This window comes from Terrapene carolina, unplaced genomic scaffold, assembly GCF_002925995.2.
Source record: "Terrapene carolina triunguis isolate 2854851 unplaced genomic scaffold, T_m_triunguis-2.0 Scaffold148, whole genome shotgun sequence".
NCBI classification, from domain to species: Eukaryota; Metazoa; Chordata; order Testudines; family Emydidae; genus Terrapene; species Terrapene triunguis.
The window spans coordinates 1271772-1343860 of NW_020664499.1; the positions used below are offsets into that span (position 1 = coordinate 1271772).

The 72089-nt window shown below is 41.9% G+C and overlaps 1 protein-coding gene across 1 annotated transcript; it reads right to left on the reverse strand.

Annotated features, from left to right (window-relative positions):
- Positions 1-5524: 5524 nt before the first annotated feature.
- LOC113404949 (ribosome biogenesis protein BMS1 homolog) lies at positions 5525-46549 on the reverse strand. Its single transcript, XM_026653765.2, has 23 exons — positions 46492-46549; positions 44406-44649; positions 43794-43984; positions 40606-40685; positions 37256-37444; positions 36233-36375; positions 34418-34539; positions 33554-33750; positions 32706-32845; positions 28653-29470; positions 27572-27673; positions 26034-26188; positions 24639-24720; positions 23518-23594; positions 20217-20399; positions 16633-16821; positions 15477-15657; positions 14818-14876; positions 10728-10850; positions 9397-9544; positions 8207-8382; positions 7082-7243; positions 5525-6038 (listed from the first exon to the last, which is right to left on the reverse strand). The coding sequence occupies exons 2-23, from the start codon at positions 44579-44581 to the stop codon at positions 5808-5810; spliced, it is 3924 nt and encodes a 1307-aa protein (XP_026509550.1). The 5' UTR covers positions 44582-44649; positions 46492-46549; the 3' UTR covers positions 5525-5807.
- Positions 46550-72089: the final 25540 nt, after the last annotated feature.

Genomic DNA, 72089 nt, shown 5'->3' on the forward strand with positions numbered 1-72089 from the left:
GGTAAAATCCTCACAAAAACAAGGAAGTTCTGTATTGCCAACTTTAAATAGTTTTTAACTCCACCTGCTAATTCGTGGGCAAACTACAAACAGCCTTCTTGCTTGTGAATGTCCTACAGAACAGGAATAATTCACAGAAAGTATTCCATGAATAGTTTTAATTAAATTATGATAAAATGGCAAATTATGATTAAATGTCAATTGTTTGTGGACAATTGGTGCACAACAACAACAGAGAGGAAGATTTATCAAATAAATTATATAATGCAGATTAATCCACCAGCTCTTGTCTTTTCCATCTCTAATATCTACTAGGCACATGCCTGCCAAAAAGCTTAGCAACTTCTTGCACAACCTTCCTCCATACTGAATGTGCAAGGAATTTAGAGCAATCTCTGTTAACAGAGCATGGCTCTGTTTCCCACCAGTGGTTAGACCATGCACAGAGGTTTGAGAGTCCACTACTGCCATGGGTGCTAATGGACCTGCTTGTTTAGCAGTAGAAACCCCTGCTTTTAAATCCAGAGGTCCTGGATACACTGAACTAGGGTCATTGATACATGAATCTGTTGCCATATCAATTTACTATACAAAAGTCTTCCTGTCAGGAGATAGGGAAAAGCCGAAATAAGAGGGTGTAGCCCAATGTAGTAAGAGTCAAGACAAAGCCAAGGCCAAAGCACGGTGAGCGCTATCCTGGAGAAGGATTTTGACTTGTGCAAAAGTTGTGGATATATTTTTGTTATCTGACTTTTCTAGCCATTTACACACTGAACCACTGTTTCTTCTACTCTGCAATTTAAGTGACACCACATTTTTGCACCATCCTGTAGCAAGCTACTCCTGTGTACAAGGTTAATTTCAAGCTATTGCCTCATTTTAGGCAACTATTTACCACATTCATCTTCTATGCATTTCAATTTCTGCCACCAATGCATTTCTTATAATTGGAATGAGGTGCTCCATTAAGTTTCCTAATAGATTCTGTTTTCAAAACCCAATAATTTAGGGCACAATACATTAAAACAGACAACATGATTAAGCCTGGTGTTTGTGAATATAAGGTTCCATCAACAGTGACCTTTAAAACTAGAGCAAGGGTGGTCTTTAAGCTTGGTTCCAGAGAAAGCAATATGCCTAATTGCAATAGGTGCTGTCAACACTATCACCCTCAAAGAATCTTAAAACGCAGTACAGTGTACATGGGAACAAACCATAGCCCTGATTTTTAGAAGTGTAGAATAGCTGCAGCTCCCCCAGACTTCATTTGGAGTTGTGGGTGCTCAGTCTTTATGAAAACCAGGCCCATGTTTTTAACTGTATCCCCAAATTATACCAGAACCTTGTCCTAGTTTGGAGACACAGCTAAGACATATTTAAGGCTATGTCTACACTATTAGCTGCTGTAAGATTGCTTGCGTAGCCAGCCACCCTACGCTGACAGGAGAGAGCTCTGCCATCAACATAAAACCACCTCCACGAGCAGCAGCAGCAATGTTGGTGAGAGAAGCTCTCCCGCCAACATAGCGCTGTGCACACTACCACTTATGCTGGCAAAACTTGTGTCATTCAGGGGGGTGTTTCTTTCACACTCCTGCACGAAGAAGGTCAACCCATGCTTTAATTACATCAGGAGGGTACTGTGTTTTAACAGTCTTCTAACAAGGTAGTTTCTTCATGAAACCCCTGAACTGTGCTTAAATACTGCATCCATTAACTAGGTTTGCTCTGCCATGTGGATGGAGCTTTTATTTCATAATTTCTTGTCACTACAGAGTAGCTCTCCCATTTTAAAAACATAATGGGTATAAAATAAAAATCTCCCAAATGCTGGTTGGGACTGAAATGACTCCTCTTGGCTCCAAACTTACATAGCTGGATGCATCAATACAAATGGATTGCACAGCACATATTTTATTCCATCTCCCAGAGAGTAGTTTTTCCTCAGTGTGAATAAGTCATGGTGGTGAGCTGCAGCAACTTGACATTTTTATACTAAGGAAGACAAATGGGAAAGATTCTCAAAAGACTCAAAGGGCAGTTAGCTGCAATTTGTCCACTAGAAAATCTGCCTTGTAGAAGAGAACTTTCATCAGCTGACCTTCTGCTTCCCAGGACATTTTAAAAATGCTACCTCCTCTTATTGCCCTCATCTAGCACAGGCCTCTACTGTCCTTTCACCTTCCCATCACTGCTGAGGCAAGAACTGCCCCCCCCCAACCCCCATATACTGCAGCCTTCCTCCTGCTCCTTCCACATCTAGCTCCCTCATTTACTCTCCATCCATTCTCATCTCTCATTCAAAATGATGCATTGCCCAATCCTCTTCGTTTTCAGGCTCTCCCTGCTATTATGTTTATTGTCACTTTGTGGGCTGAATCAGCCCTGTTGTAACTCCACTGAAATCTGTGGCTGAAGGTGGCAAATATCTTGTGATCATTAGCTCTGTGAAATACTTTGGGTACAGTTTATTATGAATAGCCTCCTTCAGGGAGAGCTGGATGGTGTATTGACTTGGAAGATTTGTATGTGGAAAATGTGTAAAGGGATTGTTGTTGTTTTTAAGTTTGCCTGGGGATTAGACATGAGCAAAATTGCTTGTTATTTGTACCTCATGTGGCATTCACTATGTTCACTCAAGATAAGAACAGCTGCGGACCCTTGTTCTGCCACCTGTAGGAACATTGCCAATGATTCTCTCAGATAACTCTGGCTTTGTTATAGTATTCTCCCCACTATATACAGTATTACCAAGACGTTATTCTTGTGACAGGGATAGTTCTACTCTGCTTACCTTGTAACAATTTTCGGAGACACGGAGGAGGCGGCTTGTTTCAGATAGTTGAATGTGAAATGTGATCAGAGCCTGGTCAAGCTTCTGTTCGTTACCTAGTACAGTGCAAAGAGGGGATGTTCACCAAGACAGATCCTACCCCACACCCTCCTGGAAACATCTGCAAATACCCTGCTGTATCAGATATACTCCATGTTTGATAACATGCTAGATAAAGATAGTCCGTTTTCAAACAGCCCCATAAAAAGACCATTTTTTGCTGACTAATTTTGGGCCAAATGTTCTCACCTCTGCTCAAGGGAGCCAAGAGAAGCCTGGACCTGTGGATTCTGGCCCATAGGGCACAGAACGGGTTGGGGAACAACTATTCCATGATATGCCCCCACCAGCCCATGTGGCAGGGGTTTCACGGCGTTCAGGCTCTGTATTTGGGAAAGGCCAGGCTGGAGCGGGGGGCTGGCTGGGCTTTGCCACCTTCCCCCCTCTCAAGCCCAAGGGCAAAACCAATGAGAGTGAATGCTGAGTGAGGAGTAACATGTCTGTGCACCTCCCGCCAGGCTATGACAGCACAGCGGAGGTCAGGGGAGCTAGGGCAGTCTGCTAGCGGAAAGTACATTAGCTAAGGGCGGGTGCAGAGGCACAAAGTCTCCACAAGGATCATCTGTGTTCAAATGTCAAACACTGTGCCCGTTCTGAACAGGAGCAAAACCAACCCTTCCCCCCCACCCCTGGAGAATCTGGAATAAATTCCCCATGTACAAACCTTGGGCGTTCCCCTTCCACTTTGGGGGTTACTCCAGTGTCGCACAAAGCCATTCATTTCTCCATGCCCAGAGAATGACCAGCAGTTTTGCTCATCTCAGAAAGCTTCCCAGGTGTTCTCACAGAACTGGGCCAAATCACTCTCAGCTGCAAATCCACCAGCATCAATGGTGTCGCACCAGGGACCCATTTAGAAGTTAGCCCCACTCTAGCATTACAGGATGTTTGAGAACAAGCCACTTCCCCTTCCTATTCCATGGAGAGAAAACTAAAACATTTGAATGTGAAAAACAGGCCAAAGTGTATTAGAGGCCATTATTGTTATTAAAAACAAATATTTTCCAGTCTTTCTGAATGAAAACCATGTAGCTGCATGCGACCAAGACTCTGTTCACTTTTGGTACATAAAGTATTAATGTGATCTCCCTGCTGTGCAAAGTCTGTATTATAGCCATTATTTTCCATGGTCATTTTAATCTATACATTGTGTGTCACACTTCCCTCATGTTATAGGCAGGGATTTATAGGCACCTACCTTAGAGCATCCTAAATCAAAGCACAGGAACAATTAGCAAATGTATTGGAACCTGGCCAGACTCTCTATCATCATAAAAGTGGGGGATACTGGGCCCCCTGAAGTCCAAAACAATGAAAAAAAAATCTGCCTTGATGGTTACTTAATATGTTTCCCCTCATAAATTTCCAAAATAAAAAGGCTCTACTGGTGATTTCAAAATAGTTTTTTCTCTATTATGGAGGAAGTTACACTTTCATAGTTAAGGTGGAGTTGAGTTTTCCACTTAAAGCAGTTCTACCTTTTTGTTTCACATGGATATAACTTACCCTCCCCAAAAACACATTTAACACACAGATGTTACATCAGTTTAACTTAAAGTTATTTTTAAACACAGGTCAGTTTAAGAATGATTTATCGCAGGGTAGTTTAAACTAATTTAAGCTAAATTGATTATAAACCAGGGGTTTGTATTGATGTAAAGGGAGACTATACAGCCTTTGCACCAGTTCAATAAAAAAATACCTAGTTTTTATGTATTGCTTTTCATCCATAGATATCAATGTGCTTTATAAAAGGTGTGTTAAGGGTGTTTTCAACAGTTATGCTAACTTGCGGGGGGGGGGGGGGGGGGTAGGGGAGGATGATCCACAGCTTTTTGCTCCCAGGCAGACAGAGTCCCAAAGTACTTGCACAAGTTGTGGAGTATGCATTCACGGTTCTAGCCACAGTCCAAGTGGACAATGAAGAACTGCCCAAATACTGACCAGGGGCGGGATGCAGGTGAATCATTTTTTCTTTTGAACACTTGGCTTTGAACTACAGCGGAAGGCACATGGGAAATACTTCTGCGGTGCTCAAGTTCAGGAATGCAAGACCCAGATATATGGAAGTGACCACTTCCATGGCATTTACTATAACACCAAAGCCAAATAATGCACCCTGCCCTTTCCAGGACGTGGCTGTTGTAGAGTAGTGAGCTTCCTGCCTTTTCACAGTAGCTCTGCTGCAGGGCAGAATTAGGAAAAGACTGAAGGCTTATTTACACTTAGAACGCTACAGAGGCACGGCTGCGCCGTTGCAGCACTTCAAAGTAGACAATACTTATGCCAATGGAAGGACCTCTCCTGTCTGCCTCCCTGAGAGGCGGTAGCTAGGTCGATGGAAGAATTCTTCTGTCAACCTAGTGCTGTCTACACAGGTACTTATACTGTCTTAACAATGCCACTCAAGGGTGTGGATTTTTCACACCCGTGCCATGTAGTTATGCTGACTTAATTTTCTAATGTAGACCAGGCTTGAGCATTACCAACCCAGAGACAGATTCTGACACCCTTATTTACATTAAGTAGCACCTTACTCCGGGAGCAGTCCATTGAAATCAAGGTAGTCCATTCATAAATGAATGACATTCAATAATTAACATTAAAATAGTTTAATGGTTGCTTGCAGAGCATGCAGTATTGATGTAACTGCACGGAAATACAAAGGAGACAGTTTTCCAGTAGATATGAATTCCCCCCTACCCCCCAAAAAATAATTTACATCTTTTATTTATATGCATTTCCAAATGATAAGAGGTCGTATTAGCATTTTTTTCCCCTTGTCTTCTCAATAGCAAGTTCAATTTATTCCAAGGCATGGTTTCAGATATTGTCTTTTGATTTGATGTTTGTAGGTACTGCATAGATAACTATCCTCCAGTTCCATTTGAGATCTGATGAGACCTCCAGAAACTCACTTCTCTCTCTCTCCAGATCCCTTCAAGCTTGACTTCTGCCTCTTTTTCTCCTTCTGTCCCATAATTCGAAAGAGTTTTTTCTTGGCTTCCTTTTGCCTCTTAAATTTCTCTTCCTCCTCCTTGTCCTTCCTTTTGAGGTAATCTTTAAGGTGCTGACGATGGTTTAATTTGGCCTTCTTTATTTTGTAACTATGCACGGTACCCAAAGCAGTAAGTAGGGCTGATATCTGATTGAAACAGAAAACAGAGTTAAATATAGAAATAGTTACCTTTTGGGTGAGTCACAGAACAGCCTCCCAAAAGAAAGAACAAATTTAACCCCTGGGAAACCATGAGTTAAAGATATTATTTAATGAACAGTGTCAGGATCAGAGACATTGGGCAAATCACTTACTCTCACTGTGACTCTGTTTCACCTTTGTAAAATGGGGATAATTACCATGCCTAATCATAGGAACATTAAGAGGCTTAATTATCATTTATGAAGCTATTTTGAGATCCTTGCATTGAAGGAATTATTGAAAAGTGTTGTGCATCATCATTATTATAAGATTATTTAACTTTACAGGAAGGCTAAATTGAGGTTTACATCCTCCCGTTTTTACAAACCCTCTACCTTTCCCCAAATCCTGCATCAATTTCTTAATTTGTGTTCAAAGCCTCTCTTTACTATTACTGGATGGCAAACATAAGAGCAAAGAGAAGCAGGCAATTATATACCTAAAACTCCCATATGGTGCGATAACTGCACACCGTTGACCTAAACATCTTGAGAACACGAGGACTAGGACAAACACCTCTACCCCGATATAACGCGACCCAATATAACACGAATTCGGATATAACACAGTAAAGCTGCGCTCGGGGGGGGGGGGGGGCTGTGCACTCTGGTGGATCAAAGCAAGTTGGATATAATGTGGTTTCACCTATAACGCAGTAAGATTTTTTGGCTCCCGAGGACAGCGTTATATCGAGGTAGAGGTGTACTAGGAGAATTGGGGAGACATACTTTTGCCATACATGATCTACTACAACAATTCCTAGCAACTATCTGCTCTGTAGTCTGCTCAGGACCAATTCAGCACAGAGCTCTGGTATGTACCGTATACAGAGATGGAATGATGGCTGGAGGCAAGATATAATCCCAGGAACAAATTTTTGGCAATAGCTGCACATTTCAGTGATCCTAAAATTAAACTAAGAGTCACACATGATCCAAGCAACACCATCTTAAACAGGAAGTGTTAATTTCACAATAAAACATATTTACCTTCTTTTCATGAGGCTCCCTGATAACCGCTGGTCTCCACTGGTCCTTCGTAGGCTTAGCTTTCTTCTCATGATTCTTAGGCTTGTTCTTAAATGGCAGTGCCTTCTGGAGTGCTTTAGGAATGTGGAGCTTATTGAAATGCTTCTTCTCCCTCACTATTGGCTGAAAAAACAAATTTCACACACACATAAGAGTCATATTTCTATAACACTTTTCCTGTGCATAGTACTTGACATTTCAAATAAAATTAGTTCTCTGTCTTTCTTGCCCTTGGCTAGGGATGGTAGACATAGTATAACACAGGTGAACCTAAGGCTAAGATTTTGTCATGGATATTTTTAGTAAAAGTCACGGACAGGTCATGGGCAATAAAGAAAAATTCATGGAAGCCCGTGACCTGTCCCTGACTTTTACTAAAAATATCCATGATAAAATGGGAAGGGACTGGGCAGCTGAGGGTAGCTGGGAGCTCCAGGGTCCCTGCCACCCATGGGGGGCTCAGAGCTCCAGGGCCCCCCTGCCTCTGCCATGGTGGTTGGGGAGCAGCTGCCGTCCCTCTGCCACTACCGTGGGGGCCGGGGAGTTGCGAGGTACCCCACTGCCCATGATGGCTCGCTGCCTCAGGCAGCGGGGATACCTCACAACTTCCTGCCACTGCGGGAGGCTGTGGGACACTGTCTCTCATTACATCTTTTGGATGAGATGTAAAACAAAAGCCCTTATCACTTATGGGTCTTCAAAAAAATCCTATGATGTGGTTTTACGAGATTATGGATATTAGCTTTGCCATCTAGGACAAATGTCTTTGTGGTAATTAAGAAGTCTGCCTATATCAACCTCAATGCCATTTTATCTGGATGTCCCACTGGTTCTCCAACTTTTCACGGGTCACTTTGTAAATTCTCATTGATCCACCATCCAACTCAACACCTCGATCCCCCACAACTTGGTTCTTGCTCTGCAGACCACCCAGAAAGGGCCATGACAACTATTCTGTGAGTGAAGAGATGTACACATACAAACACACACGTATGTACATTGCACTTAATTTTACACTGATTTTAGGAACAGAGGAGGTCACATACACATATTTTAACTCACAGATTGCAAGAATATAAAAGATACCTTATAAAGGGAATCTTTGTTTTGCTTCAGTCTGATGCCCCGTTCGTGCCTCAGTTGGCCAGTTGTCTTCATTCCTGTCCAAGTATCTTTCTCACCTGCTGGCTTCAGCAAGGATGTTACTGGGTTATAGAAGGCTGGGATGGAAACAGGATACCAAGTCCGCATAAAGACAATATCTGAAAGGAAAGAACATGATCACTTAGCTTTTGACAATGTGGTTTACTGTATCCACGCTACAGATAAACATCATTTGAATAAGGAAGTCAACTGAATTGCAACCCACACACTAAATTAACTTCTATTTTACAAGAGGAGCACTCCTCTTATCCTCAGTCTCTAGAACATCAGGCAGAGCAATGCATGTATTAATACCTCTGGACTCCTCAAAACCTGCATACAAGTTACACAAAGAGAAGCATATTTCTGAAGAGTCCCAAGTTGAGTATCACTGTACTAGATATTCCTACCCGATTAAAAAACTTATAATGATCTATAGCAAAGGAGGTCACATATAGTCTGTGCCTATCAACAGCAGCATATCCAAATTAGTCTTCCCTCTACATGTTTTTCAAAGCCAAACTATATGCTGCTATAATTTTCCACTAGCACAAATTCAATATGGTGTAACTACAATCATATGAGAACAGAGCATAGGGCACAGTGACCTGATGCACATATCATCCGACTGCAGTCAAGTAGGGAATCCCCAGCAGATCACTAAAAAATTAAACATCTGCTTTGTAATCACACATCAGACGAGAGAAAAGCTTCTGATTAAGGGCTATCAACTCTCCCCTGATTCATAATAAAAATCCCTTTCTAGCACTCACACCGCTATGTACAGCATATGCTTGAGTTCTCTAGGCAAACAGAGTTCTAAGTTCTCCAGAATATCGTTTACAAAACAAACTAACTGAGGGCAGAAACAGGTCACCTAATAGACCTTCTGCATCTGTATTTCCTATTATTCTCAGTAATAGCATCATTGAAAAGAACCAAACATAAGTGATTTTTTTCCAACTCTGTCACACACACATTCATCAACACGATAAATAATCAAAAGATTCTGTTCTCTCTGAATTCACATTTAGGTTATTAGAGAGTCAAGAATACAACTGGTGCTTCCATACTTGGGGAAGGAGGAGGAAAGGCATGGGATGATGATCTCTTATTTGGAGAGTGCTACTCACCACTCATCAGCAGCTTGTCTTCGAATGTTGCCCTGAACGCTCCTTCAGGTTTTCTAAGAGCCTTTTTGATCTGTCCTCGAATACCACTCACAGTGCGAATGGCCGCCCCTTCAAATTTAGCCACTTCCAATGGAGAATTGAACATTCCCTGTGAAACACAAAGATTATAGACCATTTATTAAAGATGGCATGTTTATTATGAATAAAATACAATCCTACCACTCTCTATACAGACTTGTGTAGGCCACAAAAGCACAATCATCCCCAAGCAGTTTATCATAAACAGGAAATTGGGACCATAAAATGTTGTTCTTAAATTTATACGGTCACTGATCACATTAAGAATCTATGATAGTGATTATTTTTTTCTTCTCAGACAGTCATCTAATTTACACCATATAAATAGAGGTAAAATTTCTTAACAATAAATTCAGGTTTTCACCTTTGCACCCACCCATCTCAACCATGAACATGTTAGAAAGCATCTTCCCATTTCTCCTTTGAAGATTTGTTTACCATAACATAACATTTGGCAGATGTCTTGTATGATGTAACTGCCTTAAATTACTGGGGGGGGGGGATAGGGTGAGGAGGGGGGAGTACCTAATATAATGCAGCATTCTAGGACATGAGTTTCTGCATTTATAAAATACAAGAAGTCAATGGGACTACTCATGGGCTTAAAGTTAAGTGAGCGATTGAGTGCTTTGTTGGACTGGGTGCAGAGCGCTCAGCAACTTGCAGGCTCAAGCCCCAAGTCCCCTAACCTGAAGCTCTGTTTCCCTGATTTAGGGTAGCCTGCAGGCTTCACCAAAGCGGTTTGGCTCCTTGGAGACTCAGTCTTACACCACCTCCTCCCCCAGCCAGCTCCACAACTGTACAGGAAGTCTTAATTTCTGCAGGAGCTCAGCTTCCGTCCTGCAGTTTGTGAATGCTATAGGACCAAACCCTGCTGGAGAAGGAACAGACTGGGTTAATATTCTGCTGAGATGGCAGGCACCGGGGAAGCTGGCCAACTGATTATCCACACCCCACTTTTACAAAACCCTCTGGAAGACAGTACTGTATTTGGCACAACAGAGTTTAGAAGAGTGAGGTTTGGCTAATGGAGGTAGTCATAATAATTTATATTCCCTGTAAGATACTTTTACAAAATGTATTGAATATGCTTTAAAAAAAATTACAAGGCCAAAAACCCTATTCAACATCCCTAACTCAGCAAAATTCCCATTACTTTGAGACTTCTGCCTGAAAAAAGACTGATGAACAGAGCCCGAAGTTGCATTTCCTTCCGACCTTCATTCTAGCAGGATTACTGTATACACACATACCTTAATAAATGATGTGTTTTTGTAAATTTTAAATGGGAAACCAGTCAGCTTTAATTTCTTCACGACTGTTATGGATTTATCTAAATCAAGCACGACTCCTGTGGCAGCTATCCGGAAATCAGGCTGAAATATACAACAGTATGGATGATTGATAGATCATTAAATGTGTATAACAACAATCCTACTGCAGCGACTGAAGAACTCACTTGACAGGTACTATTTCACAACGTCATAACCAGAGTTCACAGACTTTACAACTTCAACAGTAGCACTGCAGCATGGCAAACTAAAATCAACTTCATGAAAACTGGTTGAGTTACTGCCAATGTCACATCCCTAGCACCCATTAATGAACTATTCAGAATGGCTATTCAAATGAATTTTAAAGTCATCTTTACGATTTTTTCCCCATTTTCTACTATACTCTGCACTCTGTTTCTTCATGAAAAAGAATTTTACACACACACACACACACACACATGCGGAAGGGCTCAGAGCAAAGGGACTTTGTGTATTGTAATAACAATCATACCTCTCTTGTTGAGATATTATGAAGATATCCTTTAAATATTTAAAAACCAAACAGAAAGGCAATATAAAAGAAGACACACATGCACTTCTCTCAGGGCTGGGTTAACAAAACAACGCCTCAAGAGTTACTACTGGGCTCGCCAGGGAGCGATCTGAATTCCTTAATATGTGGTGTAAGTGCATACAAGTGTACGTACAATAAAGGCATACCTACACTTGGAGCTAGGGTTGTGATTCCCACCTCACACAGACTTACTTGCACGAGCTCTCATGGAGCTAGCATGCTAAAAATAGCAACAAAGGCTAGCTGTGCCTAGAACAAACTCGTCTGAATCCCCTGCTAAGTTCCTGTGCTGTCACTCACTGCAGCTACACTACTAATTTTTAGCATGCTAGCTCAACAACAGCTAGCACATGTACATCTGCGTGTGCTGGGAATTACAACTCTAGTCCTAAATCAGGGGTTCCCAAATCTTTTGCCTGCGTGACCCCATTTTAAAACTTACTCTTTCCTATAACCCCAGACAGCAACATAGCAGCCAAAGAATCCAAGGAATTTACACATTAAGCATCTTATTTAATGATCTCTCAAGTGACACATGGGCTTGCGTGTTGCAACACAGCTTCTCAAAGTCTGGTGGCATGGTGAAAATTGCACCTCTAATCTCCAATGTGACATCAAGGGTAGATTGATATCAGCCGATGGACACAAGTGTGCTGAACCCAGCTTCACACAAATATGTGCTTGTGAATGGCACCGTCAGTTTCACAGTGCATGTTTGAGAGTGCAGGATATTCATTCTGGACAGTGAACAAGAACACCAGGAGAGAAAGTTGGACATATGTTCGTCACAAGAATCAATCACAGGAAATTTCGATGAGCTATTTGATTTCAGCTGCTGGCAAGTCCACGGCATCAGGCTTACACTGAAAGGAGTGTCACATCCAATTATACTTTGTCACATCCAAGTTGTGGAAAAAGGATGAAAACCGTTCCTCCAGCTGGCTGTGATGCTCAGCCATCACCTGTGTGGGAGGCAGAAAAATTTCATTGTCAAGTAGGAACTTGCAAAGCTGCGGGAAGAATTCATAGTTTGTCTTCAATAGATTATTCTTCCAGAAAACAATTTTCTTTATGAATCCTGGGATTCTATCACTCAGCTGAAGGATGTGGGTGTTCTTTCCTTGCAGACCTGTTTTCAATTCATTCAAATTTCCCAAATGTGTCTGTGACATAGGCAAGAAGGCACATCTCCCTTTGGTCACAAAGAAAATCAAAGAATTCACTCTTTTTGCAGTCTATTGCAGGGCATGCAGCTAGTCTCTCAGCTGAAAAAAAATCATCCCAGTACTTTTCCTCTCGAGAACCATAAACTTCAGTGTGGAACAACAGCACGTCATGATCAGACCCTATTTCTTCATACAGTTTTGCAGAGATGCGAACCTTGATGTAGTTCACAATAGATGAGACCTGCTGCAAAACTTCACCTAGCTCTGGACTCAGAGTTTTAGATGCCGGTTGGTCTCTGTGAAGTATGCAATGAATCCACACAGGAGACAGAGCAACTTTCTTTACTGAGGCACGCAGGCCTGCTTTGTGGCCTGCCATAGCTGGAGCTCCATCTGTGAAAAAGCCCACCATGCGATCACATGGTATATTTTTGTCTTGCATGTAGCACATCAAACACTGTATTTCATGGCCCTCAAAAGCCAAGAAATTTGCATCATGGCACTCAGTGCTCACGTCAACTTGAAGAGCAAAAGCATCCGTGTTTTCCAGACACTCCACCCACTGTGTTTTCCTGATCTGCTGCTATTACTTCAAAAGCACACTGAAGCGAAGGATTGGAGAGTGGTATGGCTCTGAGATTGTTTGCCTTGTTTTCTTTGCACATTATGTTCACCATATTGATTGCAGCTCGCAAAATCAAAGTCTCTCCAACTGTGAGAGGCTTCTTGGTCTGTGTGATGTGGTAACTCCCCTCAAATGCCTTTTGAGCTTGGTCAGAGACAGACATGGCTCTCTCGAATTGCAAATATTGATGGGAAAGTTCTTTCTGGAGCTGGACAAGTGACCTTGTTTTTCCTATGTGGTCCTTGTGAAGGGTTTCCAAGTGTCGTTTCAGTTTATTAGGCTTCATGCTTTCACAAGATAACACTGTGTGACATAGCAGGCATTTTGGCCTTTCTTCGTTCTTGACTAAAACACTGCCAGAAGCTGGGAATAAGTGACAGGGGATGGATCACTTGATGATTACCTGTTCTGTTCATTCCCTCTGGGGCAGCTGGCACTGGCCACTGTCGGAAGACAGCATACTGGGCTAGATGGACCTTTGGCCTGACCCAGTAGGGCTATTCTTATTTTCTGATGAAGCCATAATTAAAGAAAGCCTCATCATTTGTGAGCACGTTTCTTGGACTCTTGTTTTTTGTTCATAACTGCATCAGACTCTCTACTGGAGGCTGAAGCAGATACTATGCATAAAAATGAGTCCATTGTGCCTCTTATCACAAAGCAGAAAGAGGAATTCACTGTTAAGCACATGAGGCCAGGACTCAGGAAAGCCACATGTGGTGAAACTAGGGCAGCACAGAGACAATGACTTACAATGATTCTTTACCCTTGAGTGCCAACAGGGTACTCAGAGTGGCATAAAAGAAGATAAACTCCCTAAGGTAGGGCCCATACAAGCCACTGCCAATTTCCATGTCAGAAAAAGCTAGCGCAGGCTCCTACCAGCTTAAGTAGAAAGGATGCTCTGTTGATGAGGCTGCTGCCCACAGATAAGGATCTTCTGCATTCAAGTCCCTCAGCTGGATGCTTGCACAGCTGGATGGTGTAAATGCCCAAATTGGCATCTGCACAGCCACCTCCACATAGGCAATGTGTCCAGACCTGCTCCACAAATTCCACACCAAGAGGTATCTGATCTACAAAATGGCAGTCCTCTGGTGAAGTGTCTGTGAAACAGGTCCGGACACGTTCGGGGGAAGATGACATCGTCTTGCAGGCTGAAACTGATCCCCTGGACCTCCAAATCCAGCTGCTGATGGTGCGACCCACAGTTGGGAATCTGTGCTCTAAGTGTTATACATAGCCTAAATGTATACACAACCAAAAGCATACTTTAATATAGTATGCACACCACCATTGATCAACAATGTTGAAGAGACACCTGTAATATTTCTGGCAAATGGGGTTTCAGATCAATCACAGGGCAGGAAAGAAACTCTTGTGTCAGATATGTCACTGCCCTTCAGTTAATCTGATCTCACTATAATGAGGTTATCCTATACACTTGGAACATCAGCCCAGCAGGAGTAGGAATATATCACTCCATTCAAACCCTTACCAAATGAAGTATCTATCTAGCTTCTTCTCTATGTCTTCATCCCATGCTCATCATCACAGTATCTGAGTGCCTTACAAATTTTAAAAGATCCTCTAAGATCCTGTCATATCCTTGTTTTAGCATAAGTACGCTTTCCAATAAAATTCACTGTTTGATACAATGATCTACAGAAAGAGCCAAGTAACATTTTGTGATAATAAACCTACCGTTGTGCCACTGACTGACTGAATTGCCAAAAATCCTGTCCCTTGGGGAGTGATGGGGCCTAAAACCAAAATTGAATAAAACAAATTATGACCTGTTTGGCTAGACAAGAACTGGCTATTGTTAAAAGGTAGTCTCAGAATGATGAAATAATATTAGTGTGTTTAGAATGATGTATTCTATATCCCCCACCAAAAAAAAAAAAAAAGACAGGTTAAACTAGTCATTCAGCAAATTACTCACATAAGTAGTCCCACTTTGAAGTGAATGGAATTACTTGTGTGAGTGAAATAACTCCCATGAGCAAGTGTTTGCAGGACTGGGCCCTTAACATGCTCTCTCTTTCTGGACATATAGTCACCAGTTCCCCCTTGATGCAATATCCCAGCAGGCTGATCAGAATTTGACTGGAGCCCTGCATGAAGGAGTTAGATAGTTCCCTCTCGACCTCCCTTCTCTCTCTTAACCATACTGCACGTTTGCTAATTCTTAGTATTATTTTATATCCTGTGGGGAATAAACATTTGTTTTAAGTGATTCTTCCTTTCCCCAAAGTTATCAGATGGTTATTTGTATAGGAAAATCCTAATGCCTCCTCTAAGGCTAGGGAGTTTTGCAGTTTACCACATGGTTGTAGATTGTAAATCTAAGTAATCATTACCCCAAAACGTTGCTCCACAATGCATATGTTGTGGTGAATACTTAAGAAGCCTATGACGCCCGTTATGATCTTCAATGTAGTACATAGGGATAGTCTGAAATCGCCTCCACCCCAAGGAGAAGATTATAGGGTCCCGTGTTTTAAGTATCTTCTTATACCAACGATGTTTTTTCAGACGTAACTAGTTAAAAGAAAAGATTAACAATATTAAAAGCACAGAATTAGCCCTAATATCAGTGATTATTGAAGCAATTTCCATCCTTCCTAAATGCTTGTTTAACCACCAAAGAACTTTTTTTTTTTTAAAACATGTCTATTCATGATGGTCAGGGTGACTTAAACTAAGACAGCTGGCATTTCATCTATTTAAAATTTTTTAAAACTGTGTGTATACAATACACACACAGATTACATACATACACATCTATCTATCCCTTTTCCCAAACCTTTGATTGTAATTTGCCTTATTTAGACTTTGTCTAAACTAGCACTTTTGTCGGTAAAACTTTTGTTAGTCGGTGGGTGAAAAAACACCCCACTGAGCGACAAAAGTTTCACTGACAAAAGCACTGGTGTGGACAGCGGAAGAGTTCTCTCCCTCTGGTATAGAGCAGCTACACGGAAGACCTTACAGCTCTGCCGCTGTAAGGTCTGTAGCATAGACTAAGCCTAATTAATTATGCCAGCGGAAGAGTTCTCTCCCTCTGGTATAGAGCAGCTACACGGAAGACCTTACAGCTCTGCCGCTGTAAGGTCTGTAGCATAGACTAAGCCTTAGATTATAGACCCTAGAGAACTGCAAATGTGTTTGCATGAGCTTGTTCAGCAACTAGGACAATGGGGGGAGGGGCCTCCTTGTGCTAATGTAATATAAATACCAAAATAACAATAATGATAACGTTTTCCTTCTGACCATCAAACCAGTATTAAAACAGGATAGCAGCCAAGTTACAATCTCCAACGTTGGACTTTTAAATTAACCATGCCGAAAGCTCTTTCTTTTTTCAGCATAAGGACCTCAGATGAAGGATCTATCTCAATTTTTTTAGCTATTAATTACATTTGCCAAATAGGAAATAAAAATAAACAGCAATACCATGCCTACTGAATCACAACTGTACCACTATCCACAGCACACACAGCTTTGGCTCCATACCTGTACATATCCCACGTTTCCTTCGCTGTTGCCTAAACCACCCAGGATGATTGGATAGTGAGGGTCAAAATTAAGCACAAATTCACATGGGATATTTTCAATCTCTATTCGAACATACATCCCAGGGCGGAAGCCCTCGTACTGAACTCTGGATTCATCATCCTGGTCTTCAAATTCAGCCCGATTAAGCTATGTAAGAAAGATGAAGAGGAAAAGTTTTAATGGGTCGAAAATGGAACATGGAAAATCATGTATGAACAAGGCTTGTGCAGAAGGTTTCAGTTTTACTTGAAAAGCAAATTAACACTAATTTATGTGGTATCTGTCTGGATAACCCTAATAGTTCTAGTAACTTACTTCAGAGTAACAGATGTCTGCCACCACAAATCCTTTCCTTTACAGCTCCCTTTAGGAAACAGCAGATCCAGCTTTACATAGGAAAGTCTGAAACACATCTGGGCATGTTGCTCTACCCTGAGTACAGTGCCCAGAAGAAACAAGTGACTTTCTGGACAGATCCTTACAATACTGAATTTAGGGTAAAATTTCAAAAAGTGCCTAAAGTGCCTAAAAAAAAGTGCCTAAATAAAGCACTTGGAGGAGAGGAAGGTGATCAGGAACAGTCAACATGGATTCACCAAGGGCAAGTCATGCCTGACCAACCTGATTGCCTTCTATGATGAAATAACTGGCTCTCTGGATATGGGGAAAGCGGTGGACATGATATATTTTGACTTTAGCAAAGCTTTTGATACCTTCTCCCACAGTATTCTTGCCAGCAAGTTAAAAAAGTATGTATTGGATGAATGGACTATAAGGCGGATAGAAAGCTGGCTAGATTGTTGGGCTCAACAGGTAGCGATCAACAGCTCGATGTCTAGTTGGCAGCCGGTATCAAGCGGAGTGCCGCAGGGATCGGTCCTGGGGCTGGTTTTATTCAACATCTTCATTAATGATCTGGATGATGGATGGATTGCATCCTCAGCAAGTTCGCAGATGACACTAAGCTGGGGGGAGAAGTAGATACGCTGGAGGGTAGGGATAGGATACAGAGTGACCTAGACAAATTGGAGGATTGGGCCAAAAGAAATCTGATGAGGTTCAACAAAGACAAGTGCAGAGTCCTGCACTTAGGAAGGAAGAATCCCATGCACCGCTACAGGCTGGGGACCGACTGGCTAAGCAGCAGTTCTGCAGAAAAGGACCTGGGGATTACAGTGGATGAGAAGCTGGATATGAGTCAGCAGTGTGCCCTCGTTGCCAAGAAGGCTAACGGCATATTGGGCTGCATTAGCAGGAGCACTGCCAGCAGATCGAGGGAAGTGATTATTCCCCTCTATTCGGCACTGGTGAGGCCACATCTGGAGTATTGCCTCCAGTTTTGGGCCCCCCACTACAGAAAGGATGTGGAGAAATTGGAGAGAGCCCAGCGGAGGGCAATGAAAATGATCAAGGGGCTGGGGCACATGACTTATGAGGAGAGGCTGAGGGAACTGGGCTTGTTTAGTCTGCAGAAGAGAAGAGTAAGGGGGGATTTGATAGCAGCCTTCAACTACCTGAAGGGAGGTTCCAAAGAGGATGGAGCTCGGCTGTTCTCAGTGGTGGCAGATGACAGAACAAGGAGCAATGGTCTCAAGTTGCAGAGGGGGAGGTGTAGGTTGGATATTAGGAAACACTATTTCACTAGGAGGGTGGTGAAGCACTGGAATTGGTTACCTAGGGAGGTGGTGGAATCTCCATCCTTAGAGGTTTTTAAGGCCTGGCTTGACAAAGCCCTTGCTGGGATGATTTAGTTGGTGCTAGTCCTGCTTTGAGCAGGGGGTTGGACTAGATGACCTCCTGAGGTCTCTTCCAACCCTAATCTTCTATGATTCTAAATGATCTGGGCACCATAATCAGTTATGAAAATGGGATGTGAGCTCCTAAATCATCTAAGCACTTGTGCCCTATTTGAGGGCCTGTCTTTATCTGCGAGATGCTATGTGTACCTAAGATTCTATGTAATTAACAAAAGATCCTTGAAACTAACAGGAGGGTTCTTTCCCTCTGTTTTTGTACTGCTAGGAACATCTATATTTTGCTATGCCACTACCGATTGTTCTGGATGCTGTTTGTGCAGATGTTGGAGTCTAACATATAGGATAAATCCTGTGGTTCAAGTACATTTCTGAAGTCTTTGGATTTCTCCAATATACTTGGGCTCTCTCTCTCTGGCTTGTGTTGACAATACACTGCTTGAGGATCACTAGAATACGTTTCCCTAACAGGCCTTAAATGCAGGAGCTCTAAATTGGCTCGTTCTTTTACTGGAAGAGGCTTGTTTACATTTTAAGTGTTCTTATGCAAGCACATTAGAACACAAGGTCTAGTTGTTTGGTACTTATGTCAGAGACTAATGCAAACTGGTACAACTGAGTTAATGGCTAACCTGAACAAGATTTTGTTAGATAAGATGGTGTACACTATGGGTCTCTTTTTTTTTTTTAAAATAACCTTACACTATGATATAAATCGGCAAGGTTCTTCAGAAAGATGTCAGTGCAATACAAAAAGCTATCTTAAAAACTACATTCAGGGTTTCATTTAACAACTAAACATTGCAGCAGAGTTACCAGTTCAAATTGTCTCTCAAATGTCTTTGAAAATTCTCATCAGACATCTGGAACAGGGGTTCTCACATTTTTCAAGTGTGGAATACATTCTGCCTTGTGGACACCTACTTACTTGCTTGTGATGCCTTAATATCCATATGGCAACCACAGCAATTGCTTAAAAGAATAAGTAATTATTAGCAAAGTATTTCTGTATTTTTAGCTGTAGTCAGTACAATAAAGATTTTGATCTCTTTAAAGGTAAATCACAGACTACACTTGCTTTTAATTTCATATCCCCTTCCCAGCTGATATTTCTTTCCATTGAAAACACCTACCATGTGACTAGCTAGCTCTCTGCAAACCACCATTAAGTGTTCCACGGACCACAGCTTGGGAACCCCTAAACAGCTAACATTTACACAGTAGCTTTAGGTGAGTGCCACGTTTTAGTAGCAATAATGACTCAATAAGTCAATTAAAAGGAAGAGCTTCAAAAGACTCAGTATTTTGTTTTTTAAAAAATGGTAATGGAATCACACTATTCACCCATTAAAAACATCCCTCTAAACGTATGGGGTTTTGCACATAAATGCTGAAAAGCTATCAGTGGTTGCTGAATCTAAGGGCTTGTCGACACTGGCACTTTACAGCGCTGCAACTTTCTTGCTCGGGGTGTGAAAAAACACCCCCCTGAGCGCTGCAAGTTTCAGCGCTGTAAAGTGCCAGTGTAGACAGTGCACCAGCCCTGGGAGCCAAGCTTAAAGTCACTCCAGTAAAGTCACCAGCACTGGGAGCTATTCCCCTGGTGAAGGTGGTTTTTTTTAAGAGTGCTGGCAGAGCTCTCTCCCAGCGCTCTGCTGCGACTACACAGGCCACGTTAAAGCACTGCTGTTGCCAGTGAAGACGTGCCCTAAGAGTCCCCCAGAGAAAGAGTGTGTGGTACTTAAGAAGCTTCATAGTCAGACAAATAGCCAAGTTGACAGCTTGTACCTGAGCTTGTTTCTGCATTTCCCCTTTGAGATCATCGAAGTATGTGGCATCCCCTTCATCATATTCAGCATCAAAAATCTCCTTCAATTTGCGTTTCTTGTCCATGCGCTTTTTCTTCTCCTCCTCCTCTCCTGCTTTGGGTTCTTTTCCTTCTTTATCCTCTTCTTCTCCTTCACTTCCAGCCTAGCAAGAAAGAGAAGACGGTTTTCCATCAATGTAGGCAATCCACCTCCCTAAGCTGTGGTAGCTAAATCGAAAGAAGAGTTCTTGCATTGACCTTAACTGCATCTACAACAATGGCTAGGTCACACACACCCATGCGCCACAGGTAGGTCAATCTAAATTTCAAGTGTAGACCAGGGTCTATTTAATAATGCAAACGGTCATAACCACAGCTTTTCATCCTAAAATGATAAACTATTTAATAATAAATTCACCAGATGGAGAAGAATGTCTTCAATAAGAAGTGGAAATGTGTTTCCATGGTCTCTCATTCCTTTTGTCCTCATCAGAAAGCTTTTCAAAAGAATATTAAAATAAATGGTATTTTTATTGCTATGGATTGCATTTTTAATGTATGCCAAGAGTGCTTAGAGCTTGGAATTGGCATAATTTATCATTCTTAAGTTAAAATAAACATATTAATAAAAAAAGAACATGTATCAGGACTTGAATAATACACGAGTGTTGCCCATCAGGAGTGAGGTACTGTGCCAGAGATGATGGACTGGGGGAAGTTTGGACATTAGCAATAATTTTGCAAATAAGCAAAAAAAAATCTTCAATTAAAAAAAGAAAAAAAAAATCTAAAATTTGCAATATTTTCTATATCTTCAACATTTATTTGCCCTAAATAAATTTGGTCCCTATTACTACAGATTAGCTCACGATCCCATTGTCAACTGAATTCACGTACTCTTCCAGAACATTGAATGCGCCTATACTTAATCCTCTTAACTTTTTATTTCTTGGTTTTCAGAGGTCTAAGGATAGACTCTCTGTGCTCTGGAAGGGTACAAGGCACTGCCAGTGAACCTTAATTCTCCACTAACAAAGTTTTGGGGCAGTGAATTTTCCTTGTTTTTTTGTTGAGTAGGCGGTGATAAGGAGAGGACCATGGTTGTGGGAGTGGAAAGGGCACAAGAAGGCTTCCTTGGAACCTTACTCCCACTCAGCTACTAGCTGTGCCTGTCTCCTGTCCCTTCCAGTAGTGTTGGAGAAGCCATGGGAAAAAGAGAGAAGATGGTGACTGAAGGGCTAGGAAGAACACGTCTACCAGCAGGAGGCAGCAAAAAGGAGTGGAGGGAGCCCCAGACTCCTCTTCAGAGGGAAGGAGCTCTGCACAACCCTCAGCAGCATAGGAGGGTGGCAGAGGTATGAAATGGTTCAGTCATCTCAGTGGGATGTTCTCAAATCAATAACACCACCCCAGGAAGATAAACAGAAGCTGATATAATAGCTCTTAGCGCTCCTGTCAGACTGACCCATTCATCTTAAAGTACCTTCTCCTCTCCCCTCTCTCAAAGTCTATCTCAGTTCCTATTGTGGAATACCAATTTCCCAGACAATTTTACTTTGCAGGTAAGCTTTAGAAAAATTTCATTACTGCAGTCAGCTCTTTATCTGAAATCAATCCTGAGCAGATGATACCAGTTTGGGAAGGATCAGAGCCATAGTTTGAGGCCCAAGTGTGTACAGAAAAAATTATAAGAACTGTAATATTTTCATGTCATGCATTTTTTAAGGGAGCTGCATCTCAGAAACCCCTTGTTCAAACAACCTCAAATTAGAACCACTAATCCTACCCTGGACACACCACGAGGCACAGTAATTTGCAAATAAGTATGTAGATTTCAGAGTACTTAGAAAAATCACATTTTAAACAATAAACTAGTCTCATCCTTACCCATTGTGGAGCTATTGCTTCAATATAATAGCAAGGTGCATTTCCCAGTATCTCTCTCTATATATTGCTCAACAAAGAACTACTCAGGCAGGTTTAAACAGAAGTAATAGGATGAAATTAAGCAAGAAACAAATTAGACTGAATATCAGAAAAAATATATATAACAGTGAGATCTATGAGACAGTGGAATAGTCCCTCCAGAGAAATGGTGGAAGCCCATTGTTTGAAGTCACCAGAGAATATACTGCAGGGAACAATCCTGTATCAGTCAGGGTTAGGTGGGCCAAATAGAAATTAGAAATTGGAAGGAAAAAACTATGATTCCATGAAAGATCAAACACTGGGTGAAATTCATCCGCCTGGGGCTAGCGCAAGGCCTCATCACCAATTAGGTGCCACATTAGCCCTCAAAAAAGGGCTGGCTTTCTGTAAAAAGGTGAATGTCACCAATACAAAGGTACACTCTATATTACTATGCCTTGCAAAATTAGAAAGCCCTAATGATGACAAAGTTAAAAGCAACATAGCACTAACATAAAACAAATATTTCCCCATCATTATTACGAGACCAAGTTTAGAACTGTGCCCTTTCCCATAAAATGTATATTGCACAATACTGATCTCAAAGCATGTAGGCCTGATCTACCCTAGAAAATTAAGTCAGCTCAACTACGTCATTCAGGGGTGTGAAAAATCCACACATCAGACTGGAGTAGTTAAACCAACCTAACCCCAGTGCAGATAGTGCTAGATCGACAGAAAGTGTAGGTAGCGTCTACACTGAAGCGCTGCAGTGGCACAGCTGTGCCTCTGGAGCATGGTGTAGACAAGCCCATAGACTAGGGCATGTTACATAGCAGCATTTCACACTGCAGCATAAATTCATTTTGACATCTTTTGATTGTGATCCACCCTAATCTTCCATTTGTTTTCCACTATTTTATGACACTACTTAGGAAAAAATAACATGAAAATAAAAGGTATTAGCAGTCAGGATCATGTTCGACTTGTACCATCCATCACCCACAAACTTGATTTTCAGACCCAGCAAGTTGATTAAGCCTGCCCTCTATTGTTAACTATGGTAAATTGATTTCTGCTCCCCTACAATTATGAGCTCCATGTAAGGAATAATATAGTTTATTTGATCCCCTGAAATTAAAAGCACATCTGATCCTAATGAAAATAAAAGAAAGGAGACTGTATCTATTTCATTCCAGTCCCTCAGATACCAAAATGTTCTCTTCATTACAGCAGCCTTGTTTCTACTGATTTAAGAGCGACTTTCCAGTTGGGCTACGAAGCTGAAGGATGTTCTAAACAGAACAACCCACCATGCAGAGAAACACACATTAAATGTGAGCAGTTGATGAACAATCAAGCTAGAGATCATACCTCATCTCCTTCTGCTGCTGGTTTTCCTTTGTGCACAATCCCTGTTTCAAGGTCTTCAAAATCACCATACAGTTCTTCTGTAAATACAGCAGCCAAGAAATCCGTAAGTTAGCAACATTTTTGCACTGCTCTGTAACACTTCTAAGCCCTTTGTTATTTTGTGTATATTTATTTCTCACTAATACTTCACATTTTGGTTGCTGTACAGATTTATCACATTTTCTTCCCACCACTTTTCCACATTCTGTAGAAAGTGAGCGGCAACCCAGCTTTTCAGTAGCTCTTCCTTTTTCCTTTTGGAAATGCACCATCAGCAACCTTCTTCACACATCTCCAGCGCCTCAAAATTCAAGTGAAGTTCTGCATCTCTCAAAGTGAAAGCCACACAATTGGAAGCCACCCTATCATTATCTCTACTTAAACACTGCCCGCTAAGTTATCAGCGAAGCAACCTGAGCCTCCAGCTTCCATCAGGATGTGGAGGCAGAGATTGCAGGGAGAGTAAAAATCTAAAATGGATCCAGTAATTTCAAAAAGGTTTTAAAAAATGGAAGTTTGCTCTACAAAAGTTATCGACAGTCAAACACTTCGCTTTGGAGATAATATAATTATATTTAAAAAAAAAAAAAAAAAAAAGTATCTCCATAAATTCTCCAACACTAAAATTCCAACTTTTCAGCAAGGCAAAGAGACAAGACTTACTTTCTGCAAATAGGATTTCTGTTCATTTCAATCCCATCTGTTCAAAGGGAACAGCTAAGCTCACCTACAAAACTGAAAGCCAATTATCTCTAAGTGTAAGCCAACCAGCCTTGAGTGGGGATTCTATTTTCTATTCTATATGATAGACAGATTCTATATTCAAAGAGTGTAAACTGTTCCCTATCTCAATCTGCTATTTCTCTCCTCTTTGTGCACAGACGGATACCAGCTATAGTAATAAAATCAGTTAATGCTTGCATAGTGCTTCAAATATGTAAAACAGGTAGAGAACTTGGCAAGGGTGTTACTAATGTAAAATGTTTTTAAATACGTAACAGAGTTTTGGGTTAAATATTAAGTCACAGCATTCACTAGAAGTTCTTCCTCCGTTAGTCATATTCTAAGAGCATCAAACCTACCATCTTCCTCCAGCAGTTTTGATGCATCTTTATCTGCTTCCCACTTTCCTGTTACAAAGCAGTCTCGAATACTGTTCATAACCTGTAAAAGGAAAGTGTTACTTGTACACTTCTCACAACTACAAAGCACTTCAACAGCTGACACACTTTGTCTGTAATACTTGTTCTGGCTTAGAGAGACAGCTTGCTCTCAGCCCATTTGCTATCCCAGGGGTGGGCAAACTACGGCCCGGGGGACACATCCGGCCCTTCAGATATTTTAATCTGGCCCTTGAGCTCCCACCGGGTATGGGGGTCCAGGGCTTGCCCTGCTCTGACGCTCCAGCCAGGGAGCAGGGTCAGGGGCTTGCCCTGCTCTGTGGCTCCTGGAAGCAGCGGCATGTCCCCGCCTCCAACTCCTACATTTAGGGGCAGCTAGGGGTCTCCGCACGCTGCCTCTGCCTTAAGCACCGCCCCCGCAGCTCCCATTGGTCTCAGTTCCCAGCCAATGGGAGTTGCGGGGGCGGTGCCTGCAGATGGGGCAGCACACAGAGCCACCTAGCCGCGCCGCCGCGTAGGAGCCAGAGGGGGAACATGCCGCTGCTTCCAGGAACTGCTTGTGGTTAGCGCCGCCTGGAGCCTGCACCCCTGACCCCCTCCTGTGCCCCAACCCTCTGCCCCAGCCCTGATCCCCCTCCCACCCTCTGAACCCCTCGGTCCCAGCCCAGACCACCCTCCGGTACCCCCAACCCCTCATACCTAGCCCCACCCCAGAGCCTGGACGCCCAGTCGGAGCCCTCACTCCCTCCCGCACTCCAACCCCCCAATTTTGTGAGCGTTCATGGCCCGCCATATCATTTCCATACCCAGATGTGGCCCTCGGGACAAAAAGTTTGCCCACCCCTATGCTATCCATATCGTAACACAACTATCAAAACTGTCTTCCTGGCCACCTCCACAGAGAGGTGGAGGAGACTGAATTAACCTCTCCCTACCCCCAGAAATCATTCTGCCAGAAAAAAGCAAAAGCTCATTAACGTGAGTCAGCACAGAAGTTTACAGTGCCTCTGGGGTAACCATTTAGGGAATAAATAAGATGACATCAGTCATCACAGCAATCCATCCAGCATCTTTCACTAGCATTAAGTTTACTTAAACTTCCCCTTCCTATTTAAAAGCAAAATACCTAAGATCCTGTTTGTGTGTAAATGTCTCTGGTGAGGATAAAGAGGAGATGAGAATTTCTGAAGACGACACATAGGCAGAACTGTCTGTAATTCATATGAGTTAGTTTCATGTCTCCATGACATATCAGCAGTTCTTTATTAGGGTAATTCAAGACTGGTGTAAGTGGATACATACTGGACGTGCTCCTAAGGATACAGAATGTAAGAGCTGTCACGCCAAAAGCAGTACCTCATCTAAATCCCAATCCTGGGGGGTTTCCACTGGAAATTTGGAGCAGTCAAGGGCATTAGCCTTTTGTTTGGATTCTTTGTCAGGACGGCTGACATGGAACAGCCCTCCAAGCTCTTCATCAGCATCATCTTCTTCATCGGCATCCTCAGCCACTAAATAAAATGCCACAGTTAAAAGCATCATCTGTAAATCATATGTATTTATTAGATTAATCAAAAACTTCTCTTGCTCCATAAATCTTTAAATGCCTGATGTAGTTTGAGGAAAGAGGAATCAAATCATAAAAGTGGTGTATTAGTAAGGAGACCAGTGTTCCAACTTGTATTAAGAAAGCAGAAAAACTAATACATTGTTTGATTCCCTTATAGAGAAAGCAGCAGCAAGTGAATTATTCTATATTGAGATCAGAACCCAAAGGCAGGTCTTTTGTTGGAGAGCTAATTAGACGGGACATGACGGTGGGAAAAATATATTCCACATGTAAAATTTCACATACTTTAACGGAAAAATCAGGTGCCTTGTGGATGATTGGATTTATCTGAAAAATCTGTTCTTTGATTAAGCAATTGTGATGTCTTTGTTCAACACCATATGTAACACAAAATTAATAAAACAAAAAACCCAACCTATTAGAAAAAGGCTGTCTATTTCTCCAAAATCAAATCCCATTTGTTTTGTACCAGTCTGCAAACTGCTAACACTGGGTTTGTGAATTTATTGGTACTTTCTTAGGGCATTATACTGCAAATCTTAGTATGCAGAACTCCCAGTAATGTCAACAGGAGTTGTACATGTTTAGGGGCCAGTCTCTTGCTTGGAAATTTATCAGTTTATGAATTAAACAGGGTGCATACATCATGTAAATGACAGCTTTATCTTCACTTTAAACTAACTGCCTGATTCTTGACAAATTACCATCATTATCTTAAAAAATACACTTTATAACAGACATCATAAATGTAACTTCATTCATATTCTGAATGAACACTTTCCTCACCTTTCAAGGAAGGCTTGGTTAATTTTAGACAAAATTCATTGAGGACAGCAAAAATCTCACCTGATTAGATAGATCATAAATAGCCAGTTGCCAAAATAGGTGGTATGTGCACAGCATCTACTACTAGATTTTTTTTATTTTTAAAAAGCTGAGCTTAAATGTTTTGGGAAAATACTATATACCAAAGGGAACTTAACGCTCTTTCTATCCACCTGGAAAAATATTGCTGTATCTCAAAAAGGAAGGACCCAACAAATATATGTTTAGCAAGCCTCTGGATGAATACTAGGTCAAACTAGCCTAAGATATGTTTAATTAGGAGAACAAAATTCTCTTTTTATATAGGAAAACTAAATGTGAACTCCTGTTACCAATAAGAAGAGTTAAATCCATTATTTCCTCATGCACCCATGGAAAAGTAGACTCCAAAGGCTATGGCTAACTGATATGGCTATGATTAAAAGGCTATACAGGGATCAGAGCAATAGCATCATGATGCTGGGAGAGAAACTTACACTTATACACATGGGATTTTTACCTGTTCCATAAACAAGTTTGCGAAGGTTGGGAGCCGACTGTTGTTGTCTCAGAAAAGCCTCGGCTGCCTTTTGGGTAAGGTCTTCCTTCCACTTAAGTGCACCTGAAGGGGGCGGGGGGGAGAGAGAGAGAGAAGAACACTGTAAATTCCTTCCTCCGCTGGCAATGTATTAGACTAAGGCCTGGTCCACACTAACCCCCCACTTCGAACTAAGATACGCAACTTCAGCGACGTTAATAACGTCGCTGAAGTCGAAGTACCTTAGTTCGAACTTACCGCGGGTCCAGACGTGGCAGGCAGGCTCCCCCGTCGACTCCGCGTACTCCTCTCGCGGAGCAGGAGTACCGGCGTCGACGGTGAGCATTTCCGGGATCGATCCCAGAAGATTGATTGCTTACCGCCGGACCCGGAGGTAAGTATAGACGTACCCTAAGGGACCATCTGCACTAGGGAGAAAACTTAAATAGGGAGTCAATTACAATACACTTAAAATTGGTAGATAGGATCAGGACTTTAACCTCGTTATGTGACACAGATATACATGGACGGCTCTAATTTTTCATCCTGTATTGTAACACGCTCCAGTGATTTGGTTGGTTTTGCAGTGTAGATGGTTCCTAACTTTTGAAGGAATAAAAGGGTAAAAGAAAGATTAAGACCAGAGCCTGCAGACTAAACTAGACTATTTTCATCACCATAAATTCACCACTGACACTGATTACATCTGTTAATAAAATCACTGAAAGGTGGTTTACTTTTTCCAAATACAATACAGAAGTTTCACTTTTTTGAAAACTTATCACAGTAAAGATAACAATTTTGCATGTCTTTAGGGCTTTTGATCAGAGAACTCTATAAAAGCTAGGTATTATCAATTTTACTGTCCGGGAAACTGAGGCTTAAGCAAACAATCAATGGTTTACAAAGGAATATAACCCAGGACTCCTGAGACGCAGTTTCCTGCTCTAGCTACTGGACAACACTGCTTCCCAAGGGAAAAAAAAAAAAAAAAGACTCTGCCTCCAGCAATGATCATGATGCCAAATGCACAGTAAAGGAAAATGAGAAATTGAAAATTTACCTGCTGTGTCTGCAGAAAAGTCATTTTCTTCTCCATACTCCTCTTCCTCTTTCAGTAGATTTTCAACATCACCACCACCATCTTCATCTTCTACAGCCTTCGATTCAGCCCATTCAACACCATCTACATTCTTCTCTGGAGCATTCTGAATCCCTTTCCTATCTGACTCTTCAGCTTCTGAGTCATCATTTAATCCTTCTTCTTCCTCCTCTTCCAAGGAGGATCCTTCAGCCTCAGATTCAGATGCCTCTTCAGCTGTGCAGTTTCCAGAATCTGTAGTGGGAACCACTTTTTTACCCAAGCGGTGATCTAGGTTATGATTCTCTCTTCGTTCTTTATCTTTCCTGCCTAATTCACAGGGTGTGAATTTACTTATTTGTCTGCTCGAAGATTCAGAATCGCTGTCTGAACTTTCCTTTTCGTCACTCTCTTCTTCATCTCCATGGTCTTCTGCTTCTTCCTTGCTTTCATCAAGGTCAGTTTCCCCTTCTTCCCCTGAACTCATCTCAAGATCATCATCACTATCAGCAAATGCTGGCAGTTCCACTGCCGTTTCTTCTGTAGTCTCCTCTCTTTTCAGACGCTTGGCACTCCTGAGACCTAGCTCTTGCCCTGGTACCTCTTTGTCACTTTCTCCCTCAACATCATCATCACCATCACCATCTTCACTTCCATCCATCTCGTCCTCAGACATTTCTTCATTTTGACCCTCCTCTTCATCACTTGCTCCATCATCATTTTCTTCTTCAAACACTGCCTTCCGACGTACTCTCCCAGTCTTCAAATCAATTTGTTTTTCTTCTTTTGGCATCACAAATCTGCTTTCCCAATGGAGAACAAGATAAAAAAAAATGCAATTGGCTTTAATTAAACATTTGATGTCACAAACAAATACTGTAGAACATTTTGGTGGTGTGACCTCGACAGCAGAAGCATGGCTACCTGTGCCATTAAAACAAGTGGCAACACTGTCTGACTTAAAGAAATCTCTTAGTTCAAGAAGCCTCATTGTGGTAATGTCACAACTAAATTAGTGATTCTTCACTGCTGTCCACTAGTTTAGACTGAGTGCCTGCACTAAAGTTGTTTGTTTGTTTTTACTGAAGATTATGATTGCCATGCTCCCAGGACCCTTACAAAAACCAAAAATGTATCACATGTTGCTATACCAGTGAATTATTTAAAAAAAAAAAAAAAGGGAAGGAAAAATGGACTGTGTTCAATGGTGATGGAGTCTCAATCCTTTCTAGCTTGGGGATAAATACTGTTTTATATGGAGAAATAAATGGGGAAAAAAAAAAAAACTATTGTTGTATGCAATGCTGTTGTAGCCATGTCCGTCCCAGGATATTAGACAGACAAGATGGGTGAGGTAATAGCTTTGATTGGACTAACTTCTGTTGGTGAGAGACGCTTTAAAGCTTAGGCTAGGTCTACCCGACACATTTTACTCTTGGGGGAAATCTGCATCAAAAAATTAAAAATTCTGTGCACATTTTAAAATTCTGCATATTTTATTTGTCAAAATACCACAATATAATCACACCAATTTCAGGGATAGCTCAGTGGTTTGAGCATTGGCCTGCTAAACCCAGAGTTGTGAGTTCAAGCCTTGAGGGGGCCATTTAGGGATCTGGAACAAAAATCTGTCTGGGGCTTGGTCCTGCTTTGAGCAGGGGGTTGGACTAGATGACCTCCGGAGGCCCCTTCCAACCCTGATATTCTATGATGCGGGGGGAGGAGAGGGAGAATACAGGGTAGCAGGTTATAGATTGTTGTAAGAAGCCTTAAAATCCAGTGTGTCAATTCAGTCCATGAGTTTTAGAGTCTAGCAAGACTAAAAACCCAAGCTCATCATCAGAAGCAAGCTCCCCTTAGACCAGGATATAACTCAAAGCGGCACCAGACCCTGCCAGAACAATAGATGCAAAACCTGCAAACATATTTCCATTGTTACAATGATCGACACCCAGCACAACACACTTTTCAAGATCCCTGGCCTACACATGCCTATCACAACATATGATGTACCTCATCCAGTGAATTAAATGGCGCAATAGCAACTGTGTCAAGGTGAAACCAGACAATTACTATGCTTTCAAATGAACTCACACAGGAAAATGATGAAAGACAAAAACACCACATCACCTATGGGTGAACACTTTTCACGAAGTGAACACTCTTTATCTGACCTATCAGTTCTATTCCCTAAAGGAAACTTGCACAACACTTTCAAAAGGCGAGTCTGGAAGCTTAACTTCATAACTTTGCGAGACACTAAACATCACGGACTGAAGAGAGACATTGGATGTATGGCTTTTTACAATAATCTACAACCCACCAGCAACCCCCTATATTGCTGCTTCCCCACCTTTCTTTCCTCCCACCAGAAGGGTGTTAACAGGCCACTTCTTCTTGAATGGTCCCTTGAAATGTGTGTTAACTACTTATCCTAAGCAATCTGTTCTACCTTGTATTTAGCTGTGACACTCTGAGCCCTGGGTCTACACTCCACCCCTGAGCGGTGTAGTTACACTGACCTAAGTGCCAGTATGGACAGCGCTATGTCGGTGGGAGAGCTTCTCCCATCGGCATAGTGCATCTTCACCAGATGCAGCTGCACTGCTGTACGTGTAAACATGCCCTAAACCAACAGGAGAAGCTCTCGTCGGCTCAGAGTGTCTTCATTAAAGCACTATAGTGACGCAGCTGCATCAATGCAGCATTTTAACTGTAGACCTGCCCTGAGTACGTTTCCCAAACCTGAAAAAGAGCTCTGTGTAAGCTTGCAAGTTTGTCTCTCTCACCAACAGAAGTTGGTCAAATAACAGATATTACCGCTCCCACCTTGTCTCTAAAAACAAAACAAAAAACTGATCAAAAACATCACAGATATGTATCAGTCATCAGCAGCTATGTAGAAATTACATCCAAAAAACTTCATTAAAAGAAAACATAGAGGTACCTAAAGGATATCTTTATGAAATGTTAAGATTTTTTTTTTTTTTTAAAACAGGAGCAAGACATGTTTTTCCCTTAATCTTCTTCTCAGAAACAGCTTAGCTGTTTAAGCAAAAGTTTAAAAAAATAATAAAAATAATTAGCCGAAGGTGGACATCCAGCATGGAAAATTTCAGCTGGAACTGTTAAATAGAGTTATAAGCAACAGTCTTGTAATGGGAAGTGGTAAGCGATCTATCTATAGGGTGGCATTACTAACTTCTTCTATAATTAGAAATATACTCCTGCAGCAGATTCTGAACATCACTTTGAAGTCCGCAATCCCAGAGTTGCTCACACAAAGACCAGTGATATTTACAACTATGATTACTTATCTTCCAGAAGAAACAACACTAACCAGAGAAAGTGCAAATAAAGCTTGGATTTCTTTTCCTCTTAAGACCTGACAAAAGGAGAACCCTGTACTGATTATTCCATTCTGAAAAGTTAATACCTAATGGATAATCATAATTTACTGTGCCCAAAAATAGAAATGACCAAGAAAAAAAGAAAAACTAGATGCATGTCTGAAGGTGAAAGCAAATATACTCCTGTCCTACAATTATTTCTCCTATAAACATCCACGTCCACATCCTGAAGCATCCTTACTCCCACGCCCACCTATTTTTTAGTTGAGGTTGAATTATGTTTTCCATGTTTAGGGGAGGACTGCTACAGAAAAGAGTAGGAAACTCTGAAACCGTGCTTTTTAACTCAGAAGACAAGTTCAAACCCTGATAAAATCACTACTGAAAATAAGTGTGATGATCTCATCTTAATCTGGTTCTAATGAAGGTGTGGGAAAAGAGTCATGAAGTTTAAACAGGTCTGCTTTAAGTTTCAGAGCTCCGTACTCCCATTTCTCTTCTATAATAAACCTCTCCCAAACTCTTTCTGTGCATCTGCCATGCAAGCAAGCCACACACCTTTAATATCAGCCCACTGAAACAGCTATTAATTAAGATACACAAGTGGCCAAAGCTGTTGCCTGTGTTATGCCTCTTCTAGTCAAGTTGTTCTGTCTCCCACTGCTTGGTAAAATTCAAAACTTACTCTTGGTTTTCCACATCTTCTGAACCTAATGGTTTGGAGTCCATGAAAAGAGACACTTTGCTTGAAGCCATCTTAACATCGATGGTGGAATGTGTGGAGATGAGGCTCTGGACTAGTTCATGATTTGGTCTCACTTCTTCCTGACAAACCAAAAGATTTTTTTCTGTTTAACAGATCAACTATGCAAATATCTATTGAACAATCAACAAATTGTTAAAACTGCCTAAAAATGGGCAACAGGAACAGACTCAATATTAAACCATGCAAATTACAGAGATGGGCTCCTTACCAGTGTGTAACAAACATATTGTACACTTAATATTATTTTAACTCATGCACCATAATATTTGAAATAGTCTGAGTACAAGACAGAAAAAGTTCAAGCTCTGCCTCGGAGAGCAACTTCCTTGGATGACATACAACCACTCTCCCTCAATTTCCTCACCTGCAAAACGAGACTAAATACATGGGCCCTGCTCTCAGGGATGGCATGACACTTAGCTCATTTCTCTTCAGATACTTTCCAAGCATTAACTATGTAAGTATTTATTATTATTTACTTCCTTAGCTGTTTTCCACAGCTTTTAAGAGAGGGAAATTGGGAAAAAACAAACAAAAACTATTTTGTTTCTCAATCACTGTAGTAAGGAAGGTTGTTAAATAAGATATTTAAGGATAAGGATATGTTTGCATATCATTTGGGTTGATGATGTTTCTTTAAAAAAAAATCTAAACCAAAACAAAACAAACTGTTTCCAAGCACCATTGCTTTGCCTCTTTAGCTCTTTAGGCAGAAACTATATTCTACTGGAGAACAGAGAACTCAAACAAACAGACTTTCTCCTCACCTCTTCATCTTGATGAGCATGACTTCCACCAAGGTCAATATAAACAGCATCTTTGTCATACACTACACCTCCAACTCCTGACAGTGGGGCATAAATAAGTTTATCCTTCTCATTTAAGGAACGCTTCTTCTGCTGTTCAGGAAGTGCACAGGGGTCTGGCAGGAAACTCACATCGCTCACAGTAAAATCCCCGACACCTGGGGTGAGGGACAAGGAAGAAAAGGATTTTGACAAAGCTCTGATTTAAAAAAAAAAAAAAAAAAACTGTACAATTCACCATAAAGAGGTAAAGGGGCTCTATTGTGGCATGCAGTGATTTAACATCAATGGTACACTGCATAGATAAACCACATGCAATACTTTTAAGACCTACCACTAAGTCTGGAAAACATTCTACAAGTTAATCAGCTAGTGGACTATAAATCACTGGCAACACACTCCTTTAAATATACACTTGCCTTCATTACTAACATCATCTCAGCATTGTTAAAAAGAAAATAACTTAAATCATTAAGTTATTAATTAGTATATTCATTTATTACACTATGTAAAACTTTTCATTTTAAATAAGCCTAACTTACTTTTCACTATTGACACTATCTTTTTTGCATTTCAATCATCCTAGAGATCTACACTGATCAATTTCATTTTCTGGTTTTCGATGCTAGTACATTGTTATTGTGTTTAGATTTAACACTGCAAGAAGATTTCTCAATTAAAAGTTTTACAAAATATTAATATTAAAATATTAACTACAGCATGGTGGTCTTTTACAGATGTAAACTATCCCTTTAACAGTAATAGCATTACAAGCTATAAATCAGCAAAATAATTATAAGAATTTTAAGAGATTGGATATATTACCTGGCATGTGAATTTGGCTTTTGTTTTTTAGGTATGCCCCTCTTAAGTAGCCATAAAGTGACACCTTTCTGTCACACTTTGGATTGACTCGAACATCTTCTGGGTTTGTCAAGTCTTCCATTCTAGGGAATATCAGAAGAAATATTAGAAATATATTTTCTCAACTATCATCTTCCATAAAGAAAGTACTGAAGCAAATTGTTGCACTTGCTACATTAAACTATTATTGCAGCTTTATTTAAAAAAAAAAAAAAAAAATCACAAACATTGTATAATATCATTATTTGAAATTTTCAGTGTTTGATAATAGGAACACAGTAAGGCACACTGTCATGTTAAAGTAATTTTTTTTTTTTTTTAAAAATTCTTATGTGTTGAGTATTTTAGACGATAATTTTATTTTTAAATGTATAACATTTCATCTAATATTACACCTCTGAAAGATTAAATGTGTGTTCATTTGGGGCATTTCTCCTTTCTCTGGGGGCAGAAAGGGAAAACAGCTGAGTCAGTTTCATTTTTGTTTATAGTCACTTTCTAGCCAATTTCACTTTTAGGCATGTACAATAATGTTAAGCAAACACCTAAAACTGGAACTGGAAGATTTCGAGAATATTTTTTATTCGTTTCCCCAAATGTGCTCTGTGCATTTCAGAGAACTTTGTGTATCAGCTTTCTAAGTACTTCTCCGACCACATCACTTGAGCATTGCCCCTGTATTTAAAAGCAAAAAACAAAATGTCTGTTTTTTACTTCTTTCCCAAATTGCAAGAAAAATATTCTGATCAGTTCATAGGTATTTTTCCCCACTCATTTATGCGTGATTGGGACTTTGAAAGAAGAAAGGTTGTTGGTTTTTTTATTGATTTTGGTTAATCTCTTCCAAGAGCAAGCTAGGTCCAGCTCCTCTGAAAGCTCAGTCTTCAGAACTCACAAGCTTCCCCTCCTCATTTTGGTAGACAGATTCATTGTTCCAATGGAACCTAACTGCTGTGTGAGATCATGGACACAGAATGAGAGACAATCTCTCAGGTGGCTAGAGCCAATCCCATGGAGAGCTTTGAAATTCAGGATAGAGACCTTGAAGTAGACTCTGTATTCAATGGGGAGCCATTCCAGTGATTAGAGATCAGGGTGATATGTTCACTGTCTGCTGCTAAGCTATTGGGATGCTGTGCTTTCAGAGAAGTTCACCATAATCAAGCAGCAATTTTGTTTAAATGTTTTATGGACAGTATTCAAGTATCCTGTAACATTCTAAATATGCATTTAGTGCCTCATCCTACAAGTCTGTGTACAAATCAAGCTTACACTGAAGTCACCAGGCCAAGTTTACCACTGACTTAAGTGGCCTCAGCTCCACGGAAGTCAGATTGCAAATTATTATAACTGATTTTTAAATCAGTGGGGTTGCACTCATTTTGAGCAACAAATACCATGCACCAGCTGCCACAGTAATGGATAACTCCATAAAATTCTAGCTAGACAATAAATTGGTCATTTGCATGCCCAACAGTTACATAACTGTGCTATTAAAATACCTTTTTTCAGAAGTGTACAGGAACAGAATTACACCATTCCCTCATACTGACGTGAGTGGAGCTGCGTGGCTAAACTTACATGCAGAGGATTGAAAATACCCCTCTTACACCACTGATTTCCCCTCATTTAGGTCAGTAATAAAAAAGAGATTAAACTTTAACTTAGCCATTATCAAATCTCTGGCACTGGCTGTTAAATTCTTATAAAAACAGAACATGGGGGTGGGAGTGCAGAGGACAAACAGAGAATTGAGGAAAAAAGAAAACCACGTACCTGTCTGCTAGGACATATGGGTGAGATGTCTGCCATGTAAGTGGACGGAATTTCATAACAGAGATAAAGCGTCCCAGATTATGAATTTCCTGCTTTTGGTACTCTCCGTGTACCATCCCAGAGAGATAAAACAGTTTGGCACCCTAAATCAATCAAATTTATATTAAAAGTTTAACAAAAAACTTACCCCAATTAAATTCCTACATCATTAAAACTAAAGCAAGAGACTCCATTCAACAAGCTACAATTACCTCCAACAGATTTGAGTTAACTTCTGTTAATTATCTCGCCTTCATCAAGGCAAAAAATTATCCCCAACAATTTGGCACCAGGTGTGCAAGGCTCACAACAGCAGCAAAGACTTGCTTTTGCATCTGTTAAAAGGCAGATGTAGGTTTCACAGAAACCATGCCTTTTTTCTTCTTTTAGCAGCAGGCACAACACAAATACAGAAGCTACACAACATTAGCATTGCTAGACACTACATTAAAGTCTGCAAAGCAACACCATCTGCCTTTTATGAATCTAGGATTTGATCCTGCCACCCCTTACCCACATCATTACTTGTGTGAATGACTATTGGGCTCTAGTGCTGTAACAGACCTATTGTTTGATGGTAGAGCTCAATTACACAAGTCAATATTCAAGAAAGAGAAAGAAAGATTGTATAATCTGAGTCTCAATACTAAATGGTACATTAGCAGTCTTCTCTTTCAGTAACATCTGTGAACAAATGCAAATCACAGAATATCAGGGTTAGAAGAGATCTCAGGAGGTCATCTAGTCCAACCTGCTGCTCAAAGCAAGACCAAGCCCCAAACACATTTTTGTCCCAGGTCCCTAAATGGCCCCCTCAAGACTTGAACTCATAACCCTGGGTTTAGCAGGCCAATGCTCAAACCACTGAGCTATCCCTCCCATGTATTTAAATATAGTACATTTAAATACTTGAATATTTTCCCCACCCCTAAATCAATTTCCACAGTTCAAACATTTATGAAAAATAACTGTTTAGTATTATACCGGATACACTTCTGTCCAGAATCTGTGTTTTAATCTCTTTTTGGTCTTCTTTAACTGTTTGTTGTTCTTGAAGGTATCCAGGTGGGTAAGGACACCCATGATTTTGGGAAAGCCATGTACTTGGCAGATGTTCAAGAATTCAAAGGTTTCCATCTCAAATCCAAAGCTGGCATCAATGAGCATAAGAACCTGAAAGTGAATGAAAACAATTTACTCTGGTGCTATTGAGATGCCCTCCATCAGCATCTTCAACTAATTTAATAGTCATGCTTTTAAACAGGATCCATCTCTTCATCTAATCTGTGTTGGCTTTGATAAATTTTTAATCTCAAGGAGTCAGGCAGTCTTCCCAAGGATTTTTACACAACCTAGAGAGCCAATTGTGGCCTTTTAAATTAAAAGTTGTGTTTTAAGCCCTTCTTACTTTAGAAAAGGCTAAGAAATCAAATCCCCTCTCCTAAATCTATAGACATTTATAATTTTTTCTTCACTTTGCTTCCCTCTTTCCAGGAAAATTACAGGACCAAAAAAAAAAGCCACCCGCAGACAAGAGTCAGAACAAAAGTCTCCTTCTGCACAATCACCACTTCCCTCCCTCCCCCACCCCCCCCAAAAAGTGTTAGTCCCAGCAACGAGGGACAGATCCTTATTTAGTTAAGTAGCCTCTTACTGCTCAAACAGTAATGAGGCTCTTTGAGGAGCAAGATAATACTGAACAGGAGTAAGAGTATCGGAATCTGGCCCTCCTCAACTAACAAACTTTGTCCCCTCTTAAAACATGCAAGATTGAGCTTTTATCAATATTTGCAGGAATGTCTGATTAAATTAGTAAAGATAAAGGCCTTGATTGTTTTGGGTATCTGAAAAATGCAACCAAAGATTAGGTTACCTCAAGAGACTACTGCTTTAATGCCTTAAGGGACTAGAGCATCTAAGATCATAAACAGATCTTTGGTACAAGTGAGATAAACAAACTTCCTTCATATGTTGCAATTACTGTAATGTGTCACTGAGAGATGATAACCGAGCAGAACATTGACATAGGATAATCGTCTCCTGTAGTCACATGAACATGAGGCAAAGCCAATTAGCTCCTCAGCAACAAGGAGCCTAAGGGCTTGTCTACACTAAAGGGAAAAGTCGATCTAAGCTACGCAATTTGAGTTACGTGAATAGCGTAACTCAAATTGACATAGGTTACATCTACTTACCGCGGGGTCCACACTACGCGACGTCGACAAGAGACGCTCTCCCGTCCACTCCCCTTACTCTTCTCGATCAGGTGGAGTACAGGAGTAGAGGGGAGAGCGATCGGCACCTGATTTAGTGGGTCTTCAGTAGACCCACTAAATCGTAAGTGTAGACAAGCCCTAAAATGCAAAGGGATTAATGATTTATGGCTCCGTCAGTAATTAAGTCCTCCTAACCTTGTGACAATCAAATCGGTATAGCGCTTCACACCATCACACACATTCATAACTTCAGGCATATACCATATCTATTATTTATGTTTTAAATGCATCTCATTGTCTCAGAGAACATGTGTACAGTAGAAGATTAGTGAGATTAGCTGGTCAATTTCAGCAATGGCCAAAAATAACCCCACAATCAACTATCAGCGAAAGTATATTCCATATCCACCAGCTCAGCCAAAAAATTTGAGTAGACTAGTCAGCTTTGCACCCTCTCCTGAAGATCAACAGACTCAGATATGCTAGATCAAAGATGGAGGTAAATTACAGAACTGAGACTCTCATCTGAAAACACTGACTGCAGCACTCAAACCTTCGAATCCAAGGTTCACCAGCTAGAATGCATCAGATGAACCCAAATGATGTAGCAGTATGTTTCCATTTCCACACAGTGAACAATCTGATCACTGAAGATTTTTTTCTATTAAGAGTTCTTTGAGGGGGTCAACAAACATGTGGACATGGGTGATCCAGTGGATATAGTGTATTTAGCCTTTCAGAAAGCTTTGACAAGGTCCCTTACCAAAGGCTCTTAAGCAAATTAAGCAGACATGGGATAAGAGACACGGATCAGTAACTGGTTAAAAGACAGGAAACCAAGGATAGGAATGAAGAGAGAGGGGTAAATAGTGGTGTCCCCCAGGGGTCTGTACTAGGACCAGTGTTGTTCAACATATTCATAAAGGATTTAGAAAAAGGGGCAAACAGTGAGATAGCAAAATTTGACAGTGAGGTGACGATACACAATTACTCAAGATAGTTAAGTCCAAAATAGACTGCGAAGAGTTACAAAGGGATCTCACAAAACTGGGTGACTTGGCAACAAAAAGGCAGATGAAATTCAAAGTAGATAAATGCAAAGTAATGCAAATTGGAAAACAATCTCAACTATATATACAAAATGATGGAGTCTAAATTAGCTATTACTACTCAAGAAAGCATCTTGGAGTCATTGTGGATAGTTCACTGAAAACATCCGTTCAATATGCAGCAGCAGTCAAAAAAAGCTAACAAAATATTAGCAACCATTAGGAAAGGGCTAGATAAGACAGAAAATAATATAATGACTCTATATATATATCCATGGTACACTCATATCTTGAATACCGTATACAGATCTGGTCGCCCCATCTCAAAAAAAAAAGATTGGAACTGGAAAATGTACAAAGAAGGGCAACAAAAATTATTGGGGTATGGAACAGCTTCCATATAAGGAGAGATTAAAAAGTACTTCACACAACACAGTCAACCTGAGTAACTCTTTGCCAGGGGATGTTGTGAAGGCCAAAACTATAATAGGGTTCAAAAAAGAACTAGATAAGTTCATGGTGGGTAGGTCTATCAATGCAACACCATCCTCTGTGTATCCTTAGCCTCTGTTTACCAGAAGCTGGAAGTGGATGATGGGATGGATCACTTGATGATTGCTTGGTCTGTTGATTCCCTCTGAAGCACCTGGCATTGGCCACTGTCGGAAGACAAGATACTGGGCTACATGGACTATTGGTCTGACCCTCTATAGCCATTCTTATGTTCTTATGTTTTAACAAACCATTTCAAACATCAATAGGGATGAATTGGAATTTGTTTAGCATAAAATTGCTGTTCCATTTTGGTTTGTTAAGAGATTTTTCATTAAGGTTCAGAAGTAGAATGGGCAACATAGGGTCACGTAGACATTCAAAAGCAGTTTCCCTCCGGTTACATCTGGTCTAGTTCCAGTGATTGCTCCAGAAAATTAGGCCTTTTAGGGACCCATCCTGCTCCCACTGAAGCCAAAGGGAGTTTTACCAGTGACTGCAATGGGAGTAAAGATCAGGCCAATGATCTGTAGGTGTGATCTAGGCAAAGGTATTATTTCCACAATTGCTGACTTACCAAATCTGCAACTTTAGCCAGATCAATCATTGTGTTAATGTCACATCCACATTCAATAATGGTTAGCCTACGCCTTTTACCTGTGAAGAAAACGCAAATTTAAGGAAAAACAAGTGAACCAACTAAAGATATTTTATATAACCTCAACGGTCTCAGCTATTTCATCAATTCTGCTACAATACTGTGTTGATACAGTTGACTTCCCTAATTAGCCATGCTTACATGTTGGAATGCTACTCAAATTTATTTATTGTTAGTGATCAAACCAAGTAATGCCACCTTTGATAGATACATTTATTTCTCTATAAAAAATATCCAACAGAAGAGCAGCCAGGGAGATTAAAAGCACAGAGACAGCAGAATTTTAAATTCCTGTTGGCTTTGTGCTGATTTATTGTGCAGCTGTTCTCCTTGATTACAGGTTGCTCTCCCATAATAAAGGGGATGGAATAGATTAGCCAACGTTTTCTTCCCAGTTCAAACTTCTTAAACTCCTAATGATGGGGGGGAGGGCTGGGAGCACCCCCTGGTTCTTCTGGTTGGCTGATATTCCCCATTTTATAAGACTCATTTTTCAGTTGCTTGTAACTTTGCCAAACTTTAGCCACTTGGACTGAAATTTTCCATGATTATTCAATGTCATCCACAGTGGTAAATCACAGTAATTCATAATGACCATCAGCAGTCATTTGGCCAGGAAAAAAGTGAGAATGGCTCTCTAGCCTGGTGATTAAGGCACTCCCCTGGGATGTGGGAGATCCAAGTTCTAGTCCCTGCTCCAATGACTAATTATTTATAAAAAAGTAAAAGAGGAGAGGTGAGGGACACCTGCCCCAGAATATCCCATAACCCAGTGGTCAGGGCACTGTCCTGCAATATAGGAGACCCACGTTCAAATGTTCAGGAAAGTCATATCTGACCAGGCCCGAGGCAGGCACTTGTAATCTGGTTCTGACGGGTTCAGATCAGGTTGCAAGGTTCTATTATGACAGTCTGTTACATGATCATATACTATTTTTTCCACAGGCCTTCTGCCTCACTTGGTGCACAGGCTAGTCCTGTTCTAGAGATGAAGCAGGACTGAGTAATGAAGACGAGAGTTATCTATAGGTAAGGCTACGTTTTAGTCACGGGTATTTTTAGTAAAAGTCATGGACAGGTCACGGGCCGTAAACAAAAATTCATGGGCCTGTGACCTGTCCATGACTTTTACTAAAAATACCCACTCTGACTAAAACTTGGGCGGGGAGCCGCAGGTTCTTTTCAGGGGGGTGAGAGGGTTTGGGGGGGCAATCCGGGGTGCCATGGGTGCTGGGGGATGTGACCTGAGACCCCCGCTGGTACTGGGGGAGGGGACTGGGCCGTGGCACATGGCCCGGGACCCCCGCTGGTGATGAGGGTGGGGGAGGGGGCCTTGGTGGGGCCAGTAGGCAGGGCCTTCCTACCCAGCTCCGCGTCCCTGCAGCTCCTACACGGTGGAGGCAAGGGCCAGGGCAGGAGCTCCGCTGCTTCCGTCACAAGCACTGGCTGCCGCAGTTCCCACTGGCTGGGAACCACAGCCAATGGGAGCTGCGGGGGCAGGGCCTGCAGGCACAGGCAGCGTGCGGCGCAGAGGGCCCCCCTTGGCCCCTCCGCCACCTAGGAGCTGCAGGGGAGCCCCCCCCCCCCGCACTCCCCAACCCCAGCCCCCTCCCACACACCCAAACTGCTGCTGCTGGCCCAGGGGCTGCCGGGCTCAAGCAGCCCCTGAGCCAGCACCAGCCACTGCAAAAGTCACAGGGGTCACGGAACCTGTGACCTCCGTGACAGACTCACAGCCTTATCTATACGATCCCTGTTTCATTTTTAAAGAAAGCAGATATGTATTGACTTTGACGGAGATTACAAAGACAGGATAATGTTTAAGGCAGTTGAATGTTGCCCCAGAGAACTGGGTTCTATCCCCACTTCTACCACAGAGTTCCTATGAAATGCTAATCAAGCCACTTAAACCAAACTATTCACAAGTAGTCATTAATTGTTTGTTCCTCACTTTAGGGGGCCTGACTGGAAACCAGGGGTTCCGCACTTGCAAAAGTGTGGAGAACTCAGCTGCAACTGAAGACAATGGCTTTAGGATTTTACATGTTCAAAGCACAAAGTACTTCAAAAAATTAGATCAACCAAATTTCAAATTGGGCACCCAAAATCAATAGACACTTTTGACCTTAATATGTGCCGTAGACTATACCACCTTGTTCCCCTCACCTCACAGGGCTGTTGTGAAAATAAACTCAATAATATTTGTGAAGGCTTCAGATACTAGAGTGATGAGTGCCACAGAAATGTCCATGAAGAAATTAAAGATTCTGTCTTCAGAGCAGGGTTTGAATAGCATGTAGTAAATAAGGCCTGGTACCACACATTGAATGAAAAGAAAACAAAATACTGATTAGCTGATCATTAACTGAGCACCATCTGTGTGCTGAATGAAATGGGGTCCTGTGGAAAAATTAGTATATGATCATATAATTAAAGACTGTATCATAATTAATATGCACAAAGGTTGGACAACTTTAATTATGGCATTTCCTAACATTTGCATGCTTGATTTTGCAACTTTAATTATATCATAACAGTTTTTGTATGTGTAATGTATAGATGAAATTTGTTAAAAATTTATGACAAGGAAAGTATCTTATTTTCTTAAGGCACAAGAAAGCCAGACATCTGTTAGAAAATATTTACCTGCTGTTGTTACAAACAACATTTAAAATTACTGCAATTGAAAAACAAGAGAAAAATATTTGCTTACGTCGTGTATATATCACATCACTTTGTGAATAGTTTGTCAATTTCTCACATTTGCTTGTGTTTTTCCACATAGCAACAGAGAGAGACAAATGTTTTAAAAAGAAATCGGATTATAAAACTACAAAAATGAGTAAGGGAAGTAGTACCTTAAATGACTTCTAACTCATTTTTTTAAAAGATATTTTCAAATTGAGTTTCCTTAGATTATTGTATCAATATATACTGCCTGTTTGCAATACCTTAAATATGCGAACTCACAACAAAATGTATTATGTGTGTGAGAACATGTACATGTGCTAAGATCAAGTCACCCTTCTATTTATCACTATTTATCCAAATCCTACATGTTGTGTATCAAACAAAAGTTTGTTTCTTTTTTCTTTTTTTTTCCTCACCTGATACAATCGTTACAGGACCTCGTATTTCAATCAGTTTTTGCCTCGTGAAGTTCCTAATTAGACATTTTATTAAAGTGCTCTTCCCAACTTTTGGAGGGCCAACTACAACCACCACCACAGGAGGAGGCTCTAAGGGAGTTCGGTCAACTACCGGAATGTGATGTTTTTTTGTCTTCAAATCCTGAGTCCTATTTATGAAGAAATTCATAAAAAAGTTTAATGTGAAGTTATAAAAAAGCAAAAACACTTGTTTTAAGGTGCTAAGTGTTTCAGAGACTCATTCACATAGGTGTAATCATTAAGGACTCAGCTATTCACACAGAGATGCACAACTCCCATTGACTAAGGAGCTAAACAGATTTTCCCATAATGCAGACAAACACAGTAGTGCAGCATGATAGACCCAGTTAGGCCCACACTATTGTCCCATTTATAACAGAGAATAAATATATTGCTGTGTGGATGTGGTAAACCATGTTAGCTGAATGAGCATGTCAGAGCCTAATTCACAAAACACAGTTCTAGCAGCACCTAAAAATGAGTTTAGTGAGGAAAACAAAACAAAAAAATCCATCAAGCCCATCCATCATGCTCTAAAAGACTCCATACCTGTGGAAGGTTCTGGCCATCCGCACAGCAGACTGGACCGCAAAGGCCTTTGGGTTTCTCTTCCGAGCATCCTCATCGTCTCCAAGTCCTAGATCATTCAGATGACGTTTCCTTTTTTTGTCAGCCTTTGGCCCACTGTGCTTCTTATGGTGCTTCTTCCTGTCCTTTTCCTCCATCTCTTTTCTCAGGGATCACCCGTCACCAGTGTCAAATGGATTGCTTTTGCCAATGATACAGAGCATAGCTGGCATATGGAAAAAACATGTATTACGCATCATACACAGAAAAGAGAAGCAGCATTATTTATATACCTGTTTTTCACCTAAGACATAAAAGGCTGAATTTTCCTCTAGGAGGGTCATGCCTATCTAAGAGAAAGGAAACTCAAGTGAGTTCTGACAGATGAAGTTGCCACTTGAATATTTCTTTGATGACTGTGGAAGAGGGCCTTGTTCATGGAAGGCTCATCATCTCCACAGAAATCTATGGGTGAGGATGGTATAAATTGATTTTGGGAGAAGTGGAGTTGCCCAGCATTAATTTATCATTGGATGGACTGCAATAGCAGTTTTATTTAGGAGTGACTCAAGAGTCATTAATTTATATGGACCAACATTATTCAAATAAGTATTGGTGGGGGGAAGGGGAGTAGGGCCCTACGCTAATTGAGGGTAGAATTCAATAAGTGGGAGACCAGGCAGGAAGTGGTGAGACTCAAGGCATGGGGCACTGACAGGCACAGTTAAGTCTGGGAAGTAGGCTTAGTTCTTGGACTAAGTGATGTTGGATAAATGTTCAGATCTTCCAGATGTGGTTCAAGGGACAACATATTTTCAGTAGGAAGACTTCAGCTGTGGAACTCTTTTCATTAAGCTGACACTAACCCTAACAGTGTTCAGGTCTAAATGCAAGCCCAACATTGTCAATAAGTCATCCCCTGAGAAACAGCATCCTACTAAGACAACTGAGGAACGGAAAGGAAATGATCAAAACACACATACAAAGCAAGAAGAATTGTCTATTAAGGCCAGTGCTTAGCTACTATAAAAATACATGCCTTTGAAAAAAAATCCACAGATTTCATTAGATGACCAGACTCCTAGTCCTGTATTTTAACCACAAGATCATCAGTGACTTATAAGCTGCATGAATTGTGAAGTGTATCAGGAATAAAGATTTCTTTACGCAGCTTCAACTCCCTGGTTAACATAAAAAGTTGCAATTACTGGGCTCCATTAAAACCAGTTAACTAAATGCAGGGCTTTGGAGCTATGCTCCGGCTCCACTCCAGCTCCAGGCAAAAACCTGCAGCTCCACTGCTCCGCACTCCGCTCCACAGCCCTGCTAAACAGCAGTAGTAGCACTCTCTCATTCCAGACATACAGCAAATGTTTAACTTTATTTCTACTAGTCCATATGTAGCAAAATACTGGTGCCAATCTTACAGTTAGTACTGCAATAGTCACTGACAAAATGCATGTTTAACAGTTAGGCCCCAATCCTATCACAGGATCTGCAGAGACCCGAGTCTGCTGGGGTGGCCTCCGATACAAGCCCTCTGCCTCTCTGCCAGCGGGGAGTCCCAACACAGACAACAAGGCCCCACGTGGGCACAAAGGTTCACTGAGCTCATTGCAGGAGCGGGGCTGTCTGGGAGACCAGACCACCCACGCAGAGACCCCCACAGCAGCTCCCGCACGGGCAGGGGAGCTTGGCAAAGGATGGGGTCTGACTGGCCAGGGCTGACAGCGGAGGAGCTGGCGCCTGAGGGTCCCGACAGGGACCCCGCTCTCAGCGCCCTGGGGGCTATCGCCACGCGACCAACAGCTCCCTCCCCTCCCCCTACTTTGAGGCAGGTTTCTTCACACACAGGAAAAGAGAGCGGGGGGGAGGGGTTGGGGTCAGCCCCAAATCCCCGCCCCCACAGCCGGGAAATTAGCCACTGATTTCCCTCGGAGCAGGATCCGGCCCCTGACACAACGGGGCTGCCCGCCCCAGGTACCCACCCGCCGGAGAAGGGAGACTCGCAGCCCAGCCCGGCCCACCCCCCGCGCGGAGGGGCTCAGCGAGTGGCGGTCCCACCTACCCCCGCCGCTCCGGGGCCTCCAGCAACTCCGCATGGGCGCCGCGGCCGGAAGTGCGTGCTACCCAACTCCTCCCGCCCGGAAACAGCGGCTGGCCGGCTCGGCCGGGCGGGGGGCGGGTATTGCGGTGACACCAGGCAGGGAGCGGAGCGGGGCGCCCCCTGACGGAGCTAGGCGAGGAGCTGACCCCGCCGCCTCCTTACCGGAGGGTGTTGCCATTGACTGCGCTGGGAGCAGCTACAGCCCCCACCCAAAACCCGCTTGGGACCCGAGACAGCGCCCCGGTGCTGGTGTTTCCCCACCGGCTCCCTGGCTCCGCCTCTGGCAGCTGGGCCGCAGGCTGGTCACGTCCGGACCCGCGGCTGGTGTGTGTCCGTTCCCGCCTGGGGGTCCGTCAGTGCCAGCCACAGCCAGGGCGTTTGGGATGCGGCCCTGAGCTCCCCCCCGCCCCAGTGACTGCAGGTTTGCATTGTCCTGCCGACAGCCTGCCTGCTCTGCTCGCTTGTGGCTGTGTGCAGGGCTCCAAGAAACCAGAGATGCACCCGCCTAGCCAGGGGAGCTGAGCGCCCCAAGTTAACACACCGGCAAAATATAGAATTGTTTGGGGGGTTGTTTTCCAGTTTCCTTCCTTTTTAGCACGCCTGCTATTGTAACCGCACTAACGTAACAACACAGTAGCTGGACATTTTCAGACAAAACGTGACTTGTAAATTGACTCGTAAAAACAGCACGTGGCAAATCTCGTTCATGTTATGCTCTGAGATTCAACAGTTAAGGCCCTCGTGCTGCAAATAATTATGCACCTGCTTAACTTTTTGCAATGTGAATAGTCCCACTGAGGTAATCAGAGCTATTCACGAGGCGGGGGAGAGGGAAGGGTAAGCAAGTGTTTGAGTCTTCAGGAATGGGACTTAAATTAAGGGACCTGTAAACAAAATGTATTTTCATTTAAATATGGGCTGAAGATTCCCAAAGGGAATGTTTATTACTTTCACAGTAGCTGTTAAAAGTGAGACACAGCAGTCAGAAAAGTGATTCTGTAAAAATGGTATGATTTTCCATATTTATTCTCTTAGTAAATCTATATCAGAGTTCCTTAGCCAAAAGTCAAAAGATTTTTTTTCTAGCTAAAAGTCCTGCAAACTCCACTTCGGATTTGATGATAAAGCTGTAAATGTGGTGTCAGGTGTGAAGACTGTGCAATCAGTTAAGTTGACAATTTTGTTAATGACACTTGAAGCACCATTGAACCCAGCTTTCTTCTGTATTGAATCTGCAGGATTAGCAGGGAAGACTCAGAAAAAGTATGGCATAGGATAGTAGTGTTTCTCTGTAGTCTGATTATAGCACCATTTTAATCACACTGTGAAGTGCCACATTTTCTATTATAGTAGAACATGGAAAAGTGTAAAGCCCCATTTCTTTCCAGCTACATACTATTTATCTGATATGCCCACTACTTCCCTTCCCACCTTTTGTCTGTCCTGTCTATTTAGGCCCCAATCCTGCAGACATTTGCATGCATGCTTAATTTTTACAATTCTGAGTAGTCCTATTGAAATCAATGGGAATAAAGTTAAGTACATGCTTGTTTGTGCAACCAAGGCCTTACCTGTAAGCTCTTCAGATACAGCACCCAGCACAATGGGTTCCTGATCTTAGTTGGGGCCACTAGATATTAGTGAAATACAAATACATGAAATAATAATTGGAAACTGCCAATTTATATCTAGATCCTGCAGACTTTTGTGTTTGAATGTGTCAACCCCTGAGGAATCTTTTCTGGGTTTCTGCAACTAAATATGAAATCTGCCCGATGCCCCCCTCCCTTATTTTCAAATAATCCTTGCCACAAACATAACTATATATTGTTTATGTTTCCAAGGAGTATAGAAAATCTTTAATGAAAACCAGCAGGGTTTTTTAAAAACTATACACTGAAATAATTGTGTGTCATATAGGGACAAAATCCAACATACCTTAAATACATGAGAGTAAGATGTGGCATCTGATTTCAAATATCTTGGGAGGAGTAAGAAATAGTTGTTTATCAGAGATCTGAACATTCAGGCTGGGGCCTTGATTTATTAAATGGAGACAGCTGTTCTTTGAAGTAATTTGCAACAAGAAAATGCAGGAATGGCCTTATGCCAAACACTACAGGAAGAAGAGCTGCTAAAAAGCTGTTCAGGCCATGAATTTATTTTCCCTGTGATACTGCTACCAGAAGGAGTGAGCAAGAGGTTGGTTGTGTCCCTCTGCTGAAGATTAGGGTGGGTGGCTCGTATTAGAGATTGCATGGGATAAGGGTCCTCAAGCTTCCAGTTGGTTTCATTGTGCTCAATGACATTTCTGAGAAGACAAGAATGTATGTTAAATGTGGAAAATGAGAGACTGAATGGCTCAGAAATTTGACAGCAGGTTACAGAATCTTTACCTTTAATTTACCAGTTTGAATCCATGCCAAGTTAGTAAGTGAATAAAGCTTTTGTTACCATTTAATTCTTTTTCAGTGACCTATGTGAAAAGACCTTTGTGAATTGGAGAAGAGCTCTCTTTGGCTCAAAAGCTTGTCTCTCTCACCAACGGAAGTTGGTCCAATAAAAGATATTACCCATCTCTCTATGTGAAATGAGTCAGTCTTAATCAAGCTTCCAGTAGACAAGACATTCACTACACCAAAAGCACTACCAAAAATGGCATTAACTGGCATCTTTCTTGGCAGTCTCAGAATCTACCCACTCTTATTTTGAGCTAGTCCCTGAAGAGCAGAGCTCTGGCACTTTGGGCATACAAACCTAGAGGAAGCTTGTAATGTCAGTGCCTGTACTGCACCTGCTCTGTAAATAAGAACCATAAGACTTTAGTCTCCAAAGCTCTGAGTTCTGCAAGCAATAAATATAATTCAATAAAAATCTTCTAAAAAGAGATTGTGGAAAGTCTTTAAAATGGCATAAGAAAGGGGAGAGTTGGTATTAAACAAGTCTGGGCAGATTTCCTTATCATGAAATTCATGCTAGACATGACAGTTTAAGATAAATGCAATTTGCAACAAAGGGAGAGGACAAATAATTCACACTAGATTATCAGCTCATTTGGATAGAGCACTGAAGTGTGCCATGGATATTTGCTACGAAATGTTCTGTGTGTGGAAAAACATGTATTCTATTTGGCCTTGAGATAATGCATGCCTGTGAGAAGGAACCATAATAGACTCTGCTTTCATATTTAAACTACAGGACTGATCAATGAGAAGAAAGCAATTCCCTGTATACACTATATTCACAGAACACAAGCCCTGCAGCCCGATATTACTGCGCCAATCACAAAGGGATACTAAATGGGAGCAGCGTGTGTTTCTCCAAGAGAAAAAAAGCTAGTGTAGCTACCTCACATTGGCCATGGAGCAGTTCTGCAGGCTCTACACCTGTCTGAAGGGTAGAGGCAGCTGGAAGATCAAAGTAAATAACCAGCTCCGACAAGAGACCAGGGTGCTCTGTGTACTGTCACACACACTCAGTATTAGCCTATGTGTTCTTTTGTAGCACAGGAGAAAATATCATGTGCAGTACTTCTCTTCCTTCCCCCAACTATGCCTTCTCCTTATAGAGCAGGGCTACTGCACATTGAGAGGTGCACAATGCTGCTTAGGCTTCTATCCGCCAACCTCCTACTCAGTGGCCATTTTCACCTATTACTTTTTGTGCTTTTCATGCCCTCAGTGCGTGCAAGGAGAGGCAATGATTTCATCAATCTCTGCCGCTTGAAGAAAAAAAGAAAAAAAAAAAAGTCCTTGAGAATCTCATCCTAATAATTTGTCTCCTGAAATAGATTCTCTTCAGACGTGGTGGTGTAGCTTTCAGCTAAAGTCTCTCAGAAGTAGAGATGCCATTAGTCTTTGAAGGCTGATGCAAAGCTTATCAATGGAAAGACTTCTGGAACCAGTGTGTGATAGTCCCAGCATGTCACTCTATGCATGGACGGAAAGATTCAGCCCTTCAAGCTACAGAACCTTTTGCAGGCACAACTCCAACTTTGAAGGCCTGAGGCTGTAGTAGCCCACACTATTGGTGCAATTCCTTTCTCTGCTTTTGTGGCTTTTGGATTTGCCTAGTTGAATATACCCTTAGCTAGTGTAGGTCTACACTTAAAATGCTACAGCAACATAGGTTCACCACTGCCATACTTCACTGTAGATAACCTACACCAACAGGAAGGGCATCTCCTGTGGGCATAGGTAATCCACCTCCCTGAGAGGCAGTAGTTAAGGGAAGAATGCCTCTGTCAATTTACTGCTGCCTACACCAGCGGTTAGGCTGGCTTAACTTCGCTGCTCAAGCATGTGGAGTTTTCACACCCCAGAGCAATGTAGTTAAGCTGACTTAGGCCTAGTTTACCCTAGAAAATTAAGTCTTTGCTACTAGCTATCCATTCCCCCAAAATCTGTGCTTGCTGGGACACAGCAAGCACTTAGTGCATGCGGAGTTCAGACTTTCTGCAGGATTCCCCAGTCTTGCTCCCCTTTTCCACAGTAGCCCCTCCTTGGCCACAGCAGAGAAGAGTGGTCAGACTGTAAGGTTCCACTCTTGAAGTCCTTACTAAGCAAAGGACTCTCAAACTAATGGGAGCTCAGCCACAGGAGCCCTTGCCAACAGCTGTAATGAACCTGATGAGTTTTGGAAACACCACACGCAACAACATGTGCTACTTCTCTCAAATTAAAAAATTCAGAGTGTAGTGGTGGATGCTGTTGTGTTTTCTTTAATCATTTTCGTTTTTGAAAATAATTTGAAAGGTCTAGGAAACATGACCTCTGAAGGAAGATTGAAAAAATTGGGTTTGTTTAGTCTGCAAAAGAGAAGACAGAGGGGACATGATTATGTACTTGAAAACTGTTACCGGGAGGGGGAGGGAGAGAAAAGAGAGAAGAGGAGGGGAACGTTGTTCTTAACCTCTGAGATAAGACAAGGAGCAAGGGAGGTTTAGGTTGGACATTAGGAAAAAACTTCCTGATTGTCAGGATGGTTAAGCACTGGAATAAAATTGCTTAGGGAGCTTGTGGAATCTCCATCATTGGAGATTTTTAAGAGCAGGTTAGACAGACACCTGTCAGGGATGGTCTAGATAATACTTAGTCCCGCCAAGAGGGAAGGGGACTGGACTAGACTAGACGACCTCTCGAGGTCCCTTCCACTCCTATGATTCTATTAGCTAAGGTGGCTGTAAGGGGATGCAGCCTCAGTCTCTCCAACCTGCATGGAGCAGGTCCCAAGAGCCCGTTAGTAGCCATTCAGAAGGTGTTACAAAATTATTGGGGACATAGGGTCAGATTCAGTAATAGTTGCCCCAGTTAACCCCCATAACAAATACAAATGGAAGGGGCATGGCTCCTGACACAATTACTCTTATCTGCAGTATTGTAGCCCTGTTGGGAGAGGCACAAGACATAAGCTGGTCTAATAAAATATTACCTCATCCATCTTGTCTCTAAATTTACTCTTATAATTATGTTCCAATGGAACCTTTAGCTCCCTTTTTAAAAAAGGCAAAATGATACTTTTAAGAACAGAAGTACAATTTCCCCTTGACATTTGTTTCATTGAACAAAACTGAAAACTTTGCGAAAATTCCTGCATCTGAAGATTTAAATCTTGTAATTCACACTGTTGCATAGAAGTGTCTTTAAGACAACACAATCCTCCCTCCCCCCCCGAGCCACTTTGAAGACAGGCCCAATTTTCAGAAAGGCCAAGTACCCCACAGCTGCTCTGACTTCAACTGGAGTTCTGGGTGCTCACTCTGAAAGTCATGTCAAAGCTCTCCCGACTGGTTTTTATGAGCACAGACTGCCCACTGCTCTAGAATCAGTGGGGGGGATGATTCCAGGTGTTGTGGAACCACTGAACCTCTGCAGTACAGGGATGAAGTAGAAGCTGGTTCAGGGAGTCCACACAGAAAGCACAAGTGTGATATCCTGGCCCTGTTCAAGTCAATGGCAAAAAACTCCCATTGACTTCAAAGGAGCCATGATTTCCAGAGCTCAGCTCCAGTGCTATGTGAATTCATTAACAGCAGCCTCAGGACTACTATAAAAATGGCTCTGAATCTGTTCAGCACACAAATTCGAGAGGATTCTTTTCCACTTCTAGCCTGACAGAAGCCACCTTGTGCCACACTAGGCTACTTAAATAATTAGGAGAATAAAATTTTAGCCTTTAGACCCCAATTAACCTTTCATCACATATTTAAATGTGAGTAATCTATTGCAACCAGTAGGACTGAAAGTGGTTTTAACACATTAGCATCAGACCTCGTGTCCCAAGCCAGCAAAGTTTTTAGAATATGCTTGAGAGAGGTTCCCCCCCCCCCCAGAAGATCAAGAGATTAAAGTGACAAACAATAAATAACCATTACTGAATACATTTTAGAAACCAAGTTTACTGAGGCAATTCAATCACAAAAATCAGTACAAATCATTTGATAATAAATACAATACTTAGCACTCACATGGTGCCTTTTGTGTGCAAAACGCTTATAGATATTAGCCTATTGTACTTTGTAAGACCCCTATGAGGTAGTTAAGTATTCTTTCCATTTTAAATATAGGGATGATGAAGGCAGAGAGGCTAAGTGATTTGTCCAAGGCCACAGATGGAATCATTGTAAAAGCCAGGACTACAACTCTGGACTTGTTAATTCTCAATCCATATGCAAGCCACTGGACTACCTCTCTGTAGCTACATCAATGTAAAAAAGAAACACTTAGCTTATATTTGTCTTATTTTATAAAATGAACAATGAAATTGATTTTTAAAAAAAATTATCTTCGTTTGAAGCCAACATTTAAAAACAATCCACAGCCATTTTTTGAGCATTATACAAATATTTATGAAAGACATATATTAAGACATCCTGGCCACACTCCTGCAACTGCATGAGCTTGGGCAGAACCCCACTGAGTTCATTGACTTCAGTCAAACCGCATGCAAAAACAGAGGGATGCCCATTCAGTAGCCTCTAGGCACTTTGAGCTCTAGGCACAGTTTCTTAAAGGTCTTTTGGTGTCTAACACTCATTGATGTCCAAGATCAATGGGAATTAAGCACCTAAATACCTTTGAGGAGCTGGGTCCCAGTCTCTTCAGGATCAAACCCTACAGTATAGTATTCAGAGTGCAGCTCAAAAGGATGCTTTCCTTCAAGTCCTGTTACAGCCCACTTAATCTGGATATTGTTAATCCATCTTTTTCTTAGAGGATGAGGACTATGAGAAAGAGAAATGGTAAAGAACGTAAGATTTTGAAAAACCCTTTCTTATGGCAGAATTCACGCAATTCAATTAGAATACCACCAATTTTTACAAAACATTGCCTTTTAAGGACTACACATTTTGTTCACTAAAAAAAAAAAAAAGTACATTAAGTACTTTTGAAAGAGGGGATACTAGCGACTTTAACTAAAGGCACATATTTAGTAGGAAAAATACCACCTCACCTCCCTGCAATTTCCACTTAAGTTTTCATTTTAAAAAAAAGCTATTTGCTTTTTTTGTGTTTGTGCCTCTTGTGTTAGCTTTCAGTGAAAGAAATGGAGTATACTGAATAGAAAGTGAATTTTAAACATGAGTAGGCACACCAGATATGTAGTACATTCTTCCCATGAAGAGACAGACATAATCCCCTAAAACTTGTCCCATAACCCCATACCTCCAGTCAAAGCTAACCAACACAGTATGACTACCAGAGACTAAATAAATAAATACTCAGTGAACTGTCCATGATCAGTAAAGTTATCTGGTAGCTAATTATAGACTAATACAAGATCACTGCAAGCAACTTGTTGACAATGCTCAAACAGAAAACACTCAGTGATGAAGTTATTCACTCATTTCTAGCAGCCACCTTCCAACTTCTACATGCTTGCCTCCCTCCCGCCCCCCCTTACTGACTCTCACACAGCTCTCATAACAAACCCTAAACACACTGGCCAGCAACACTCCTCAGCCTCTTCCCTCTTTCACCCTGACAATCATGCAAATTTATAAGGTGTGAACATATCCACCAAGCTCATTTTCAGGTATGACCTAAGTGGCAGCTTGAACTCTGGTCACCAGAGGTGAAGGGGTAACTTCTACTACCACCACTTTGCTCTACATTTTGTTCACTTTCAAATAGCAAATCTAGACCAGTACCTAAGACTTCATTTCTCATGTATGACCAACGAGGATCAAATTCATCTATCATTTCTTTCAGTTGTTGCCCAAACAAAGGAACCAGAGGAGTCAACATCCTCTGAGATGTTACCTGACAGTTTGCAAATGTTGAAGGGGGAAGAGTAATGCTAGAAGAAACAGGTGAATAAATGTTACACTCAGCCTGAGCAGGCTCCATTTTTACTTGTGGGTCTCCTCCATCATGACCTAAAACTGGACTCTTACTAAGATGAGAAGTGCTTGCCTTGACATATGAACAGTCCTCATTGATCACTCCTTGGCTAGAGTTTAAGTAGTTGATAGTGACAGGCATCCTGTGTATGTTTTCTTTGGCTGCTTGATATTGAGGACCTTGACCACACTGCTGCCCCCCCAGTTTTAAGGGGGAAGCGGCCTGGAATAGATTTGTATCTGAGTAGTAGTGTTCAGGGAAAGATATCTGATAGTATGGATGTTGCTGTAGTGGCTGCACAGGGTGCTGAATCTGGGAAGGACTCCCCGTGGCTCCTAAACTGAACTGGTTTTCTCTTGACACGTAAGCAGAGCTTAAATGAGTTGATGGTGTCTGGATTTGGGTCCCTGTTCTAAAAGTGCTGTCCAAGCCCTTGAAATGACCATCTAACCTAGGAAGTTGTTGCTCTGAATACTGCATGGGCTGACTAGGAACATTTTGATTCCCTCCTGGCAGACATGGCTGTAGATTGAGTTGACTCTGACCAGATGCAAGACTCTGTGTGATTCTTGGCCTGTTTGGAAGATTGACACTGAAGTGGGTCAGCTTCTTGTTGCCATAATCAGGTTTGGGAAAGGTGGGGGCTTCGGTCTTCTTTTGGTTCAGCTGCCTGGCTCTTCTGTTTTGAAACCAAACCTGGAAGGAAATTAACAGAAAGTAAGAAGCCATGAGAGGAGCCTTTGCGGGTGAATTTATTGATATAAGCCCACGCACACACAAATCTACAAGGTCAAATTCTCCTCAGTTACACCAGTGTAAGTCTGGAATCAATGCACTACTTCAGTGGAGTTCAGTGTGCAAGAGTGCAGAATTTGGCCCCAGTTTGCCCTGCCCCCCCTTTCCAGTTTAGAGTTGGTTTCTTTAACTATTTGAATTGCCAGGTATTTATGTCCCTCTCACTCTGAAATATTTTGCTAAGGAAAACTGTAACACCCTTTAGAGGGCAGAAGCCCCATTCAGTTCCCATAAGAGTCAATGGAAAGGCTCCCATTCATTTTAGTGGGAGTTTGATCAGGTTCTTGCCAGCTGTTTGAGAAATTTGCAACTAAGTCACTACTGGGGCTGGTTGAAATGAGTGAATCGTGGGGAAGGATTCAATTGTAACTTAACTTGTCAAAGTTTCAAGAGTTAAAAATAACTCTTGTTGAGTACCAGCTTTAGTCAACAACAAAATTCAAACCTTACTTTGTTTCCCTTTTCCACCCAGTTGGAAAATAGGGGTTTGGCCCTGTTACTTGGCAAATAATGGGCCCCACCCATGATCCAATTGAACCCCTCTGCCCTCAATGGGAGTAGCAGAGATCAGTCAGGCCTCAATGTTTCTATTTCCCCTGTCCTTGTAAGGAGCTAAGCTCAGAGAGGTTTTTGTTTTAAATTTATTTACAATCCAGATTCAAGTTATAGCTCCCTAGTAAGGGCCAGATTGTGCTCCCCCTTATGTTGGCGAGGGCTTGCTCTACCCAGTAGTCTAACTCCGTAGTCCTCAACCTTTCCAGACTACTGTACCCCTTTCAGGAGTCTGATTTGTCTTGTGTACCCCAAGTTTCACCTCACTTAAAAACTACTTGCTTACAAAAAGAGTGTCACAGCATACTAGTACTGTAAAATTGCTTACTTTCTCTTAACATACAATTATAAAATAAATTCAAATATAAATATTGTACTTGCATTTCAATGTATAGTTTATAGAGAAGTATAAAGTAATTGTATGAAATTTTAGTTTGTACTGACTTGGCTGGTGCTTTTTAACATAGTGTGTTGTAAAACTAGGCAAAATATCTAGCTGAATGGATGTACCCCCATAGAAGATGTTTGTGTACCCCTGGTTGAGAACCACTGGTCTAACTGACATCTGTGGAATTATTTGCCTGAGTGAGGGCTCAGTTTGAATAGTGACTCCACAACTGGACTCTAAATCAAAGCTTTATTAATTTTGCTGCATCTCTGATGGCCCCACAGCTATGGGAATAAGGTTTGCAAGCAAAAGGCTGTTTGGGGTTGTTTACGACAGTGGGTTTTGGAGGCACTACAGTAGTTTTTTAAACAAGCAAACATTTCCAGTGAGTGGTAGCAGGTATTTCCCACCCCCCAAATAAATACTGGAATCTGGAGATCAGTACTCGGCAGATTGTAACAATTTCAGGGAAGGTCACGCTGGAGCCCTCTCTCAGGTTTCAACTCCCATGGAGATCAATGCAGATTCGGGCCACAACGGGACCTTCCTGACAGCGGTTACAATCGCGGGAAGGGAACAGATCTCCGAATTCCGCCAACATCTAGTTGCAGGATCGGGTCCCAAGAGTGCACCAAAGCCATTAACTCAGGAGAGGAGCCAAAACGAAACGGGACGGGGGGGGGGGGGGGCGCTCTCCAGACCGCTTGAGCCTCAGCTCATCTGGGAGGACAGCAGCGCGTTACTCTTGCTGGAAACACTTCTCGATCCAGATCCTCCAGTATCCCTTTACATGGCACAACCGAACGCGTGTTGCCACCGGCCAGCTGAAGAGCTCCAGACCCTGACCAGTCACCAAAGAAAGGGGAAGCAAGGAGAGGGCAGAGCACCATTTCACGGGGCGCCTCTCTAAACGCTGAGCCAGCAAAAAGGAAAACGTATATTCCAGGTATTCCCCTTGGGAAAACGTGCCCAAGTCTTTAACCACCACCACCCACCCTCCAATACCAGTTTCCTTGGAGCCGGTATAGCGGGATTCGGATCCCGACGTTACAAGAGCCATATCATGTCACTATTGCAGTGCCATTCACAACAAGCCGGCACTCCGGGAGCCATACGCCCCGTGGCAGAAGAACCCTACTAAGGCCATCCCGTCGGTCCATAGTCGTTCGAGGCCAGGGTTTTTGCTCTGAGCTCCGCCACATATCGGGGCCTTGCCTGTTGTGAACGTCCCCGGAAAAGAGTGCCAGGGCCCGTTCTTGGGGCAGAGGCAATCAAGGGGCACCTAAGAGTTAGATCTGGGGTGGTTTGTTTACAGAGTGGCATGACATCGGTAATCCGAAAAGCCTCGTTAACCAGAAGACAGGGTGTTGAACAGACGTTGTAACAAATGACCAAAGCGCTTACCTGAATCCTAGACTCAGGTATCTCCGTCAGGCTGGATAGCCTCTCCCGCACTGTGATGCCAGGGTAGGGATCCCTTTCAAACGTCTTAACCAAGAGGTCCAGCTGGGTTTTGCTAAACGTGGTCCGTTTCCTCCTGCCTCCTTCTTTCGGCGTATTGGAAATAAAGGGGCATTGCGTGACTTGTTCTGTATTTAAAAAAAAATAGGTAAGACAAGAACAGGAGGTATTTGAGATATAAAGTATTAAAACCTTTAACAAAGCACAACAGCGGCTATAAAGAACCATTGAACTTTTTCCGCTAGTAGAAGAAGAGAAAATTCTAATGGCATTGGCCCCAATGTGCCACACGTTTCTCGATTTGAGCCAGCCTTTGAAATAGCAAAAAACCAACTGATTTTACAATCTTGACTCAGCCAAAACTAATTTAAGGTAAGATTTGTGGGAAGGACTTAAGAAGGAGATCTGGATGATCTTCAATTATAAACTTACTTCGTTATAGAAATAAAGCGTTTGAAGTTAACAATAGATAGGATCCACACAGCTGCAAACCAATAACATCCACACTTGGGCCACCATTTAATTTTAATCAAACTTTGGGGACATTTCTGGATATCATAATTACCTGTAACGCTGTTTTTCACTTTGGCAGCTTCCATCTTTGGGCTAGGAGCTTGCTAATTTGCAAAAATTGTCAGCTTTGTTTTTAAATCTTCACTCCGGGAAACTGATAAGACCCCACCCGTTTTAACTTAGCAGCAGGCTCCTCGTTTGAGTAACACTGGATCCTTTAGTTTTATAGTCCCCTTCACCCCAGCAGTTAGCAACCCTCCCCCGGCCTCTGCTGCATCCAATGGGGACAAAGTGCTTTATCATATCCTATTTTGTTACCGATTTAAAAAGAAAACTGAGCTGTAGGTTTGTGTTGGGCTGCCCCCTTTTTTTTTTAAGTTAAAGTCTGACTCAGAAAGGTGTCCCACACCTCTATTGTAATCAAATCACCAAAATACACACAATTAGCTCTTGTCCCCTGAGAAGTAGCCAAAGTGTCTCTGACTGGGGCCTTTATAAAGCCAGTGCTGGCAACTGGGAAAAGTTTTTCCAAACATTCAAGGGTACAATTTCCCCCTCTTATATAACATTTTATGGGGGCAGGGGAGAGGGGCAGAGAAAAGAAGGCCTTGTAGCTTCTCCAAACAAAATTCCCCTTGCTTCCAGATTCAAGGTGAGCAGAGCAGGTCTCCTGCTCCAACCGAACCGGCATTGTTTGTTTCTGCAAATCCAGGTCTCCGTTAAACATTAGTAGAGCTCTAATTATGATGATGGGCTTCCTGCTGTGGATTTATTCCTTTAGAACAAAAATAAATCCAGATTTTACTGTTTTTATAATATAAATACTTGTTTTTCCTGCTTCTCTTTTAAAAAAAAAATAAATTTTAACTATTTAGAACTGTTAGTTCAGTTCTATTTCCATCTGGGGAGTTTTACCATTGACATGAAGGAAATCAGTTAGGTAAAATGCCAGTGGTTCTACCAAACATATTAAAATCAAAAACATACAACAGTGGAACATGAATACTTCAGTCACATTAAGGGCCACAGCCTATAGTCCTTACTGTAGCAAAACTCACACAGTGTTGTCTTCTGATTAAGCACTGCCCTACTGAGCCCAAAAATGGGATATTGTTTCATCTGTTTATAGCCAAATCCTGCTCATACTCTTCATTCAACCAAGTAACCTGTGGAACATGGGGCCTGAGTCTGAAACTCACATGAGTAGTTTAAAGGAAGTCAAGGGACGGTTCCTATTAGTAAGGATTACAGAACTGGGCCTAAGGTGGGATATAACAATCATGACTGAAGTATGAACTCAAAAGAGAAATCAGAATTATTTAAAGTGGTTAATGATAATATATATATATGAACTAACAAGGATCACTAATATGAAATTCAACATTGGGTTATATAGTAGGAAATAATTATTACTACAGTAGTGGGTCAAGTAGTTTGTGTAATAATTTGTCAATAGAGGCCATTGAAGGCTATCACGGGGGAGGTTTCAAGAGTAACAACATAATTATTGTATATGGCTTTTGTTCCAAACTGTCCCCAAACATTTTGCAAAATCTGCGGTCTGTTTCTGCTTACATTGAAGCCAACGGGTACAGATTTGAAGTCCTAAAGCTGTATACACAGAGCTCACATCACCCACCACTGAAGTGCAACCACCTCTGGGTCACAACACAACAACTTAAACACACAGCAATACCATAGTAGTTTAGAAAAGAAGGCAAATGCACTATCCAATAGAATCTGCATATATGATAGTGTAGAAAAAACATTTGTGGATTTTGCGTAGACAACAATTCTGCACTAATGGAATGGACCAATCCCTCCATGATCCACTCCTTACCCCCGTCCCTGTCCTGCGTGATTTTTGTTTTGTTATGTTATGTTTGTTTTCTTTTACCCTATCACTTCCATAACTTGGGCGGTTATGGCACACATCAATTCCATGCAATCTTCTTCATGCAAGCCATCTTCAATCACCAACTCTCTGGACTGTCTGGAAGACTTTCCTTTCCATTCAAATGATAAATAAATACATTTTAGATAGGGCTCAGATTGTGGAGAAGGGGGAAACACAGCAATAATCTCCCAAACTTTGCCCACAAGCCATGAGACTGAACTCATGAAATCTTGTGCAGATGTTTAAAATATGATCATCTGTGTTCTTGCTTTGGCTCCCCCTTACTGGGGTGTAGATATGCCCAGGGGCAGGTCTGGATTAAGGCATAGGCACAATAAGCATGTGCATAGAGCTTCAGCTCATGAGTACAGTGATGTGAGGATGTCTGAATAGAAACTTTCATTTTTAAGTTATGTTTCTAGCCCTCATAGCTGCCAAGAAATGCTTGACAATGTGATCTCAGCATAGCTGGCCTGATCTATACGGGGACTTAGTTTGGCTTAACTATGCTGCTCAGGGGTGTGGATTTTCACACCCCTGAGTGACGTAGTCATGTTAACCTAATTTATTAGTATAGACCAGGCCTACATATCTGCTGCTTTGGAAGAGGGGAGAGAAGGGGAAGGGGATTCCTTGTCTACAGTTGGGCCTAGCAACAAAACTGGTGCAGTGACTAGCCATTAACTGCGGATGACTCAGAGCAAGAGAAGGCCTTGGTTAGCACACCATCCAGATGAATAGGGCGGTTCACACTTCCTAGAGCTATTGTTTCAGACACATTGTCAAGCGGACTCTTTACACTTCCATGTTTCCAAGGTTTTCTTTGCAATGCTAATGGCTAGAGATTTAAGTTTTATTTAAAAAACAAAAATGTGAGATCCCAGAAAGCAAGATGGTAGTTTCAAAGGTCCCTCTCCTCCCTCTCCCACCCCTGCAAAAACACCACAACAGGTCACCACTGATCCAATGTGACCTGGCCTAAAATGAGCCGTGATTTCAGGTATCTGGGACTAAATCAGGGTCCCACTGAAAACTATTGTCGTTTTGGCATTGATTTCAGAGAGGCCAGTCTGCTGGTATAAAGGAGCCTAAGAGAGGGCAGAAACAGACAGGAAATACCCAGAAAATATTTACAGCACAGGGGCAGCATAGGCTTAGTGACATGCTGGGTGGCAGTAACAGCTAACAAGGAACAGATTAAAAATGTTTATTAAAGCTAATGTTAAAAAAATTATATAATACATAGGTTGAGTAAAGACTGTCTGTACATCTGGTTATAGTGCTTAGGTTATCCACAAATACAAACTTTGCTTTTTAAAGTCATAAGATACATGTAGTGCATAATCAGCAATAACCCAAATTTAGGTGAATGAATTTAAGAATACAGTTTAGATATTTAGCATCCATTGGGTACATTACTCATGAAAAAAGTTATACAGAATGTTGGTGGCAGAAAGTAAAATATATCATAGTACTGTACAGAGCAGCCCATTGGCAGCTGTGGGGAAACTGAGGGGAGAAGGCTCTGCATCTGCTCTAATTTATGCCATGGGCTGCATCAGCCACCAGAAGACCTCAGATTCTGGGAGGTGCAAAGGGGAGTCCTGAGTTGTAGAGCACAGAATGTGTCTGAGCACCACATTCTGTATACATAACAATATGTAAAAAACCTACTAAAACAAGACATTCCACTGCCCACACTTCTCTCCCTGGGGGGAGGACAAGCGAACCAGTAACAACCAACATGTGTCAGATGTTAGTAAGCAGAACTTTCCATTGCATCCAGTAGGGAGTTGTGTTCAAAAATCAGTGGTACAACATTGCCCTCAGACATTTACACATCATAAAAGAGCGGCTCATCTCATGCCTGCTTATCTGAAACACCTCGTTATCTTGTTGGTGCAAAATTTTGCAGCCCATTATTTACTAATCAACACCACTTTGATTCTGGGCTTGACACCAATGCAGACAGCAATAGAAGGGAGAGCTTATGCCACTGAAATAAAAATGTCAAAGGACGTCTGAAGTGTTCTAAAAGATTTCACATTCAAGTGTATTGTAATAATGTAGTCTAATATAATGTGTTTGTAATGGGTCCATTCTATTCTATATAGGTTCTTATGCCACACTCATTACCATAGTATCTCAGTGCCTTCAAGAAGTACATTAAGCAGCTTTACTAACATCTGACATGTTGTTTGTTTGCTTGTCCTCCCTCCAGGGAGAAAAGTGTGGGCAGGGGAATGTCTTATTTTAATAGTTCCCCTCCCCTTTTTTTTGTTATGTATATATGTCAGAGAAGGCCATGTATCAGAGGGTAGCCTTGTTAGTCTGTATCTACAAAAACAACAAGGAGTCTGGTGGCACCTTAAAGACTAACAGATTTATTTGGGCATAAGCTTTCGTGGGTAAAAACCTCACTTCGTCAGATGCATAGAGTGAAAGTTACAGATGCAGGCATTATATACTGACACAGGGAGAGGTTTTTACCCACGAAAGCTTATGCCCAAATAAATCTATTAGTCTTTAAGGTGCCACCAGACTCCTTGTTGTTTTTTTAGAGAAGGCCATGACATGTTGGAGAAGTACACCTTGCTCTTGGAGTGAAAGGTAGTGAGGTTTGTTATGATCCTTAGTTTCTGGGTGAGTACATTCCAGAGTCTTGGACCAACCCTTGCAGAGGATCAGCCTCTTGCACATATGAGTTTTACCTTTAGTGTAGTAGAGAGTGCCATTGTGTCCAAGGAGCGTTCTGTTCCTGCTTCTGAAGTGAATTTTCCAACATCAGATAATTGACAGGCAGCCCAGACTTCCCCCGCATCCATGTCAATAAGAGCAGGATCACATAAAAAAATTTACAGTCCTAAAATTTCAGATGTCTTCAATGTTGGACTAATTCTGCTCCCCCTGAGGGAGTTGTACAATTGATTTCAATGCACACAGAATTCAGGCAAAATCTCACCTTTAACTGTTATATTTACTGAACCCTTAAAATCCCTCTTTCTATTGCTTGTAAATCCCTGAAACCTGGCTCTGGTCAGCCCTGAAATTAGTTATCTAAAAGAGTGCTGTTTGAAAAACAGCTGGCCTTTTTCTCTTCCCTGCCTGCTGCCGAGTACCTAGGCTCCCAAAGTCATGTGCTGATGTCCAAAGCACAGTTTTCTTGAAAATCTAGCTTTCCTGAAGAAAGAAAGAAAGAAAGAAAGAAAGAAAGAAAGAAAGAGCAGGAAAACATGACCTGTGTGGAACTGATGCAGTGCCTGAGTCTGCAGACAGCCTGAAACAATAGTTCTGAGAGGTGTAGGCTACACCATTCATCTCTATGGGTCAGTAACTCTGAAACTCTCTGCTTTGATGAGAAAGGATGCTGACACCATCTCAGCAGAGGACTGGCTGCCACTGGACAATTATGGCTCTCCTGGGGCAGTGCTAGCAGGCGTCCCAATACACATCTCTCTTTTGGGACAGATCCCACCTGAAGACAAGGAGCAATGGCCTGGGGATTGGAGATGCTCAGCCTTCCCAACGACGAGGGAGGGTGGCCACCCACCAGTCCAGCAGATGGCTCAAGGTGGGGTAGGGCCCCAGCACAAGAGAGCACCTCAGTGCAGGGGTGGGGCAGGGCCATGAAAGGGGCTCCAACTCGGGTGTACCTGCAGTTCAGGATTGTCAAATCCAGCACTGCCTTCATGTTGTCTTCCATGCAACACCTTTTACCTGAAAGTGAAACCCTCTCTTGGGCACCAACCAACCTCCCTTCCCAAGAAACACTTTGTCTATCAAGCTTTCCCCTGAAATATCCTCCCCACGTGCAGATGGGTCCTTCCCCTATATATATCTGATCCATATTGCATGTGTTTCATTGGCAGCTCAGTTCTACAAGCCCTACACACACACACACAAGCAGTTCCACTGAAGCCAGTGGGTCTGGTACAGCTGCACTGTATCTGGCCACTAACTTCTGAAATCCCCAGTATGGGCAAGCCTTAATTTGCATTGCTTTATTGTAATCTTTTCCCCCCATCTCCCCTCTCCTTATCACAGATTTTTTGTTGCCATAGATCTTACAACATGATCAATCAACACTTTCAACTCAGAGTTACTTCAATGGCACATGAGGGCCCTCAGCAGCACCTTACAATAGCAGGCTGCAAGTGTTGTAGGACTTTCTTTGATTTCTGTAAAATACCACACCCTCACATAATGCTATAGAAATACTAAGGAAGACAACAGCATAGTCTGCCAAACCTGATTACAAACCTTTAGGTCCCTGAAGAGAAGTAAACTTGGCCTCAAGGCTTTTTCCACAGGAACTGGAGACAAATCGTCTGGAGTCTCCTCTCCTCTCTGTCCCCACAGCAGAAGCCCTACCTTTATTTTCACTGTTGTTTTCGCCCTTCTTAAAAGCAATACGCTCTACCCCTGCTGGAACATGCTACCCATCCATCTTACTCCGCCAATGGCCTCTGTTGCAAGGCCCATGTTGTTGTTTTTCCTCACCTCATTCTGCCTTCTCTCCATGATTCATGTAACACCCACTGGGAAAATGCATTATATTAGAAAAACGTGTTAGTGAACATGATTTTGCCCTTCATGGGCAGTCATGCTTAAAATGTGCTAGCTGGTTGCAGTTAACTCTAGCATCCATCTCTCAGTGATCAAAAACCTTTCCTCTTTCACAACACTATACTCTCCAGTGTCCAGCACCATGCTTTTAAAATCTGGACAGTCTCCAACGCGTTAAACATCTTGCCTTAAGGGTTAAGGGCCAGCAAAAAGGAGGGGTGCAAGGTAGCAAGCCAGCATTTAGAAAATGAAAGAAATGATATCAGGACCAGGAAGTCATTTATTGGGGATACCAATGGTACAGGTAATCAGGCTAGTGATTAGAGCAAGAAACTGGCTGTCAGGAAGTTCACCAGTAGTTTTATCACCCACTCATTCCTTTACCTTTTGATTGTTTCATGACTCACTGATTGCACAACGCTGGGCAAGCAACTTCATCTTGATGTGCCATATATCTGGGTGTAATTTATCTTTGTAAAGAGCTTGGAGATTGTCAGATGAAAGTTGTTTTATATGTGTGTATATAAAACTGCTTGTTACTATTTTGCTTTTTAAAAAAAAAAAAAAAAAACTATGCAATGCATTAAAAAACAGTAACAGGATAGACTCAGGGTATGTATACACTTCAAGCTGGCAGTGAAATTTCCAGCTCAGGTAGATGTGCGTGAGCTAGGTTGGATTAAGCTTGTGCACTACAAATAGAAGTGTAGTGCTGTAGGGGCTACCCTGCTATTTTTAGCATGCTAGCTCAATCAAAGCTAGGGTGTATATGTCTACCCAGGATGGAAATTACAGCTCCAGCTTGAAGTGTAATCAAACCCTGAGTCTATTCTTAGAGACAGAAACACAAAATGTATTCACTAGAAGTGAATTGGCAGCACTAATCAGGTTTCCATCATACATCAGCAAATCCCAATTACAAACCATTTTTAAAATCCTGTCTACACTGCAAACTGGAACCATGTTGTAGCCAGTTCTCCTAAGTCATTCTACTGTAAGCAAAGGCTTAATAATTAATAGAACATGCAAATGTCAGAGGCAATGAATTGTGACTGGGATTCTTTGTGTTTATCTTTCTTTTCCTTTCCCTTTTCCTTTTCAAAATAAAAAGCCCATGATGATAATTGCATGTCTAGTCAGTGAGATGGTATACAGCATATGTTAAGCATATGGGACTTCGGCACAAATTAAAAGCCAAATGCTGCTCTCCTATGTACATACTCAATTTCTTTTGAAATCAATGGGGTTTCTACATTTATATGCTTAAGGGAAGAATTTAATCCTAAATGTTTGTAAAGATGACATATGACTGAGGCTGATATAGCTAATGAGATCCAAGCCATGAATTGTGCCTCTACAATCATTGTTCAAAATGTGATCCCAAACAACTACAATAGTTTAATTTTCCAGCACATTTTAATACATTAATAATTTATGTATGACAAATATATAGCTATCATTCTCTTTGTATGAAGAACTTCCATACACTGCAAAAAAAGATGTGTTCCTAACTTGGATTAGCTATTTTGGGTTAAAATGGAAGTAAACACATGGCAATTACCCATTGAACTCAGTCAGGTTAGACAGCTGGAGTTCAACCCTCAAGGTCTCCTGTAGACTTTAGCTTGACTTGCTACAGGGGCGCCTGGGGGGGGGGTCAAGTGGGGCAATTTGCCCCAGGCCCCGCAGGGGCCCCCACGAGAGTTTTTCGGGGACCCTGGAGTGGGGTCCTTCACTCGCTCCGGGGACCCCGGAAAACTCTTGTGGGGCCCGGGCCCCCAGAGCTTCTTCCGCTCCGGGTCTTCGGTGGCAATTCCGCAGCTGGGGGGTCCTTCCGTTCTGGGACGCACCGCCGAAGTGCCCTGAAGACCCGCGGCGGGAGGTCCTTCTGCCCCGGGACCCGCCGCCGAAGTGCCGGGTCTTCGGCGGCAATTCGGCGGCGGGGGGCCCCCTGAATCCTCTGGGCGGCCCTGACTTGCTAACCTGAGTTCAAAGCTGAATTGCCATATAGTCGTTGCTATTTTAATCCAAGTTTGCTAACTCAAGTTAGTTAGCTAACCTGAGTTAAGAACACACCTTTTTTGCAGTGTAGACATACCCACAAATTGAAGGGAGAAAATACCCTTTAGTTTTTCTATTTATTTCTGTCTAATGTATTTCTCAATACATTTGAAAATTTGACCACATGTTTAATTGCTTAAATATAGATTTAGGAAGGTAACATTGGGCTTCTATTGTTGAAAATCTTGGCCATTATATATAGTATTGTAAATCTTTGTGAAGTTATAAGACAGAAAATTAAAAAGGATAGTGTTTTTGCTTAGTTTGGGTCTCATCTTAGAACTTAAAAGCAATAGTGATCATTTTAAACCAACCATTAATTAAAAGAAAAAAATATTTTTGTAAGAGGAATGAGATTGTGAGGGAGGTTATTTTTTAAAAAATGCATAGTAAATTAGTTTAATAGTACGGAAATGCTTGCAACACTCTCATTACAGCCTTGTTTGTTATTTAACTCCGAGTAGTAGAAATCTTTTGTTAAGTCCATCTCCTTACAGAATTTACACGGAATAAATACATATTCTGTCTCATCTACACTAGCCTTTCAACTCAGTTCAAAATTGGCTGCAGCTAAATAATTTCCTAACATGGGGCCCAATCCTGAAACCCCGGATTAGCCCAAACCATGTTTCAAAATTCTTTAGATGGAATCAAACTCCTAAAACCTAACCTTTCCCCCCTAACCCTTCCTCTCCTCCCCCCCCCCAAAAAAAAGACACAAAAGAAGAAACCCTGCCTCTTGCTATCTAGTCTCTGGCATCTATCAAGAGCACAAAATACAAGTGACAGACTGCCTGACAAATAGCTTTTGTTCCCAGATAGTCCTAAACCCATGTCTCTAACTTGGAGGGAGAACAAGTTTTCCACTGTACTAGAAACAACACACATGGCTTTAGCATTTAAAATCTGAAAGACTAATTTAATGTTGTAAACAATGTGTGAAATGAGCAGCAGAAATGTAGAAGCAGCATTGCTCCATCTACTGTACTTTAACTGCCTTTCAGCGGGACAAACCCATCAATCAGCTTTTAAACTTGGGCCTGGTCTAAACTTAAAATTTAGGTTGACCAAGCTATGTTGCTCGGGGTATGAAAAATCCACACCACCGAGCAACATAGTTATGTCAGCCTAACCCCAGTGTAGATGCACGTAGGTGTATGGAAGAATGCTTTGGTCTGGGTCCACCTAGCTACCTTCACTAGGGGAAGTGGTGTTCCAATGACAGAAAAAAATCCTTCTGCTGGTGTAAACTTGTCTACAGTATGGGGTTATGCTGACATAGCTACAGTACCCTAGTTATGCCAGTATAGTCACCATAGTGTAGATATGACCTCAGTCGCTGTGAAAACTGGTACCTGTGAGCCCTGCAACCCCAGAGACCTCTCAATGGAAGCAGGTTTTAGAGTGGGTGTTCTGTCTTTGCAGTCTTGTTCAGGGTGAGTTATACTCTGTGTTGATCTTGCCAAATGATCCATTCTAGCCTTAAATTTTATCTACTTCCGTAAATATGAACTGCAGATTAAATGTTATTGAAGAACGAAAGATAAAACAGTTACTGTGCATTATATAGCAATGGAGACACATTCCCCCCCCCTCCAGTCTCTAAAGATTGCTTTCTCCTTTAATTTTCTAAGGCCAACACACATTCAGACTATGTCTTCCCTGCCAAAAAAGGTGATTGTTAACGAGATGACTAACACACGTTAGCTATCTTGCTATAAAAACCTAGTGGAGACAAGGCACATGTAGTTTTTGTGGTAGTTCAGTTCAGTTTTATATCCAGGCAAGGTCAACACTATACCCATAATTGACATCACATAGCTGCATCGCTGTAAGAACTACTGAGGCTGGTCTCTGCTAGAATTCACAGTGGGATAACTAACTCACTTTAATTATCCCACTGTAAAAACACATCTTTTTGGCCAGCAAAGACAGCCTTAGAACAATCTTTTGGGGAGAATCCAAGGATCCTACACCTCCTAACTGTAGAATCATAGAATAGAATATCAGGGTTGGAAGGGACCTCAGGAGATCATGTAGTCTAAGCCCCTGCTCAAAGCAGGACCAATCCCCAGACAGATTTTTGCCCCAGATCCCTAAATGGCCTCCTTAAGGATTGAATTCACAACCCTGGGTTTAGCAGGCCAATGCACAAACCACTGAGCTCTAGAAGAGAACTTCAACAAAGGGCAGCCTGTCACAGGGCACACTCCATTCCCTAGTTGATATTTGGAAGTGGAAGGGCTCAAGGGCTGGCCTCTGCTCCCCAGCTGGAGAAGAGATTTCCCATTTTTGTCAGCTATCATTCCTACAGCTGATTTTCTTCCATGGACTGTGATAGATATCAGCAACAGCTAATACAAGCTGTTTTCCTACATGTACCACTGTGTCAGTTTGCAGCAACAGCACACAGTATTTCACACACTTCATCTAGTATTAAGCCAATTCAGTGGTGGGGGGAAATAAATCAAATGGTTATTCAGTAAACTGATCAAATACCTATAGAGATAGATATAAATCCTCTGAATTTCAGAGTCAATTCTAAAGAGATCTGAATGCAGTTCCAGGTTTCTTCCAGACAGCCACCAGCAGAAAGATTTAGATAAACTGGATGAAATAAAGAGAAGGGAAGCAAAAATAATTAAAGGACTGGGTGAATTGATTTGTGAGGCAATTAAAGGAGCTAATGATGACCCCAGTTTTGCAAAGGTCTTTATGGACTATCTTAGAATATTTGAAAACCCAGAGCTTCAGGTAAACCACTGCCATCTCTGTATTGTTTTTAAAATTTGGATTAGAAAGGAGTAGCTAAATGGCTGCTCATAAGATTGTGGTTAGCTGTATTGCTAGACTAAGGGATGGCTAAAGTGGTAATCCTATACCGGGTATTTGAAGGGTATAAATCTCAAGAATGGGCCCATCTCATCCCTTTTTGTGGAAAAACCTGTAGTAGGAGGCTATGTGGGAGAAAACCTCAATGAGGATTCCCTCACATCTGCTGGTGCTGTGGATTTGCATCTCTCCTCCATCATGGAATAGGCTTTGGGACTCACCCCTGCAAACCCGGTAATCCCCAGGAGGCCTGGCTAAACCCCAGCAGTCCCACCCCACTTCTCTGGTAAAACAGCCCCTTTGGAGTCACACTACCAGGGACTTCCCCAGCTGTGGCTGCCCTACAGAAAAGATATAGCTTGCTGCATTAGCTTGTTTTCAGAATTTCTGCAGTGCCGGGGCTGGGGTGGAACGATGTGTTTGCCTATCTCTGCTTACTCCTCTTGCATGGACCCAAGACCAGTGAAGCATCCGGGGGAACCCGGGGGTGCGAGCGTGTCCATGATGGGGGTGACTAAGGAGACGATCCCTCTGAGAGTGGATCAGAGGGTGGGGAGGAGGCCATGGAGAGGAACTGCATAGGATGGTACAAAGGGCATAACTAAGAATAATGGGGTAAAATTAAGAAAGGGGAAAATACTGAATAATGGGGAAAGCTCCGGGTAGTGAGATCTATTAGGCTGTAGAATAATCTAATACTAGATTTCTCCCATCTCTAATCCCATGATATAATCAAATGCAAATTCTCTCTGTAAGGAAAGGTAGTACTATGAAGTCAACGGAAACTATAGTCTCCACACCTGTTGCAAAGACAACATGGAGCCTGAATTCCTACCTCAAACTCATGGACCTGTACAAATACAGATTTGAGGTCAGAATCTGGGACATGGTCCTATTAGGAGATTATTAATTGTAATGTCCTCACTAATCATTATTATTTACATGTTCAGAGAACTGTACCAAGTTTAACTAATTAACACACACAGCACTCCTTTGATTGTCCCGATTTCACAAAGGGGGAAATTGAGGTGTGGAAATTAAGTCCCAGATCCAGAAAGGTATTTAGGTTTCTAACTTTCACGGAAATCAATGGAAGTTAGGAGCCTAAGTACATTTATGGATCTGGGCCTAGGTGACTTGTCCAGAGTGAAAGCCAGGCTATCTGCTTACAACTACTTGCTCATTACCCTGGGCCACAATGCCTACTTCAAATCAGATTCACTCTACAATTAGTGACAGGTTTCAGAGTAGCAGCCATGTTAGTCTGTATCCGCAAAAAGAACAGGAGTACTTGTGGCACCTTAGAGACTAACAAATTTATTTGAGCATAAGCTTTTGTGGGCTACAGCCCACTTCATCAGATGCATAGACATGGATTTCCACTCCATATGGCTAAATTCAGTGACTTGCACAGTCTATGCATCTGATGAAGTGGGCTGTAGCCCACGAAAGCTTATGCTCAAATAAATTTATTAGTCTCTAAGGTGCCACAAGTACTCCTGTTCTTTTCACTTTACAATTAATTATCCCAAAAGTGGATTTGTGTTTCTATTCAGAAAATCACCTGCAAAATCCAGCCCAGTGGTCTAACAGCAGCACTAGTTCTTGAATTCCCAAGCTAGCAGGAAGACATGTGGCTCTAACCCCAGAAGCCAGGATGACAGCACGCTGCATCTGCTCAAAGCTCAAGCTGACACAGGTCTTCCCTAGGGAGCTACATGGAACCCATGTCAGAGGGGAGAGAGAACAGCAACAAGAAGCTGTTGATGGAGGGGAGGAGCACAATGTGGGATTCACAGGGAATACCCCTCCCCATTAAAAACCACCTGCCTGAGCAAGTCTCAGTATGCAAGTAGACAGGCCCTTTGTAGAAAACCTGTCTTTGTTAGCAAAGATTTAAGACACCCCCACCCTTGCCCCGACCTGGGGCACCATTTCAGATTTGGGGAGGGGGGGAACTTTAAGCATGATTCCAGTGGCCAAGTAAGGACCTGAAAACTCTAGTTTTTTGGCAGATAATTTAATAATTAAGTGACAGGAGCACTGTATCTAATTCCTATATAAAAGAAAGAAAATTAAATAAATATTAGACCCACTCAGCTCTAATATTAACATGTTCTGACATCTTGTGGCAAGTCACTTAAGGGACACT

Excerpts from the sequence above, each read along its gene's own strand:
- LOC113404949 (XM_026653765.2), bottom strand. The coding sequence starts at position 44,581 with ATGGAGGAAAAGGACAGGAAGAAGCACCATAAGAAGCACAGTGGGCCA. Across the intron at positions 32,846-33,553 it reads ATGCTCATCAAGATGAAGAG|GAAGAAGTGAGACCAAATCA; the intron begins GTGAGGAGAAAG and ends TTGGTTTGTCAG. Across the intron at positions 10,851-14,817 it reads AGTCAGTCAGTGGCACAACG|CCTGATTTCCGGATAGCTGC; the intron begins GTAGGTTTATTA and ends TGTATATTTCAG.